General features: G+C 37.5%; 3 protein-coding genes across 6 annotated transcripts; 1 reads left to right on the top strand and 2 right to left on the bottom strand.

Moving 5' to 3' along the window:
- Window positions 1-4,214: 4,214 nt before the first annotated feature.
- ATNUG2 (GTP-binding family protein) lies at window positions 4,215-21,776 on the bottom strand. The gene is made up of 12 exons (XM_010244637.3): window positions 21,615-21,776; window positions 21,294-21,532; window positions 19,176-19,309; window positions 18,480-18,609; window positions 17,326-17,486; window positions 16,704-16,805; window positions 16,500-16,604; window positions 16,256-16,384; window positions 9,450-9,590; window positions 6,256-6,356; window positions 5,434-5,491; window positions 4,215-4,851 (listed from the first exon to the last, which is right to left on the bottom strand). Exons 2-12 carry the CDS (start codon window positions 21,520-21,522, stop codon window positions 4,459-4,461), a joined length of 1,683 nt encoding a protein of 560 aa, XP_010242939.1. The 5' UTR covers window positions 21,523-21,532; window positions 21,615-21,776; the 3' UTR covers window positions 4,215-4,458.
- A 196-nt stretch (window positions 21,777-21,972) lies between these two features.
- LOC104587157 (uncharacterized) lies at window positions 21,973-31,882 on the top strand. 4 transcript variants are annotated; one of them, XM_088886820.1, is made up of 5 exons: window positions 21,978-22,178; window positions 23,599-23,652; window positions 28,781-28,884; window positions 30,310-30,348; window positions 30,525-30,739. In XM_088886820.1, the coding sequence occupies exons 1-5, from the start codon at window positions 22,103-22,105 to the stop codon at window positions 30,612-30,614; spliced, it is 363 nt and encodes a 120-aa protein (XP_088742946.1). In that variant the 5' UTR covers window positions 21,978-22,102; the 3' UTR covers window positions 30,615-30,739. The 4 variants fall into 4 exon arrangements, with proteins under 4 accessions (XP_088742947.1, XP_088742946.1, XP_010242941.1 ...); XM_010244639.2 differs by having other exon boundaries at window positions 21,980-22,178; window positions 30,461-30,739; XM_010244638.3 differs by lacking the exon at window positions 30,525-30,739 and adding an exon at window positions 31,331-31,882 and having other exon boundaries at window positions 21,983-22,178.
- Window positions 31,883-32,777: 895 nt separating this feature from the next.
- On the bottom strand, window positions 32,778-39,647 carry LOC104587158 (protein ACCELERATED CELL DEATH 6). Its single transcript, XM_010244640.3, has 3 exons — window positions 38,604-39,647; window positions 34,140-34,672; window positions 32,778-33,542 (listed from the first exon to the last, which is right to left on the bottom strand). Exons 1-3 carry the CDS (start codon window positions 39,229-39,231, stop codon window positions 32,907-32,909), a joined length of 1,797 nt encoding a protein of 598 aa, XP_010242942.1. The 5' UTR covers window positions 39,232-39,647; the 3' UTR covers window positions 32,778-32,906.
- Window positions 39,648-61,137: the final 21,490 nt, after the last annotated feature.

Below are 61,137 nucleotides of genomic sequence, written 5' to 3'. Positions count from 1 at the left end.
ATTTTTTAACTATTTTCATCATATATATATATATATATATATATATATATATATACACATGTTTTTCATAAAAATAAAAAATTATAAAAATATATTTATAAACACAACGATTCTCATGGTCCAATCCATTTGCACCCCTAGAGTCCAAGTATGCTCCATACGAAGTGATTCTCACAACAAGTAGGGGTGGCAATTTTCTCGTCCCCAACAGGTACCTAGGCTCCCTGACCCAACGGGGTCGGGTATGGGGGTACTTTGGTGGGGTCGAGGTTGGGGATGGGGCTATCCCTGAATCCCTGATCTAGTTCGGGGACGGGGATGGAGAATGCAATCCCCGCCCCGACCCATCCCCAATTAATAAATATATAATTATATATAATATAATATTATATATTATATTATTATTCATTTATTTAATTATTTTAAAGATTAAAACTTAAAAAACAAAAACATTCAACACTTAGAGGTTAGAGTCTTTGACAAACACAGACAAAGAACTTTGAACCGTGAACCCTAGTCAGTCTTCTTCTTCCTTAGTCTTCGTCGTTGATTCGCCGACTGTTGTCGTTGTTGTCACTCGCCTATCGGACATTGGACGTCTATCATCGCCGACTACTGGTCTACCACTCAAGTCTCAACAAAGGACAGAGATACTCAGAAGAAAGAACTGAAACTCAGTCCCAGTCTCTCAAACTATCAGTCTATCGTTGCCATCGCCCGCCAAATCTCTCTCTCTCTCTCTCTTCGTCGGTCTCAACTTGCAATGATCCTCTCTCTCTCAATCTCGGTCTCTCAATCTCTCTTCTCGAGAAGGGGATGGGGGGTGATTTGGGGGTCGGGGTCGGGGATGGCCGGATGGGGAATGCAATCCCCGCCCCGTTGCCATTGCTAACAAGAAGTCTTAGCCGAGAACAAAATCATCTCCGATTCTTCATGTTTGTTGCGTTGTTATTCATGAAAGACGCTCCCAATTGTCCAATACATGGTGGGATATTCTGTGAAGTCAGTGTAACGTGCGCTCTGTGAGAATAAATCCCGATGCATTAATTATGAATCTGGCACCCAATAAGCCATTCTAGCCGGTACATCTGAAGGTCCCATGCACGGCTTCAATTATTGTGCAAAATGCTGTACAACCAATAAGCATGTGAAAAAGTGAAAAGTAGTACTATCTCGGGTCTCAGCCTTCGGTAGCCTCTAATTCAACTAATTCTGCAACCAACCCAACTCTCACATCTTGCATCCCCTCCCATTAGAGACCTCGTCTCTCGTCTCGCCTAGATTCTTAGATGAGAATCTCTCTCAGTTTGTTAAATGCGCCACCAACCAGCGATTCCAAGCTGCTAATGGTGGTCGTAACTCGACTGGAAGCATTTCTGGTGCCTCGACTGGAAGCGTTTCTGGTGCCGCTGTAGGCATCGGCACCCTACAGAGCACGTCCCACGTGCACCCCACAGCATTTGACGCCCGATGACTCCGTATCACCTGCCAATAAAACACATTCCAACCCTCTACCAATAAAATCTCACACTGCACATCTCATATATGGCGGGTCTCAGTTTCATGGTGAGATGTGCGGTGTTAGATCAAGTTGAAAGAGGGTTTGAAGAGGTTTTGTTGGCAGAAGATCTCGACTCGTGCCCCATAGAGCACGCCCTACATGCACATCTAAGCAAACATTAGAAACATGGTTGGGATGGGCTATGGGGCCTTATGGGACATGCTTTGTGGGGTGATGACATGAATTTCCATAACACATTCCAACTGTGTATTGAAAACATCTCCCCATAACAAATATGTAGTTATGTACAGGATATATTCCTAATGCCCGGTGACTCAATGAGATGTGCATGGGGCGTGCTCTATGGGGCATCAATCTGAACTCCCATAGGGCATTCCTTTGATACCCATTTCTGGTGCCACATTAGTCAGGCAGGGCTTTTTAGCTTATTGTAAGCAATTTGAAAAGAGCCATAGTCACCATTCACCAATCACCATGGTTTTGACGCTCATGTACCAAAAAATTAAGGGCCATTTATTAAAACATGACGGATTTATTTAAATGTATCCTATAGTTTTTTACTAAAGCATCCCTATAGTTTGTAATTACTCAATCCACCTTCTAATTGTTTGTTTTGCCATCTGAATATAACAACATGATCACCTAAATTGAGTGGAAAATGTTCAAAGACATAGGCCCATAGTTGTTTATTCAGAAAGCATCCCTAACATTTCTTCTTGTAGAAAATAAAATTGACCAAAGAGAGTCAAATAGAATGGTTGCTTGTGTCTTATTAGGAGCAAAAAAAATGGAATTTTTATTTTATTTTCTTTTAATTAAATTTATTTGAATGAGCATTAGGATCAAAACTATCATTTTCCATTTTCATCTCATGAAAAGTTGATTAAGTAAATATATTGCAAATTATAGGGGATGTTTTAATAAAACGAAAATTATAGGATAAGTTTTTGTAACTATGAAAGTATAGGGGTATCTTAATACAATTCAAGAGAGACGAACGTTAGTGGAAGATTTCTGCACTGAATCTTCTTTTCTCGTAAAGCTACTTACGTCATCTGCACGAAGATTCTTCGTCCAATCCTTTTTAATTAATTTCACGGAAAAGAAGGTTTATGGTTGGAAGCACGCTGTCCATTCAAATATAAAAAGAAATTTCACTTTATTGAAAAGATGGCAGAAGAAAGTGTGAACCGTTTCATGGTCAAAACTTCCATTGGTACGTAGTGCAAGTGGTGAATCCCACGGTAGCAATGACACTATAAAAAAAAAATTTCCAAAATTCTATTATTTGCGTAGAGAATCTTATTTCATTTGTCAAACTAGGGAAATTAGGAAATTTGAGAGGAGACGGAATCGTCTACAGTTCTTGGGCATAGTCAAATGGCAATTCAATTTTGTAGGCCGTGGGCCCTTGGCAAGGAGTTTGGATTTGGTGCTCAAGTAACCGTGTTCACACAAAAACCCTAATCACAGCCTGTGTTTGGTTTCAATTTTGACAAGGCAGATTGAGCCGGAATCTCTTACCAAAAAACATGCTAACATGTTGAGAGAATTGAGAATATCTTTCATGAATGGTAATACAAGTATGAGTAGGGGTGTCGATTGGACTGGATTTGATCCAATCCGAATCCAACATGAGTTCTTTATAAATGGATCAGGTCCAATCCAATCTATTGAATAATTTGGACCATTTTGAATCGGTCTAATTTAATGTTTGGAATGTTCAATTTGTTCAAATTCATTTTAACTTAGATTGGTTTCAGCCCAAACCCGATCAATGACACTTAATTTCTTATTTTATATCAATGGACCAGATATTGGCTTAATCCAACCAAATTCAATATAAATTTATTACAGACGGACTAGGTCCAGTCCAATCCAATAAATATTATAGACTGGATTGGTCCAATCCACATTTTGGACTGGATGGGGTCCACTCCAAAACCGGTCCATTGACACCCTCAAGTATGAGAGAGATTCCTCGTGGAGTTAAAGTAACTAGCAAGTAAATCCAAGCAAATGCATGAGATTGAATAAAAGTTTCATTAGGTTTAGGTTGACAAATTTGGGTTTTGTATGTTCTATATTTAATGTTGGTTTGGCTCTTAGCGTAACATATATATATATTTTTATAATTTAATTTAAAATAGATAAACACGTGTGAAAAATAAGAGTAATAGAAAATGCGTGAGTACGGGTATAAAACATTAAACACATAATTGTATGCATATATACAACACAATAATAAACTAGTTGCAAATTAATAGAATAAAAACTAAATTACACATTACAAATTTATGATTCATAATTGAATTAGAAAATCAGCAAATCAACGTAAAATGCAAGATATCTATTTCTTATACTTTTACAAGTATTAACTATTTCTTTTCTGCATTGTATTTTAACTACATTAAATATATATAATATAATTTTTTTGGTAAAAGTTTATATAATATATTTATATTTAGACACATCGTATTGGTATCGATCAGCCCAAAAATGATTTCCATAAGATTGTACCATATCAATTTGCATTATTTGACAGATGATTCCTTCGGCCGGTAGCAAAAAGCCACTTGATCTAAACCTACCATACAAAATGGTGAGGTTGCTAGTGTTTCTGACATTATGGATGCCAAGTCAGCTACCACCAAGATTCAAGTTTGATCAGTTTCATTGCACCACTTTCCGCTAGAAAAAAGCAAAAAAGATTGTCTTCATTGCACAGAATCAAGGGAGAAAACAATGTCCTCAAACACCATAAATGTTTTAATCTGGAAATAAACAAAATTGGACCCTGTCCCCCAGGGAAAATAAAATAATATTACAATGCTAATTTTCTGTATACTTTTTGAAAAGAAAAGGGAACAAGCTTCCTGTTTAACTTTGACAACGTTTCTCTAAATTCTTTTAAGTATTCAATTAATAAATGCTTATCACTCTGTGACCGGATTCTCCAATTTCTCATCAAATTCATCCGACTCTAAGGCTGAAAGTTCCTCTGATTTCTCATCAAATGCATTTTCATCTTCCTCGGTGGCTGGACGGTCCTCCACTGTCTCGTCCTTTAACTCGGTTTCGCTGAAGAGGTCTCTTCGGACAGGGACTGCTTTTAGCTGCTGGGATGAAATAACATTTGCAATGGCTCTAATAGCTGCTGACGCCTTATCGTTATTAACCAATTCATCTGCATTTACACCAGAAATCGCGGGTTCTTCTTCTGATGGACCCTCTTCTTGATTGGGTGGGGGAACAAAGAAGGGTATACGACCTCTCTGCCAGTCATGGAGCACCATTTTTGCTGCAGTCATCAAGTCAGGCTCACCACCCTAAACAAACCCCATTCAAAACACCAGTGGAAACAGTCAACATCAGCCATCTCAGCCAAAAGAAAAAGGATAAAGGACGAATTTACAAAAACCCTATTACCCAATGTTGGTTCCAGCCATCTGGGGTCTTGGGAAGAGGGGTAGACTGGGTACAGTCCTAACCTTTGCCTTTTCCCCTTAGACTCAAACCTGTGCTCTCAAGCATGGCAGCCCCAAGATTTTACCATTACTATACAACTTGATTTTATTTACATGTCAAATCCCTACCTAATTTGGATTGACAGAGATGCAAAATAAGGCCCAATAGAAAGGAATTTGGTACTTGAATCCTAAATGTTTGGTATCAGGCTAGTTGACTTACAAGTTGCGGTGGAGGTTAGAATTATCCAACCTGACCATTTGTAGGCATTGAATCTCCTATATAAATACAGAGTCCTACAAAGAGGTGCTCACCCATTTACATGCATATGTACTTGTACAATGGAGGTGAACCAGCAGGAATGAACCCTTTTTATCATGTTCCTAACAAAATTCATAATGATCAACACCCATAAAAATAAGCAACGCAAACTAGAAATATACCCTCAAAAGCTTGCCCGTCAATTTGCATAACTGAACAAGAAAGTCATTCTCATCAACCCTGACAAAAGAAAACCAGAGCATAATTTAGGTAGTAAAACAATTTTTTTAAATCTCATTGTCAAGAATAAATGCAAATATCAGAAACCAGAGCTTGCCAGAACTCTCAAATTCAATTAAGCCTTGTCACAACTATATGCGGTCTGTTGGCTACATGAATCCTGTTCTACCAATTTTAATTTAAACTAATCTCTTGAATCCTGTTCTGCCGATTTTAATCTAGACTAATCTCTTGAATCTTAAAATAGATAAAAGTCCTCTCTCTGTTTGTGGTTAAAATTTGATAGGACTAATCAGTCAAAACAATGGACTTGGACAAGATGAGAAAATAATTCACATTAATTGTTTTGATATTGAGTAATTTCAATGGAAGAAATTAAGAACACAAACATGAAGTTAGAAGATCAAACCATAAAATATATAAAATATACAAATACAGCTAGTGGTGCAACTTGGATTGGGTTGGGATCAATATTTGTTAAATTTTGAATGGGCCCAAACTCTACAATCTACCAACAACACATTGCAAGAAAAGCTACAACATAGAATTAATGCTCAATGCATGTACAGTCTGTTTAACGAGTATTTTAGAAATCAAACAAGTCTATATTTAGTTCACAAATCACTAATTCCTAATAATATTGCAAAACACCATTAGAGATGGCAAAGAGGATTTGAAATTGAGAAAGCAAAGGCCACAATAAAGAAGCAATTTTATCCATGGAAATAGTAAAAATCAACTGAAACCAGGAAGATGGCATATACCAGTCTTTTATTTTATATGCTCTTTCCAAGTGTTCCTTCTTCACACGTTTCAAAACTTCTCCTATATGTTCAGCAGCATCATGCAAGTTGGTTACACGTACCTGATCACCAGGCCCAAAGATGATCATGAAAATGGATTATGGAAAATAAATACAACTACTACACTTTATAATTTATATTCTTTCTGCCCATGGATGTAACTGGCCTTTTTCAGTGAATATGGTTTTTGGTTCTCAAAGTTTATAGTAGATTCAATCCATTAAGAAGAAAATTGAGTCATTTCTCTTTTGAAAGGGTCCTATAGAGATTGTAAATACAGTTTTACAAGTGTTGTAGATATCCAGATGACAAGAAGTCTTCAGATTGCCTAAACTCTCTGGACCATTTTTCATTGAGCAGATTTCTTACATTGATAGCCTTAGACTGTGGAGTGTTGTTCTATTCCTTTTTCAGATTATGCCCACTTAATCAGGTGCTACTTGATCTTGAACGTATTATATAACCCATTTATGGGTATTAATAATATTCTACTAGGGCGGTAGGGCCCATCTATTTCAAATGTGGGCAAAAGACTGGACTTGGACCACTTGGGAATTGAGGCATTTTTTCCAATCAACAACTAAATGAACAATAATTTGGCTAAACTTCCAAGAACCCGCAGGGGGGGGGGGATCACCTCATATTTCTAGAAACCATGATGAGCCTTGATTTTCATTTAGGATACACACACACACACACACACGAGCCTAACAACACTAGTTTTAGGTCCTTATTTGATTGTAAACCTTGACAAGTGAGATAAGTTTAAGGTAGTAATATCAATAAAGCATATAAATACTTGTGGAAGAAAACAACAGTAATCAGAAGCAGTATCCAAATCCACACTCAATCTTATAGGTTGCAGGAAAAAAGATCCATTATACTTAAAAAAGGAGAAAATAAGGACTGCAACCTCTATGCGTGTTTAAACAGATATGCCTCTTAATAAAATCACTCCCTACCAAAACGGGCTTGGCCATTTGGGTGTTTTTAGCAATAAAAAAAACTGAAAGGGAAAGTTTATAAAATGATTGCAAGGCCAGCAATGTTGTATTGGAGCAAAAGTGTTGGGCAGTCAAGAAACATGTTCAAGAAATGAGTGTGGCAGAAATGCAAATATTGGGATGGACGAGTGGGAAAACTAGAAAGGAGAGGATCAGAAATGAGCTTATTTTAAGGAACCTATGAGTAGCTCCAATAGGTAATAAAATGAGAAAAAAATAAACTAAGATGGTTTGGTCATGTGCAGAGAATACTGTTTACAAAACCAATAAGAAGAAAACTGTTACAAGTTGAAGGGGCTAGAACTAGAAGAGCTAGGGGAAGACCAAAAAGACACAAGTTGAAGTAGCAAGAATAGCAGAACAGAATCCATGTAGTTGATTCAATAATCTGTATAGTTGGGAGAAGACTTATATGATGATGATTATTATATATAGAAGCCATAACTTGGTGCAGTGGTAAAAGTAAAACCATGAGCTGACAACTGTGAGACTGCAGGTTTGAATCAATGGGAAGCCACTCTGTGCAAAAAAAGGGACCTGACACACCCAACCCAATTATGAAAATCAGGTTACCGAGGTTAGTATTGGATTCATTAGGTTAGGGCTGAGGTACCCTTGCCTTGGGTTGGGGGGTTTGGGTTGACCACAGCCTGACCCCACCCAGCCTGCCCTACTGCTGCATAGGATACGTGCCACAACCACCTAATCCAAGGTGGTCTGCCAAAGTGCCCATGCAGTATCCAGTATCATATTGGGTGGTATACAAATAATTCCCAGAACATATCTTGAGTCCAAAAAAGTCCTCAACTTGGAAGTTGAGCCTTTGCTTTTATAACTTTAGTCCATCAAAGTCAATAATCAACTAAATGATTTTGTAATCAGTCAGAAGTAATCAAGGATGCAACCTTCTAAGAAGCAGGAGATTGAATTTTGATGGTGCCAACTGGCCCTGTTGGTAAGGTCTCTGGCTGGTTGTAGGAGATACTTGGGAGCAAATTCAACTGTCACCAGGATTGGAGGGGTTATAGGTAGTGGGGATGGGCTATCCCCATTAAAATGAAAAAAAAAAAAAAAAAGAGAAAAAAAGGAAGTTGAGGTGGGGATTGATTATCCTTTCTTACTCTAGGGATCAAGAGGTCCTGGAGGTTTGGTCTCCCCCAAGTGGGGGATGAATGAAACTTAACTTTGATGGAATTTAGTTTTGGAAATTCAGGTCCCTCTGGAATTGGAGTGATGCAGCTATTATTGGGGTGCAAAAAGCTAAGGAAATGGGAATCACAAGGCTCATAAGAGAACGGGACTCAAAAATAGCCATTGGGTTAATGAAAAAAGGAGAAGGGATATTATGGCACTTCAGCAATGAATTCAGGTGGTTCAAGATGCTGTCAGGACAAATGCAAATTCAGTTAAGATGGATTAGGAGGTCTGTTAATGGTTTCGTGGATTGACTAGCTAAACAAGAAGTGAATAGACATCACTTGTTTTGGGCTCAATGTTAATGGGGTGGCTGGACTCTTCGTTGTAATGGATGTTATTTCCAACTAGGGGTGTCAATTGGACTGGATTTGGTCCAATCCAATCCAGTCCAATGTGAGTCCATTACAAATGGACCAGATCCAATCCAATCCAATATAAATTCATTATGGATGGACCCAGTCCAATCCAATCCAATAAATACTTTGGACCATTAAGTCTGGACTGGTCCAATTCAATATGTCTTGTTGATCCGTCCAATCCGTCCAAATTGATTTTGGTTTGGACGGGGCCCAATCCAAAACCGATCCATTGACACCCCTATTTCCAACAACTTGTTGTTGTACTCTCCTCATTTTAAGTTCTAATAAAATTCTTTGAGTTTCTGACCAAAAAAACAGTTTTTAATGGTGAGGCTTGACAAGAGGGAGACAACTGGTGCAAATTCTTAAGCACTAGTATATTCCCCATATGCATGGATGCTAAAATCAGATAAAAGCAGATAACATCTTGTTCAAGTAAGGTCGTCAAAAAGTAACCAACAGAATATGATAGATTCAACCCATGTTTCAAAAATGCTTTCAACTAGCAGTAACAAGTATTTCAGGTATGCAAATATATAAATAGATAGAGACTCATCATGAATTGGTACACAAAAAGAATAAATAAAGAACATACCACACCCTTAAGCACAATATCAGTTTCAGAGTCACTGTTTTGGTAAACAACTCCAGGGCAGTCAATCAAGAAGATCCGTTTTGTAAGTGTTATGTACTGCCAAACCTTGGTCTCCCCTGGAATAGGAGCAACCTTGCAGACCTGTGAAAGATAAGCAGCAAACAAATATTTCAATTGAATCGGATCATCAAACTGCGAGTATGTATACTTTGTGAAATGCAACAATGTATTAAAATGTAATGTACAACACCTTTTGGTAGGAAAGTACAATTTTTTTCCTATTTAAAGTTTTTAAACATAAGATGTGTCTTCAGGAAATAAGAACTCAGTATTTTTTTTACATTTGTATGTCTTCTTTTTGTTTTTATAGCACATAGTTTATTGCAAAAATTGCCAATTTTGTAAGAGACACTTGTACAGTAATGAAAAGTCCAGTTCTTGTCAAGAAGTAAATTCAGATGACTAAAACCATTTTTGATATTTAGATCACTCCAAACACCCAGACAACCTACACGAGCAATCTCTTCTAACCTCAGATAAAGACTCTTTCTTAAAAACTTTAGACCCTGTAAAAAGAGAGACTGATTGGCAGTTAGGATATATCCATGATTTGGATCCTTCAATGGCTTGATGGTTTGGAAGTTGTCAGGCAAAGCTTGAAAGCATACTAAAGGTATAGATGTGAATTTTTTTTAATACATTGGTAACACCATCAAGGATATTTTTCATCATTTTTTTTTTTGAGAACGGCTTCCAAACACAGAATTTAGCAGCCCCTTATTTCAGTAGATCTAATTGGGAACACAAGTCCACTTTCTAAAATATTTCCATCAATTGTTCATTCTCTCGGTATATATTGGTTCACTACATTTAATGGCCAGGTCAATGAAAACCTTTAGTTTTTTTTTTTTATCAGCAAAAGAGAACTTTATTTGAATTTAGGGTTAGATTAAAGTTTTATAGCTTTGTGTATGGGATTAATGCTCCCACACTAGTACATATTTCTGTCCCACTTTACATTACAGCCAGTGTTTTAATAGCGAAAGGCGCAAGGCGAGGTGCACGCCTTTTTGAGGCAAGGCACAATTTAAAAAAAAAAAAAAGAAGCTAAAAATTCAAAAAAAAAATGCCAAAAAAATCAAAAAAAATTATAAAACATAATATTAATAAAAATATAAACTTAAATTTTAAAATAAATGTTTTAAAAAACCTATTATCTAAAATTAAAATACATAAACATAATATGTAAAGCATATTCAAATGAGAATTTAAAAATGAAATCAAACATATAAAACATTTTCAAGCATATAAAACCCACAATCTCTTTTTTCTCAATTAAATCAAGTAGCTAATGTGACATATTACATTCCTAATTCTACGAGCCACCTTTGTGGCACACCCAAACAAGTCCATATTAGGGTCTCAAATTCCGAGTTTTCACACAAAAATTAATGATTTTATAGTTTTAATTGCTTTTAAGAAGATATTTTATTAGGATGAATGAATGGACAGCATTACCAAATTGGGGGTTCTCGAAGCTCCGGTTTCGCTCACGGCTCTTAAAAAAAGAAAAAGCGTCAAATTTTCAAAAGGCACACGCCTAGGCACACCAGGTGTACGCCTTTTGAATGGGCTGCACCTAGGACCTAGGCGAGGTGCCTACCCTAAAATGCGCCTTTCCTGTGCACCTAGGCGCGCCTATTAAATCACTGATTGCAGCCCAAAACAATTGTTGCCTCAAAGCCCCTTGTTTGGCAAGATAATCAACTAGCCCATTTGCACTCCTTCTAACCCATTTGAATCCAGCCTCTATCTCCTTTGCAACCTTTTCCACTTCCATTATCACTTGTCTGAAAGTCCACGGAGTACTTCTATTGTTTTTAGCCCAAGAGATGATCACCTTGGAATCCCCTTCAACCTCAATATGCCTCAGTCCTAGCTGCTTAGCTATCTTCAGCCCTTGTAGCAATGCCATTAACTCAGCTTTTAGAGAGTTGCCAATGCCAATCAGTCCAGAGAACAAAGCTAATATTCTCCTTTTAAAATTTCTGATTACTCCTTCGATACCTAACAGTCCCGGATTTCCATGAGAGCTTCCATCAAAATTTAATTTAATCATGCTGTCATCTGGAGGTTTCAATTCCATCCTTACGTTCTCTTTCACTCTTGAGGATTGTGCTACCTCTGTCCAAGATCTTAGAATGTCTGTGACTGAAAAGTCTTGAAAGATATGCAAAGATTTTACCCAATGAGATACTTTAACTTTAATGGTGTCAATCACCTCCTCCCTTGTTCTACTCTTCTCCAAGAATATTCTGTTATTCCTTTCTTCCCAAATCACCCAACAAATAGCTGCCTTCGTAGCTTTCCACATAACCTTCCCTCTTTTCTTTGGTTGATTCAAGAAGTCTCAGATGAAAAGTCCTGCCACATCTTGAGGGGAAACCCACCTGCAACCAAAAAGAGTAGAAAAAAATTCCCACCACTTTCCTTACAAAAGGAGCACATGTGAAGAGAAAGGCAAGCAAAAGGCCTTCTTCTCTGCAGCATATCACAAGTATTTACCTTGCCAAGGAAAATTTCCCAACAAAAAACTTGAATTTTTGGGGGAATAGGCTAACTCCAAATTTCTTTCACAGGGAAATCCCCAATTAGGATGCTAGGTGAAGCAAGAACACTAAAAAAAGGAAGAACGTGAGAAGAGGCCATATGAAGAGCCTTTCCAAATTCTAGAATCTTCCAAGGATGGGTCCAAGTGAACTTGTCCTATTAGATCTAGCAACTTAACTAAAGAGTCACATTCATTTTCCCTAAGGCCCCTTCTGAAACCCAGATTCCAATTGACCCCATTTGAACCAAGAGTTCCCAAATTACTTACAATTTCCCCTTTAAAATTTGGCGAAGTATAGAGGTTGGGAAAAAGATCTTTAAGTGGGCTTTCTCCCACCCAAAGGTCTTCCCAAAAATCAACTTTATTGCCTTGTCCCGCATCAAGTCGAATGGAATTAAGGAAGGTAGGGTAGATTTCATAAATTGCTTTCCAAGGAGAAGTTGAAGAAACATGAGGGGCAACTTTTGCATCCCAACCATTTCCATCAAAACCATGAATACTCTCAATGACTTTGTGCCACAGTCTGTCGCTCTCAAAAGGGAATCTCCACGGCCACTTTCTTAACAGAGTTGAGTTCCTGAGTGAAAGGTTTCCAATTCCCAAACCCCATTGATCCTTGGGCTTTCTAACTTGATCCCAATTAATCAAGTGAACCTTCCTCTCCTCTCCTGGGTCCTAGAGGAAATCTCTCATGTATTTCTCTAAGCTCATTGCTACTCTACAGGGTATTCTAATGGTTGAAAGGAAGTAAATAAGGAGGTTTGCCAAAGTGGCTCTAATCAAGGTTATCCTTCCACCTAGAGAGATATAATTCCTCTTCCACAGAGCTAGCTTCCTAGCAAATCTTTCAATGACTGGCTTTCAAAACCCTTGTGATCTAGGGTTTCCTCCTAAAGGTAAACCCAAGTAACTAAATGGCCAACTTCTAATCTCACACCCCAAAATCTTTGTGAATCTATGGAATTCCCCTTCCTCCATATTAACCCCTACAATGCCAGTTTTTGTCCAATTTATCCTTAGACTTGTCACCTCCACAAAGCTATCCAATAACAACTTTAGGTCAATGTTTTAAAACGTGGAGGCGTGACGCGAGGCATTCCACTACCTAGAGGCGTGAGGCGTAATTCAGAACGCAAGAGGCGTAAGCCTCCCGAACACAAGGAAGCGTAAGCCTTCTTAAGAGGAGGGGGATTAGGAGGAGGATGAAGAGGAAGGGGGATCTCTTTATTTTTTAATAAAAATCTTTTATATTAAGAAGAATAAAGATGCATAACAGTAGTTCAAAGGGGGGTCTTGTCGAAGTGAAGGCGAGAGAGCGAACCGAAGCGGAGCAAGATCCCCCAACATAAAAAAAAAAACAAAATGGGCTGCATCGAAAAGGGGGCGGGAGGGTGTTCTATGTAAAGCAAATGGGGAGACTGGTTTTCACCTAATGGTGTCGTGCCACTTCGCGAGGTCATTGTGGGATTGGGCTTTCTCCTTATTTGGATGCAGTTGGAATCCCCCATCAGACATGCAGGGCCTTTTCGCCCCCTCCTTCAGGTGGCGATTAAAAAGGGGAAGGACAATGTGGAGAGGACTAAGGGCTGTAGTATGTTGGACACTGTGGGAAGAAAGGAACTCCAGGATAATCTCAGAAACTCAGAGAGGGACAGCAGATTTGAGGGCTATCATACAGTTTAGGGCGATACAGTTGCTGAAATCTCTGGAAATATTCACAGATTACACTGTGGATGACATGTTGAGGAAGTGGGATGAAATTGCAAGTTGCACGCAGACCAAGTCAGTAATGAGTGTGGCTTGGACCCCCCACCTAGTGGATTCTTGAAATTAAACTTTGATGGATGCAGTAGGGGAAACCCGGGACAATCAGGGATCGGGGGTGTTTTTAGAGATGAAAATGGGGTCATCTCTGCTATGTTCTCAGGCCCAATTGGAGTGGGTGACTCCCTTAGAGCTGAGATATGTGCAGTTATGGAAGGAGCCCGGAAAGCTAAGGAATTGAACATCAAGAAACTTATAATTGAAGGGGATTCAGAGGTGGTGATAGGGTGGCTGACCAAAGAACAAAATGATCTTTGGAAGTATAACAATGAGAAGAGGAAATTCAAATGGCTGGTGCGGGAGATGGAAATTAAGACATGTTGGATTAAGAGATCAACTAATTCCCTAGCTGATGGTTTAGCAAAACAAGGGGCAGAAAGGGATTCCTTGTTTTGGGCTAAGTTGTAATGTTAGTGTCCTTGTATCTTTGTATTTTCTTCTTTCCTTTCTTGAAGTTCTTTGTGACTCTTGGAAGATAAGTGTGTTTGTCTTCCACTTGTAAATTTTCTACTGATGAATTAATGAAAGTGTTATTGATCAAAAAAATAAAAAAGGGGGCGGGGGGGTCTGAGGGGCGAAGCCCCCCAATTAAAGGGGCAGGGGGCAAACCATTTTCTTTCCCCTTATCTTTTCTTCCCTTCCCTTTTCTTTTCTTTTCTTTTCTCTTTTTTTCTTCTCTTTCCTTTCCTTTTCTTTCCCTTTCTTTTCTTTTCCTTTCCTTTCCTTTCCTTTCCTTTCCTTTTTTTCTTTTTTCTTTTTTTTCCTGTATTTTCATATCAGGTGTGCATGAGGCGCAAGAGGCGTACGCCTCTAACACACCTCATGAAAAAAGCACAAGAGGCGTACGCCTTAGAGGTATCAGCGCCTCTAGCATACTCCTCAGGGCATTTTGGGAGAGCCTCGCCTGGAGGCGCCTCCAAGCGTACGCTTCCCACGCCTTTTAAAACACTGCAGTTTAGGTTAACCACTCCTTCCTCGTTGCCTCCCTCACAAAAAGAAGATTGTGTCATCTGCAAAATTGGAGGTGGGTAACAACTACTTATTCCTACCTATCCTCCACCCTCTAATCAGTCCTTGGAAATCAGCTTTCACCACCATTCTGCTTAACACTTCAGCCACTAAAGTGAAGAGAAAAGGGGATAAGGGGTCTCCTTGCCTAATTCCTCTCTCAAGCGGAAAGAAATCCTTCACTACACCATTAATAAGAATTGAGTAATGGACAGAACTTAAACATCCTCTAATCCAAGATCTCCATTTGGTTCCAAAACCCAACCTTTCTAACGTTTGAAGGAGAACTTCCCAGTTAACCAGATCATAGGCTTTCTCTAGGTCCACTTTGCACACCAACCCTTTTCCTCTACCCTTTCTTTTTTCTGCAACACACTCATTGGCTACTAAAATTTGATCCACAATCAGCCTTCCTTCCACAAAGGCACCTGGGAAAGGTGAGATGATCGAGGCTAGCGCTTTCTTGATCCTTTCTGAGAGAACCTTTGAAATAATTTTGTATACACTCCCAACAAGGCTAATTGGCCTATAATCTTTAGGAGTTTTTGCCTCCCTCCTCTTCGGGATTAAAGTGATAAAAGTGGCATTCACCCCTCGAGACACCTCTCCTTTGAGAAAGAATTCATTGAACACTTCTAGAATATCAGTTTTCAGCCAATCCCAGCATTCTTGAAAGAAGGCCATTGAAAATCCATCCGGCCCAAGGGCTTTAGATCTTTCCATGGAGAAGATTGCATCATTGATTTCTTCCAAAGTAAAGTTCCTTTCAAAAAAAGAGAATGCTCTTCTAAAAGCCTATCCCCTTCCATTTCTGGTAGCTCTAACGACACTCCGCTTGAATTTGTGAAAATTTCCTTGAAGTGGTTTACAAAGATCCTTGTGATCTCCTGGCTCTGTCTTATTTCTTGAACTCCCCCCCCCCTCCTCCACACTAAGGATCAAATTTTTCTTTCTCCTTCCGTTTGCAATTGCATGGAAAAACTTAGTGTTGCCATCTCCTTCAACAATCCATTGACACCTTGATTTCTGCCTCCAACAGATTTCCTCCTTCCTTAATATCTCTTCCAATTCTTGCTTGAGTTTCCAGCAATCCTCTCTCTTCTTCTAATAAATTTGTGATAGCCTCTTTCTTTTAATCACATTATAAGTTTCCTTTTTATACAAATAATAAAGCAAATGATTAGTGACAAAGACTAGTCGCATGTAATTCAAGTGATTGGCTAACTTATACCATCAACCTGTCCATGGTCTAATAAAAAGTTAATGCAATCTAATGTACCAAAATACAGCCATGGGAAATGAGTAAATTAAGTTACTAGAATTCACTTATTGTCATATCCAAACAAACAAAGAGGAACATTACATTCTTTGTGCGCAGTGTGTTGATGACTGATGATTTTCCAACATTAGGATACCCAACAAATCCCACGGATATTGCTTGCTTGTCACTTTTCAAACGGGCAAATTGCCTCAATACAGATAAAAGAGAACCCTGTTAAACAACAAAACAAAAATACATTTAAAAACTCAAGAAAATGGCACATTACCATCAAACTTCACAAAGCAATAGTAGTAAGGCCCAAAAGAAAATTGTGGTTAGACATTACCTTGCCAAAGGACTTATTGATGCTTGCATGAAATGCTAGGGTAGGATATTCCTTAGATAAAACACGAAGCCATCCCTTTGTAGCCCATGCAGGAACCAAATCACACTGAGAAACAAGGTAAAAATTTAAACACACAGCTTGTAAAGGAAATCATAGAAGAACAAATTTGATCTAAGAATCACAAAATTTCCTTAGGCAACTGACCTTGTTTAGCAAAAGAACCATGTGTTTATGCTTGCAATGCTCTTTCAAATGCTTTTCTAGATGATAGCATCTTGTACCTTGTGGGTCCCTAGCATCCAAAACCTATAATGGAATAAATTGAAGGTTCTACTGGCAAAAGGAAACAAAAATAGAAAAGAGAAATAATGGAAAAGAGAGAAAAAAAACACTGGATGATATTCCAGCAGCACAGAAATGTTTGGTGGAATAAATAGTACCAGGAAATCTATTTGGCTGAAAGTTGACTCTATCTTTTTCTATCAGTAAAAAATAAAGTTTATTTTATCTAATGATGTTGACCATGCAATTATCAACATTTTCTTGAATTCTCCACTATATTACCAACCACCTATATGAACCAGTAAGTAGGGTCACAGATGATGGATCCCACCATCATGCAGCACTTGCCTAGCAAGTATTAGCATGTGTCTAAATTTTACCAGACAAATGATAGAAATTCCTATAAAAGAACATTATGTTACAAACATAAGCTAATGCAAGTGATGTTCATCACAAATGGGAGTTAAAAGCGTTAACATTCTTGAAATGTTGTCACTTGTTTACTGTAAGGTATGACATTTTGAAATAGTGAACAAAAACTCACTTGGACAACGACATCTGAAGAGTCTATCACTTTATAAAGTTCGCCCCAAATACGTTTACTTTGTCCCTTCTCAAACATTGTATGCCGAACCAGGTCCCTAAATCCATCTCCTTCACTTTCTTCGACAGATTCATTAGATGCAACTCTTTGCTCATAAGCATCTTCAAAATTGAAAAAAACAAAATTACAATCCTCATAACCATCTTGAAATAAACAAATAGTACAATAAACATAACTTATAAAATAAAAATGCTTGCTGGTTTGTCATATTGACAAAAAACACACAATAATCCACTTATACATGTGTCTCTGGTTCATGCATATTTACTGAAAAGACAAAACCATAATGAATTGGAGCATCTAATAATCAAATGGCTCGAGTTGGAAAACACTATCTTTTATTGAGCAAAGGTAAAGTATCATTGTATTGATATAAAGGCCCTTTGTACAATGAGAAGCTGTACACATCAAAACAGAAGGACCTCAAAAAAAGTCCATCCTCAAAATATTACAGTCAGAAATATCCCCTTTAAATTCAGTAAGTATAGACAACCAACTCCTAACTAAACCTACAGCCAAATTGATGACTTCAGCTGCAGTAGAGAATTTAAGATCAAAGACCCTACTATTCCTTTCTTTCTAACCACACTGCCTACATTATTGCTAAGGGAATGGAAGACCAGCAAAATTTTCCTTTCTTAGTCATCCCCCGGATCTGCCAAGCCTCCATGCAGGCTTTAACTGAGGCTGGCATACACCAACTTACCTTCAGACTTCTTAAGAAATGGCTTCAGATCACTGAGGCAAAAGTGCAGTGCAAAAACAGATGATTTACTGATTCTGTTTCCCCACCACAGAGGCTGCACCTCAGGTCACTGCAATTAAAACCTTTTCTTACCAGCATCTCTTTGGTGAGACATTTTTCCAAGGCTGCCCATCATACAAAAAAATTTAACTTAGAGGGAGCCACTGTCCCCCAAATGGCCTGGCTTGGGAAGGGTGTTTCAAAACCTCCCCTTGGCAAACACTATCCCAAAAATAAAAAAATAAAAATAAAGATGAGAACAGAAAATTAGAAATTTAAAAAGAAAAACTGAAGTTGAAAATGAATCTATCAATTATCTTTGCACATAGCAATTGGATTTTCCCCTTACCCTGGGATCCATCTGCTTTCTTAAGCAGAGACTCATAGTCAGAAGCCAAAAGCTTTGGACGTTTCCTCTTCTTCTTAGGTCCAAATGTGTCCTCAAAAGGTTCGGTATCCAAAAGATGAGCCCTAGCTTGCTTAATAGTCATAAAAAGATCAAAGTTAGCAGAAGAAATTCATCAATAAATTTGAGCTTAAGGCTCTGTTTGTTTACAGTGCAAATCTGAACCAGTACCCTCTGTTTGTTTGTAACTATTATTTGCACTCTTACCCGATACAAAATATGTACTTTCTGTCTCATTTACACTTAGTGGCAGTGCAAATTTTGCATCCCAAATATTGATACAAGTTTGCACACTTTCCTACTTCACTCCAAAACAAAAACTCTCTTCTTACACCCACTCTGCTTCATATAACGTGATGATTATTTCACTTCCCGTTTGAGTTCTCACAATTCACAAACAAGACAAAGTCAAAACTGAAAAAGAAGTAAACCAGAATTTACACTCAACCTATTTGCACTGTCATGAATTAAAGCTGGTTCAAATGAAATTTGCACTGCAAACGAGCCTGTGATAATAAGAAATCATCCACAGAAACTCGCCATTAAGTCAAACAAACAAGGGGAATTTATAGTTACCTCTAGATATCAGACATTAAAAACAAGAGAGGTAAAAAAGAAGAGAGTAGGAAAAACTTGTACCTTCTGGTGATCATTTAAAAGTGACATAGGCAGTTTCCTCTCCTTCAAGATGACATTATAGTTGCTTGACAATCGATTTTGGAGTTCTTCACGAAAAAACTCAAGCTCTTTCTGGTTCACAACTCTGGTATTACCTGTAAAGTTCAAAAAGCAATTAAGCTAAGTTGACTAACAATTATTAACTTTTTTGGGTGGGTTAGGGTGGGAAGAGGTAAGATAGCAAATTATTCAAGGCAAACAAACTAATATACTCAGCAACGTCCACAAGAAAGTTGACAACAAGGTTTAAAATATCAATATGATATGATATCAGGCGCATCGCATCATATCTTTGGGACACCAATACGCTCAAATCAAGGGGTTTTGGGTTGTTTCAGGGGGTAGCCAAGCCTAAGATCAATCCCCTGTCAAGTTTTTGGGAAAAACTAAAAAAAAGGGGGAGCATGCCCCTTGAAACACCCGATATGCATGTTCGTGCATATTAATACTTTGAACCATGGTTGTCAAGGTTCTTTCATTAAGAATAACAAGTATAAGAAACTCACTTTTAAAACTTTTATTCATTTATTCATTATTTTATTCTTCAGGGTTCCTTTATAAGAGCCAAGTGAATCCTAATCAAGGGGTATATTGCTAATGACTGCCTGAACTGAACATGTGCACACACCACTAAACCAGGGAGGAAACCATGTCATATGCAAGAATGATAAGGAGGAAGAAGCCTAAGCCCATATAAATTTCAATTCAAATATTAAGGAAAATAGGCTCTGGACTAAAATGGAGGAAATGGGTAAGTGTATGTATCAACATCCCAAGGAAATCCTATGTAATGCCTCACATGATAAACTCCATTGTTTAAAGTACATTAATGCATTTCATAGCAGTGGGAGGCATATTGATAAATAATTCTCTTCTGGCTCTTTTCCCCCTCTTTTTATTTATTTATTTTCTTCGGAACAGCTACAGTGCCAAATGCATTTTGTAGCCAGTTGTGGACTACTATACTAATTGGCATGTTAGAAATCAAACTAGTTATCATGTGGAGGTGAAATTGCTTGGATTTGTTATTATTTTGTCTTTGTGACATGCGGGTATTAGTCACAATTCCATTTATAAATTTCAATCTAGGGCTGTCAATGGGTCAGTTCCAGTTATTGCTTGTCCCGAACCAATTAGGACCTGAGCCAATTATTTTATTAAATATATATAATGCTTTCCTAATTTTATTATATTTCATGTCTCAAATGGTAAATTTGATAGATAATATATATATGATAATATGTTAAAAAATGTTTAATTTATTAACGTATAAACAATTTAGTATTTTACTCTCATTTTTATTAAGATTACATTATCAAATTTTATGTTTTAAGTTATCATTTAAATAAATAAATATAGTTTTCAGAATAATCGGGTAAGACCCGATTGACCCGATTATTAATTGGGACAGTTCTGGGTCTGTTCTTTTGTCCTGTTAATAATTGGTTCAGGATCAGTTCTACCTAGAACCGACCCAGACCTGACCCATTGACAGCCCTAGTTCAATCTACATTGAGTTCACCCCTGCTTTTATAATTCAAATAAATAATTCTTTTATGCTCCCTTCGTTTCAAAGTAAAGGGACAGAAACTTTTTCAGACTAAAATATTTCAGTTACATCAAAACAAAATACAAGGAGGGGAAGATAGTTTCCACCATAAAAAGGGGAGGAAAAAATAATTCAGGTATTACAGTCTGAACATTTTCCATCCATTTTACAGAGAAAGCAGCCCAATCAAAGAAATAGGATGCTCATGGCCAAAAGAAAAAATAATTAAAATAGATATACCAAATGGAGAAGAGATGAATGCCCATTTACATTAATTTGATCTGTCAACGGTGGGACGAGGTGTTTTTTTTTCCTAGTATTGTTGTTCTGTGACTGAAAAGTTCAAGAGATACAAACAACATCAATTTAGTCGAACTAAACTAACTGTCATTCACTGTAGCTTATATTCGATCCGTTGGGCTCTTTCAATTAGTTTAATATATGATAAAGAATTCCCTCTTTATTAGAGCTTTTAAACAGAGAAAGAAAAAGAGGTGAAGTTAAAAATATAACAAATAAACTTCACTCACCAAACCAACGACGATCAGGCTGGATCCGCGTAGATGGTAATTCCTTCGACTGCAATTCGTGCTTCAAAATCTTTCCTCTTCGGTCGCGCTTCGGCCTAGAATTATACATCTTAAGGCGCCGCACAGTGGCTGAGCTTCGGGAATTGTTACTCTCATTCTCTCGGTTGACGTCCAGGGAATGCTTCGGCTTCCCAGACACATTAACCTTCTTTTCCTTCTTCTTCACCATCTTCGCTACCCTGTAACAAGTACAGCTAGCAATCATAACCTAACACAAAAGGCATAGCTTCTCTTCTGTAAAGCATTACAAGCTCAACTTACCGGTCTACGCCAAAACTTAAGCCCTAAAATGCTCAAACTGTCTCAAGTGTCGTCTGAAGCTAGGGTTTTTCTCGGCAGTCCAGACTCCAGAGTCCCCAGACTCCGCAGCAGGAAACTAGGGTTTCCAAAAAGAGGAAGCGAAATATGCTGGGAGGGACACTTGAAGTGGGTAACGCCAAGGCGGTAACAGAATAAGTTGGTCAATTTTAAAGTTAATCATGGGTAAATATGTCATATCATATGCCTAACATTTCTGTTCTCTGGTTAAACACGTGTAAGTAAGGGAAGAATTGTTCTCCATAATGACCTAAATACCCTCGTTTAAGACACATTCTCTCCATGAACCCAAAAAGTAAATAGACACATTCTTTCGCAATTCCGTGTCTCTTTCTCAAGTCTCCGCATTCGGTATTTCTATATTCTATTTCGCTTTTCGGAACCATCTTGACTCCATTTGGTTTAGATTTTCGCGCTCTGTGTTGAAGAAAATGTTGCCTCAACAATGGACGTCTCCATGCGGGAATCAATGCACGGCCAAATACGCAGCTCTCATGCAGATCCCATGTAACACATCTTCATTTCAGTCTCTGTTTCATCTCCATCTCACTATGTATATTTTTCTCTCTTTTTTTTCTTTCTTTTGGCGAAAATATTGCTTTTTTGTGTCCTCTAATGGGTTTTATATCTCAAATCTTTGTTACTTTGTCGATGTAGGTTTCTTCCGTCTTCTCTTTTTTTCATATATTTTGAAAATCTTGACGTTTATGTAGTCATTGATGGTTTCTTTTTACAATTCGTAATGGAAAAAAGAAAACCTTAGCTTGTTAATTCACATATTGTTTTAGGTTCTTGGTTTGTTTTCAGTAGAAAACATTTGTTTTTCAAACATTGTGAGGATTGATCTCAATGTAGTGTGTCTTTCCCTTTATGACTTGTCGAATGTACCCTTGGACGGTATCAAAAAATTGCATTCTTCAAAATCGGTGATCTGTCGTTATTAATGGGGACCATAAGGGTTCGTTGCTTAATTGCTACTTTTGCAATTAGTCCTGAGAATTTTATTGTGCCGTTTTATACTCGTAAATATATACCCATGTACATATATGCTTATGGCAGGATTCACAATTACTTGCTTGCTAGATGATCCTATACAGCCTTAGTCTTCCACCATATATAGTGCAAATAGTAGACGGTTTGATCCTTTGACCAGTTGTTGGATGAGGTATGGTGAAAAAAAATGTATTCAATCATGCCCATATGAGTTGGCTATTTAATTGGAATTACTTTCAGGCTAAGAGTTATACGACTATGTTGAAGATGATGATATATGATGCATCAACTCTTTTAAGCTATGATACCAAGGCAATGGTTGATGTTTGCAAAGAGGGCATGTGAATGTGAGATTGACCACAGTTACCTTGTTCTTGGTTCGATCCACTGTCTATTATCTGCCATTTTCTCTAGCCTATTTGGGTGTATAATTGCATGCTCTTCTGCATATGTGAATGTGACCAACATGCCAATTCAGATGGTTAAATCACTTCAACAAGTGGGTCGCCTAATGGATGGATAAATGAGGACAATCACATGTATCCATCTAGGTTATATATTAGCCTTTTTTAGCAACTCCAAGGAATTGCTTCAGATTGAAAGATTAAGGGTCCTCCACACTACAAGATGTGGCAAATCTATTGAACATTCAAATTGGTGATTCAGTGGGTTCTTATCTAAGTTTTGCTAAGGTTGAGGGATCTCAAGTTCCTCATAAATGTTTTCATTATTGTACACAAAAGATCTTAATGAATTTTTGTAATCTCCAATTAGTGTGTGATTGATCATCTACATGTTACTGTCAAAATTATCCTCTTTCTATAGGCCCAGGAAATTCTTATTTTGAGATTTTTATTCTTTATTACTCTTTACAATTGAACTGTATTTTTTGAATCTGAGATATTATTTAATAACCTCTGCTATATTCTTATAGGGAGAGTCTTCTGCAAAAAAGGTTGTGATAGCGATGGAGACACATGGGAAGAATGTAAATATTATCTTGCCAATGCCCTGTATAAATAATTATGTAATCACTCATTTGTGCTAATATAGAGATCTGTTTAGGCTCCATTTGGGACAGGTGCAAATACAAAAATGTTTAGTACAAATGCAAATATGTCTAGTTCATAAAAATGCAAAGTTGGTTTAGTTTTATAATGATAATTTTGTATTCTTGCTAAATAATTTTTAGTTGTGATAGGTACAAACATGAATCCCGAGACTAGAATCCACCTTTTTTACATTGACCAACTTTGCTATATTGAACGCAAACATGTCTTGGAATCTGTATTTGCTGTCATTTTCAATACACAAATGCATCCTTACCAAACACCAGCAAAACTAAACCAGAGTGCAGATATGCACTGAACCGCCCTTTGCACTCTTCCCAAACAGAGCCTTACTTTTTCTGAAACTTGTATATATTTTTGTTTCTCATAGATAAGATACTGTTGGTTTGATGTCAAAATAGGGACAACTTAATTACATTTGACCTTTACAGTGGAACATATCATTTCTTTGAAGCTTCATTCAATCGTAAACACGAAATCGTGTGATGGAAATCTAATGATAGTATTTCTTTATGTTCACCATCTTGCTTGCATCACCTCCAATTGCTATTTCATTGGTAGTACATATGGAACGGTTAACGATATGAAATCAGTGATGGAAACTTTTTATTAAACTAAAGTGGACCCCTGCTCATCAGACAGTGCAATGGCAGGGAAGAAAACAGAGTACATACAAAGACAGAACACTGCTGAGAAAACACTCCGAAGAAAAAAACAATACAGCTACAGACAATGATATGAAGACGTTCAACAATGGGTATAACAGTTTTTGGCAATTTGGGAACAGTGGTAAATCCAATTAATGCATGCATCAAGTACTGGGGACTCTTCAAAATAAATGGGGAACTAAGTGAGGTAACTGATTGGGTTCTATACAACTTTGTTACATCAGGCGGTTGGAAAACTACTAAGTGGCAACTTAGCCCCTTAGTCTTGAAATATTTGATTGGTACATAATTGGGTTTTTGGTCTAATAGGTCTTCAATCACTCCCTAATCCGAATGATTTAGGAGTAATGGGAGAAACAAATAAAAAATTACTGGAAAATGGGAAGACAAATATGAATGACAAACATATAATCTTGTTTTATGTTGATATACTGAACAGGATTCTTTTTGTTGTATGATGTAGACTAGGGACATCAATGCACTGGTTTTGGATTGGACCCCATCCAAACCAAAATCAATTTGGACAGATTGGACGGACCAACAAGACATATTGAATTGGACCAGTCCAGATTTAATGGTCCAAAGTATTTATGGGATTGGATTGGACCTGGTTCATCCATAATGAATTTATATTGGATTTAGAGGTGTAAATCAGGCCGTGTGGCCTGCAGTTCGGCACGATTTTGAGCTGGCCTGGCCCAATGGTCCACGGGTTGTGTCGCGGCCCAGCACAATAGTATGGGCCAATGGGTCATGCCAGGCTTGGGGTTTCAGGTCAGCGGGCTGGGCTGGCACGGCCCGCACTGTCGTGCCATGCTGCCCGTGGCCCATATATATTATACATATATTTATATATATAATATATTATATAATATTTATAAAATAAACATTTTTTTCAATTTTATTATAATATTTTATTTAATTATTATATATATAAGCAATTGTATACATCAAAATTCATATAAAATTAAAATTTTAAATTTTTCTTTCAATTTTTTTAAATAAATAACTTTGGCCTGGCCCACGGCCCGGCCCGGCACAGGCCAACACGGGCTCGGGTCGTGGGCCAACCCCCAAAATATCCCAGGGGAGGGAGGCACAGCCCACGGGTCACCCACCCGGCACAGCCCGTTTTACACCTCTAATTGGATTGGATTGAGCCAGTATCTGGTCCATTGATATAAGATAAGAATATAGGTGTCAATGGACCAGGTTTGGGTTAGAATTAATCCAAATTAAAACAAATTTGAATAGATTGGGCGGTCCAGATATTGAATTTGACCAGTCCAAAATGGTCCAGAATATTCATTGGATTGGATTGGACCTGGTCCATTTGTAATGGACTCACATTGGACTGGATCGGATAACCAAATCCAGTTCAATTGACACCCCTAATGTAGACTTTCTGTTAATAAAGCATAGTAAGCAATTTTATTTTTTTATAAGTTTGAAGGCATTCATTATCGAGAGCATTACAGACACACACACACACAACTATTTACAGAATCTTTCACTCTCAGTACCTTTAACAAGTACCATTTTCATGTTGTTATGATCTGAACGATTATTGATCAAAAAAAAATTCTGATATAAATATTTTTTTATGAAGAATGTAGTCTGGGCCTTTTGGTACATTATTGTGTACTATGCGTCTAGCACTAGTGCCACTTTTATAGAAGAGTACAGAGACAAACCAGGTTCATTAGTGACATCCATAAACAAGAATGTGGTATCATCGGTTTGTGACCAAAAAAAGTAATGAAGTCTTATGATTTAGTTTCTCATGTGTGTGCAAGAGTATAGATTTATTAAAAGGCTATTGGTCCGGTTCAACCTGATTTGAACTAAACCAAACCAGCCTGGTCCAACCTAGGTCATAGGTTAGTAAACCAAGCCAAACCTTGAATTAAACAAGTAGTAAACATTTGGCTAATTCGAAGAGCAAAAGAATTAAATATTAGCCGCTTGATTCTGGAAGGTGATTCGAAGGTGGTGGTTAATTGGTTGAAGACAGAGGACAGTGGTTTGTGGAACTTTAACAATGAGAAAAAACAGTTCTTATGGCTGGGTAGGGACATTGAGATTCAGTACAGCTGGGTGAAGAGGAGTGCCAACTCATTTGTGGATGGGTTGGCCAAGCAAGGAGTGAATAGGGAGGCTGTTTTTTGGGCTAGTTTTTAATTTTCTTTGCATTTCCTGTGTTTTCTGTTTTTGGGGAGCTAAGTTATTTTATCTCCCTTTGTATTCTTTTCCCTCTCTTCTCTTAATTTAATGAAGATGATGTTATTGATCAAAAAAAAAAAAATAGCTGCCACCCATTCTGGCTTCCAAATGGAACTCTAGATCTTTGTGCTCACCCTTGGACCAGGATCTGAACTCTCTCCCTCCCTCCATCCCTCCCTCCCCCCTCTCTCTGACCACTGCATCTGTGGAGTCCATCTTCTTACAGTGTGAGTTTGAGAATAGATTGTATACTGGTTTGTAACTGAATTAAAAGTTCCTTTGGTACATGCCTTCTTCCATGCTCTCTAGTCCCTACTTCCCACTTGTAACAAAGTCTTGGAAAACTATATACAAGGATTTGACAGGTGGCAATCTGCAGCAGGTTGCTGATGGAAACAAGAAAGGAAATGAATCAGCTTCAACAGATGGAAGGAAAGAGGGTATGAAAAGATTGTGGGTGTTATGGCAGAGGAGGTTCAATGGGTGATAAATAAAGGGGTTTCAGAAAAAAAGGAAGAAAGAGAAGAGGAGGAGAAGAAAGGTTTTGAGGTCAAAATTGCTGAGAAAGTGGCTGATGGGGATAAGGTAGGAGAGGAGGTGGGGCAACAGGTTTTGATGGAAGAGGTTGAGGATGATCACATGGGGTATCAAGGAGATTGGTTCAAAAGGGGGTGAGATTTTGAAAGATGACAAAGGAGGGCAGAAGGAAAAGATGGAGGTGTTAGGGGGATGGGTGCAAAAAAATGGGATGAAGTTTGGTGTATCTGTGTATAATCTGAAAAAATATAGAACCTTCCCCCTTAATGATGGTAGAGGAGAGGAATCTGAACCGGAAACAGGGGAAGATAGTGATGATGAGATTTAAATAGATGAGACTCACACTGTAGGGAAAGTGATTGATATTGAGAAAGTAGTTAATACGGAAGTGGAGGTAAGCAAAACTCCAGGACTATTCTTCTTTGGTGGGGAAGAGTTCGCAAGGAAAGCTTTTAGAGAGATGAAGGAAAAGAGTAGGGAGAAAGCAAAAATCAATAAATCAGTAAATGAGTCTAGCTGTAATTCTCCAGATAAAGCAACAGCAGATGGAGCTTAAAGGAATAACATGAGGAAGGAGAGAAGGAAGAAAGGGTTAAGGAGGTAGAGAGGAGAGAGGAAGGTTCAGGCAATATAAAGAAAGCTGAGAAAGTTCCTAATGCAGTTAGACAATTCAAAAGCCAAAACAATCAAGCATTAGATTCAGGTTTTGAAGTTTTTTGCCAGGTTAATAGGGGGCCTATTGGGGTAGGTCCTACTAAGATGGGGTTGTTTATGGTGAGGGGGCCTATTGCCGGTTATGGGGTTTTTGTCTGGGATTGTTTATGGTGAGGGGGCTCTAGGTGTTTGTTGGAATCTTGTGGGGTTAAGGCAGATTATTAGTAACTTTTTTTTATCAATTGTGGGATTCTATTGTAAGGGTAATTGTTTGAAGGGCCAAATTGTGGCATTAAGGGGACGCTTTAATAGGGTTATTGTTTTCTCCCAGGTGATTGTTTATCCCCTTTCTATGTATTTTCTATTTTTCCATTTAATAAAATTGTCTTTTACCTTCAAAAAAAAATCTTGGAACTGTGGATGTTGTGCAGTTTACAGTTGTCTGTATTAGTATTGTGCAGAACTGTCACTTTAGAACATTTCTGGTGTTAACTTACATATATATGATTTGGTTTTGCTAAATGTGTCAGAATAAGAATACGAATATGACTTCATTATCCATGCAGAAACAACATCCTGTGTTCACTTGAATTTTTTTATTAATTTAAACATCAATAATAATGTCAGTAATTAAAGAAATCCAAAACAAATACAATCGGGTTGGGAGCTTGAATGATATTCCATTTTTTTGCTTTTATTTTATCACTTCCTTGTTCCTTCCAGCTTTTTTTATTGAAAAAAAAATGTGTTAATTCCATAGAGATTTTTCTTGAACTTGTTTACTGTTTTTAGTAGTATTTTAATTTTATTGTATTATGTTTTATTTCTTTTTTATTTTTAAGTGGCATTCTCTAAGGCCTTCAGATGCTCTTGTGGTGAAAAGTAGGTCCAGCATTTGAATTCAGCGGCAACAAACTTACATTCTGTCATTTTGAGTTTAAAATTGAATTTCATGCGTGTTCAGGTTTGGAGGAGTGCAATGAGATATGCTATAAGGATCCTGTTTTGAAAGATCAACAGTGGAGTGCTTACATTGATCGCTCTCCAGGAGCTGAGCAATACTCAATGGTCCTTCCTTTAATCACACCCTTTTTCTTTGTATCCATGCCAAGCTGATTCATGCAAGTTAAAAGATATTGTATGTTCAGGCATCAATTCTCTTCTCCTATCTGTCATTTGGCGGTGGTACTCAACCATCAATTAAATCAAAGGAATGTTTAGTCATGTAGGAGGTCAAACTTTTGGGCTTTTTTAGGAATTTTACTCAGGATACACTCATACACCTCAACCCACTCCACCAGCAATGAACATATATCAGCTACCACTCTTTGTAGCTCAAACCTTTCCTTAAAAAATCTCTGTTCCTCTCTTTCCTAATGCACCAACAGACCACAATTTTTATAAGATTTTAGCTTTCTTTCCTTCTGTATGTATATACATACATGTATGCATGCATGCATGTATGCATCTGTGTGTGTGCCATTATATACATATTATTTATAACCAAAGTGGTAAAAAATAAGTGGTTGGGTCTTTTTCTTTTCAGTTACCGGCTAGAGGTTTATCATATGTCATTAATACTTTAGTGTTCTGACCAATGTTTTAAAACGCGGAGGCGTGACGCGAGACGTTCCACTACCTAGAGGCGTGAGGCGTAATTCAGAATGCAAGAGGCGTAACCCTCCCGAACACAAAGAGGCGTAAGCCTTCTTAAGAGGAGGGGGGTTAGGAGGAGGATGAAGAGGAAGGGGGGATCTCATTTTTTCTTTATTTTTAATAAAAATCTTTTATATTGAGAAGAATAAAGATGCATAACAGTAGTTCAAAGGGGGGGTCTTGTCGAAGTGAAGGCGAGCTCGCTCGCCAAAGTGGAGCAAGACCCCCCATGGGCTGCATCGAAAAGGGGGCGGGGGGCTGGGGGCGAAGCCCCCCAACCAAAGGGGCAGGGGGCAAACCATTTTCTTTCCCCTTATGCCTTATCTTTTCTTCCCTTCCTTTCCTTTTCTTTTCTTTCCTTTTCTCTTTTTTCCTTCTCTTTCCTTTCCTTTTCTTTCCCTTTCTTTTCCTTTCCCTTTCTTTTCCTTTCCCTTCCTTTTCTTTCCCTTTCTTTTCTTTTCCTTTCCTTTTCTTTCCCTTTCTTTTCTTTTCCTTTCCTTTCCTTTCCTTTTTTTCTTTTTTCTTTTTTCTTTTTTCTTTTTTTTTCCTGTATTTTCATATCAGGTGTGCATGAGGCGCAAGAGGCGTACGCCTCTAGCACACCTCATGAAAAAAGCGCAAGAGGCACCTGAAGCGTATGCCTCAGAGGTATCAGCACCTCTGGCATACGCCTCAGGGCGTTTTGGGAGCGCCTCGCCTGGAGGCGCGTCTCCAGGCGTACGCCTCCCACGCCTTTTAAAACACTGATTCTGACTGGATGCTTTATTTGTGCCATCTCCTGGTGGTAGAATTATGCATGCTTGCTTTTCTAATATATATTATACTTTCTGCATACAGGAATGCTTCCAAGCTTGTAAATCTGGGTGTGGTTACAAGGTCAGTATATGTTATAAACCAACTCTGTTGTTGCAATCAGTCATTTTAATTATGAGGTTCCAGAAATTTTTTAATTGTAGCAAAGCACTTCTCATGTGATTCTTTCACTCAGAGAATTTTCTGTCACACTACTGAAGTTGTTTGTGAAAATGACCACATTTCTTGGTTGAACAAAGGCACAAACTCCGCATAAAATCAATGGAAAATCTCAGTACCTACAGAGACCATGTCTTGAAGTTCCTGCTATTACATTTCTTCCTGCATGACTTCTAGAAAACTTCTTAGATGTCTTGACAACTTCTACAGATTATTCACCTTTTCTATTCAAAAGACAATAGGTTAAGTGTTTTTGTATTGCAGAACTTTATTCAATGCATTAAGTTTCTTTGTCCTTGTTGTGGGGTCATCCTAATTCCTAAGAAAAATGAGTTTGACCTGTAGATGTGCTTGCAGGTTGGATGCATTAATTACAATTATGTTATAAAAGCTCAATTCTTACAAAACATGATAATATAAAATCTCATTTCCGTTCAATGGATCACTTAGTACAGATATGATAATCAGATGGTCCCAGTCATTGGAAATAATGCTCTAGTACTGGAAAAGGTAAAAGGTCAATTATGAAAAAGGAGAACCCATCTGACAGAATATACAATGAATGGCAATTTTCATCTGGTTACTACATTTTAGGTTTATGATATCCTCAATGGCTACAAGCACCAATAGGGGGAATTCCAATCTTCATGAACATTTAGCTTGAGACTTGTGAAGAGGGAATTGTCACCCAATCTATACTAATATATCAAGATTGATGGAGTAAATATATCATGTTCTCATGGTTTATATCTTCAAAGTTTCTTTGATTACCTCAAATGTTCTAAGACAAATCAAACATTGTTTTTGTTCTCTGCCTACTGATAAAAAATGCTTTATTCTCTGCCTTAAATATATATTAATAATTGTTATGACTTGTTTCATGCAGTTTGATATTCCATCAGAAAAGGTTGGTCAAGTTAAGCCTAACAGGCCACCCAAGCCTTGTGTTGTTAAAAAACCTCCCCTACCTTCCACTGAACCCATCATTACCACTGAAGACATTCCCTGCACATCTGCATAGTGAGATATGATACACTCCACAATACATATGCACAAGGAACAATACAGACTTTTCCTGCTAACTCAATCTACTTAGGTAGTTTCAGGATCTTACTGCATCACCTTGCTGAGGTTGGAGTAGAATAGTTTACCATCCCTTTTGCTGAAAGGAAAAAAAGAAAAAGGTTTTTTGTTTCCTTTCCCTCCACCTCCACCACCAATCCAAGTTATTTGAGTTTCTGCTGACTCAAAAATAGGTTTGGCGGGATTTTTGGTGGCAGCCATTAGATAACTGAACTGTAACTGTAGTCTCTTCATTGGTTAATGATGCATAAACCCATTGACAATGTAGGAGATAACAACTGTGTCATGTACCAATAAACCCACTGTATCTGTTATAATTTCGACATTAATATGTACAATCAAGATTGTATTAGCTCACCCAAGCATTGTATCTTTGCATGATTGCCCACTGTTTTTCTCTTTCTTTTCTTTTTCTTCTTGGGGGGGAGGGGCCTTTGATGAATTCGGATCAGCTACAACACACGGTGCCAACAACAGCAACCCAACCTGCCATTGCTGCTGCCCATCGGGAGCATCTCCTCGTCATCATGAGATGTTCCCAATGTGTGGCTGTAGTGGGCAGTTAGGACAGTGTTGGAGTGTGTTGGTAGCAGATCCCTACCCACCTTTGATGTGTGGTTTCCAGTGTATAGCCCAATATCTGTTGTGCAAGTGATGTTGCTGATCGATACTAGCTTGCCTTTAGCCCTTCAGATGATTAGTACTTCTAAAAGCACGGGGAAGAGTTTGGATCTGATCCCAACACAGGGTCCCAACAACCATTGTAGCCGCCATGCATCAGAAATATCCCCCTTGTCTTTCATTGCGAGATGTTCCTAATGCACGGCTGTAATGGCTGTTGGGACCGGACTCGAAAAAGGAATAGCTGTACATTGCTGATCGGTGCTCATGGACAAGGTCAATCTAAAGAGTCCTTTACTGTGGATGGCCTGGCAAAATCATTTTCCACAGCTGAAACAGGATTAGTTATGTTGGGAAAAAAAAAAAGTCCAAACTGATTTATGTGCCAAAAAAAAAGCGGTCTAAGCCTAACTGATTTATTTTTTGGCACATAAATTATTTTTCCCATGTTCACAACTTCAGAGTTCAGTGACCTGACACCCTGTCAAACCCCAATCTGGTCTTTAAGACATGAGGCCCCTGATCATATTCAAATTTTAACATCGCATATATGAGAATACGATCCCCATAAAAGGTTTCAGAAAACAGTAACAACCAATGATCAAATTTATGGTTTCAGAAGACAGTAACCAACAATCAAATTTATGCCAAAGCTTTTCAACAAGAACAAAAATCTACTTGTCCAAATTCTGTTACAATGGGATCAATATGGTGCCAAATATCAGAGAACATGATGCATTTGACAAGCACTAAACTAATTATTCTCCCAACTCATAAAGTTTGTGCCCAATGGCAAATATCAGTAGACGAAAGACACAGGAGGAGATGTACCGTAGACCACGATACTTGGACCAAAGTTGAACATGGAGTGGCAAAAACAGAACTAAGATGCAGAGGAGAGAGATAGAGCCCGTGGCCACAACAATGCATCCGAGCCAAATAGGTTTATGCACCACCAAGTATACCCCTGCTGCAAATGCTATAGCCATCATCGTGAGCGCCATGCCCAACAGAGGCAAACTCAATTTGAGGGCAAACACCAACAAGTCATAGTCACCCAATTGTGCCCAGATGAGGGTGACTACTAGGATCATGGAAACATACATTGCTAGGGTGTTGGAAATCACAAAAACATGGAATGTAGGCTTTTCGTGTAGAACCGCCATGCCTTGGTTTGGTTCATCATTTCTGTAACCTCCAGGCATTGTGACCCCTGCAGCAAAGGTGATAGTGGCAACAAGAGTTGCCACAAGCACAAGAGTGTTGATCCTGTCTTTGTAATAGTCCATTTTGTTTTTGCCATCTTGTGTTTCCTCCTGCCTCTGTCCTTCAACGATGGATCGGCGCCGACCTCGTGGTGCACCAGCAGTTCTCAAGGCTGTTAGTGTAAGCAGCTGCACAACGGAATTAAAATCATAAAATGTAGGCGTTTCTTCTTAACTAGCCATCAGAGATCCAAAGTAAACCCAGGATTGCTTGGTCGTAGGGCTGTTCATAACATCGACAAACCGAACAACCCAATCCAACTCGACCTGAGTTGGTTAGTTTTTAACTATTTTTTATTGGCTTCGGATCATGCATTATGCTAACCTGAGAAGTCAGGTCGGTTTTGGTTTGGGTGTATAAATCAACCAAAATTATATATATATATATATATGAAAAAGTGGAAAAGTTTTCATTTTTCTTTGTTGTTTTACATTTTGTATCCAATCAACCATGTTTTCTAGTTTAACAAATTAGTTTTGGACTGTCTTTTGAACCAAATGGATAAACCAATTCAAACTGATTTTACCCATTGGTCGGGTTTTCATTAATGGTAAGTCAATTGCAGGTGGCCAATTCTCCAACTTGACCAAGTTGGTTCCTTCGGAGTTTGGACAAACAACATGCAACAAAATCGATCGAATCATAAACATCCCTACTTGATCGTTTACTGAGCAAACTGTCTTAACAGATATCAGACATTAGTTGAGTCACTGAAGGTGATTTACCTTTCGAAATGATGTTGGTATGAGGATATCCTTCTCTGCAATGTCTAGAGCTGTGGAGCCTTCATTGTTCATGACAATCATGTCTACTCTTGCATCATGCGCGAGGATGTTGACGATTTTTGGGTGTGAGTGCATGGTAGCCAAATGCAGAGGTGTATTCCCTTCGTTGTCAGTCTCATTTATGAGCATCTCTAGCGCTGGTGTTCTGAGAATGTAAGTAACTAGTTGATCTTTTCCGCTCTTAGCGGCAACATGAAGAGCATTCTGGCCGTTTCGATTTAACAACTCTCTCGACTCCAAACAATGCCCAAGAAGAACTCTAATTATGTTGGTGTGGCCTTTACTAGCTGCCATATGTATTGGAAAGCGGCCATCGTTGTCCTTCTGATAGGCAGCGGAAGTGTCTTCTCTCAGTAAGCAAAGAGCCCCATCTGCAAAACCAAATGTTGCTGCGTAGTGAAGAGGAGTTCTTCCGTCATCATCTTTTGTGTTGATGAGCTCCTTTCTCCCGGACGCTAGTACATTGACAACAGCTGCATTTGGGAAACACGAGAAACTCTGATTTTTATTTCTTTCTTACTTCATGAAGTTCCCTTTTTAATAGGGTGTAAACGGATTGAATCCGAATCAAATCAAGCATTATTTAAATTCGAATCCAATTAGAAAATTAATTTGATATTCAAATTTGATTTGATATCTGATATATATTAAAAATTAATATTTGATTCTACTTGAATTCGACTAATTAATTATTTTAGATAATTAATAAATATTTTATTTATATAAAGTATATAAATTATTTATATAATTTAATTATTATATATAAATTATATAAGACATTTAAATATTTTATATATTATATATAAGAATTAAATAATCGATCGAATTTGAAAATTTATTGAATCAAATCAGGTCGTATCCGAATTCGAAACCGATTAACTATTTGGTATGAATAGGATATCTGAATTCGATCGCTTAGATATTCGAATTATTCGAATTATTCGAATTTAATTCAATTACGTCGAATCTTGAATTCGAAATCGGATTTTTGAATGCCGTTGACACCCCTACTTTTAATGCCCTATCTGATAAAGAAAGCAATGAAAATTTCTACAACTCACCATGACTTTTTTTCATTTCTCTTAAAATCATCAACTTTTCAAAACCTTTAATATTTTACATGACCAAACTACCCATAAAATAGCTAGTCAACTTTATTAAATATTTTTATAACAAAATTACCCTTAATTGCTCATATATAATAATTGTGCATATATATTTTAAATATATGTGGGTTGGGTCAGGCCTAGGCTGGCTTGAAATATTAGGCCCAAACCCGACTCTAAAATTTGCAGGCCTAGTGTGGGCTCGGGCCCAGGTCAGGTGCAATTTTATCATAAATATATATATATATATATATATATATATATATATATATATATATATATATTTAATAATCTTGATCAGCCATTCAAGGGTAGTTTGGTCATGCAAAATACTTGAGGGAAATTGTCTAAAACTCACCATGACTTTTCAGCATTTCTCTTAGACTCAGCTATAACTTTTCAAAACGTCCAAGGAACTCCATTTTAGTAAGTTAAGATTAAATAGACTAATGGATGTTGGTTGATTACTATTTTACCCTTTGTTCTATTGAAAATGAAAAATAAAGAAAAAATTTGATAAAAAATAACAAAAATATATCTCATATATTTCAATCTAAATATTTTCCGCCCATTTTACACATTTAAGTAAAAAGGGAGCTTCAAATAATACAAAAACACTTTTGATTCAAATCAAACTCATCTGACACTCCATATCTATGGCCAAGAAGAGGACACGTGTCTTTGTAGGACCCAACATCCACTTCTATCATATGTCAGTTAGAACAAATGTGTTTTGAACAAAAATTAGTCTGACATAAAAATATGTTTAATAAGGCTGGCATGCCATTCTGGGGCAGTTTGGTCATAAAAATTGCATTTATGCTAACGTGGATAACTTATGTCAATGAACACTAACAGTGCTCTAACAGATGGTGAGTTTTGGAAAACAAAAAGTCATTAACATGGGGTTCCTTGAATGTTTTGAAAAGTTATGGTGAGTTCAAGAGAAATGCTGAAAAGTCATTATGAGTTCTAGACAATTTCCCAATACTTAAATACTTGGATAATTTCTATTAATGGTCACTAACAGTGATCTAACAGAAAACAGAAGGTGAGTTTTGGATAATAAAACTCACTAACGTGGGGCTCTCTAGAGGTTTTGAAAAATCATATGATAATTTTAAGAGAAATGTGAAAAAGTCATGGTAAGTTTTAGATAATATCTAAAAAATAAACAAAAAAATTAATGATTGTGATTTAAGCAAACCGAGCAATTAACTGATGAAGCGGGTACAAAAACCTGAAGAGGGGCATTTGTTCAGGTAAATGCAAAAATTTAGATGAGAAATTAATTCCCAATAAATTTGGTGTCTATTTGAAACTGTTGTTGTTGCTCCATAAAACAGCGCCACATCAGCGCCATGTAGGAAAAAATGGTGCTCCAAGAAACAGCCTTCTATTTAGAACCGTTTTTTCATAAACGGTGCTCCAAGCCACGCCTTGAAAATCAGGAAGGCATGGCTTGGAGCAATGCCAAATTTGACATCTCCTAGAGCTGCAACTCGTTGCTGCCAACAAAGCAGTGATGTGGCAGTGAATAATGGGTAGAAGTATAGAAAACGTTTCCTGGAGTTGCAACTCGTTGCTGCCAACAAAGCACCGATGTGGCAGTGAATAATGGGTAGAAGTATAGAAAACATTTCCTGGAGCATTGGTACCAAACAGAAAAAGTTGCTATTGCTCCAGGAAACGTCCTACCTGGCAAGCAACTATTCCAAAACAAAAAAAGGCACCGTTTTCTCACTGCAACTGCAGCATCGATGCCAAACATATACTTGATTTTCTTGTGAAAACCAGAAACATTCACAGTTTTGATGATTTATTTTATGTAAGAGATAATGAATTTTATTTTTTCATATATAAGACCCACGTTTTACGCAACAAACTAAGACCCTGTTTGTTAAGTTTATTGTAATAGATTTCTTTCTTAAGACCCATGTTTTATCCAATAAATTAAGACTACGTTTGTATTCATTTATCTAGATAAATATGTTTACCCAAACAAATAGATAAATTTTGCTTGAATAAACAAGCTTTCAGCGTTCTTCTACGCTACCAATTTCTTAGGCAAAGAGAGGTGAGAGAGAGAGAGAGTCAGAGAGCGTGCATGTATCGACTTTGCAGGAATGAGACCGGATCTGCACTTCACACAGAGCGTCTCACACCTGCTTTACAGATATATCTTGCCATGCATTTGGAACATCTCCCACACTTATACGTTATTATATATTCACAGTCCATTGTATGGTGATGAGATGTACATGTAATGTCGGTGTGAGGCGCCATGTATTATGTTGAATTATTGTGGTACCCAATATAATGATGGTAAATGATCGTAGATACTAGGGTTTCTAGCATATAAGGGCAACTTTTTGGGGTTTAATATCAATAAAAGTAATATATTTATAAAAAATTCAAAAATAGGTTAACCTTTGAAAAATAATATTAATAAAGGGCAAAAACATTGTTCATTTTCTTCTTCTCGCCATTTGTTCACCAGAGTTGTTGTCCGCCGCCACCCGCCACCGTCATCCACTTTCGCCCGTCGCCGCTTCCGCCTCCAGCAATGTTACCGGAGGTGGCCGGAGGTAGAAGTGACGGCGGCGGCGCTGGTGGTCATTCCTCTGCCCACCACCGCTACCACCTCTGTCTCCACCCATCTCTGGCAACATTGCTGGAGGTGGCGGCGTTGGACAGAAAAACCACCAATGCCGCCACCGCCACCTCTGCCTCCGACCACCTCCGACAACATTGTCGGAAGCAGAGGCAGAGGTGGGCAGAAGTGGCAGCGGATGGCGATGGCGGGTAGTGGCGGGCGGCGGTAGACAGCGGCTCTGGTGAACAAATGACAAGAAGAAGATGATGAACAGTGTTTTTATCCTTTATTGATATTATTTTTTAAAATTTAACCTATTTTTGAAATTTTTAAATATATTACTTTTATTAATATTAAACTCCAAAAATTGCCTTTATATGCTATTACGCCTAAGAAAATAATATATACATATATATATTTAAGACTTTGACCTACTCAGCTAAGTAACATATCGATATCATGGGTGATCAGGACATTTGACCTACTTTTATTTGGCAGCAAGGTGCCAAACAGTTGGTTGGTAAGATCTCCTATTTGAGGGACGGACCTGCATTAGAGTTAGAGGTCCCATGACTCAGTGACCGAGGTCCCATGACTCAGTGACCTGGGCTGGATTTGTACTTGGACCAGGAAATCTCCACCAGGACTAGCCCATTAACAGTTGGGCATATGGGCTTGCGCGAGAGAGAGACAGAGACGAACCTGTGTGCCGCCGAGCAATGGCGGCGTGCAGAGGTGTCTGACCATTTGGACCTCCATAAATGTCTTGAGAAGTATCTTGCAATGGAAACTGCAACATCTGCTGCACAAAATCGAGCAATCCACGGTCAGCAGCCAAATAAAGTGGGGACTCGCCGCTTCTGTTGACGGTGAATGCCGACCGGGGGTCATGCTTCATCAACACCTCCGCCACCGCACGGTGCCGTCCTCGAACAGCTTCGTGCAGGGGTGTGTTCCCCTCTATATTTGGTACTCTCAATAGAACATTCGCATCACCTTCATCTTCAGCATTGTTCATGGTGTCTGTGGAAAATGAACAAATGAAATGTGTCGCCCAGTCAATGAGAAACGTGACCATAGATATATTTCCAGTTCTCGCAGCGATATGCAGTGCAGTGTCTCCCCTGAAGTTCTTCTTTTCGATTGCATCTGGACAATATCGGTAGATCAGTTCCACCAGGGCGTTACTGTCAAAGCTCGCGGCAATATGAAGGACTGTGTTACGTTTTGGCCGGCTCAATTGCAGGAGGATGCCCGGTTTTTCTTCTGCTAGTTGCCGGAGGATATGGACTTTGCCTGTCGTTACTGCCTCGTACAATTTAGGATCCATACTGTAAATTTTTCCTCTCTCTCTCAACCTCAACCCCTGCTAGGGATTTGTGGACAGAATTCCTTGTACCAGTAGCAACTGTTGTGTTGGGAATTTGATCCGAAATCTACCACCAGAAGGTTCGCTCTCAATATTCCTCTCTCTGAATTTAGCACTCGGCCACTGTCCGAGACTCTGAGTTATGAGTTGCTTGTTGACCATATAGACGGCTCCCGATCCTATGGGTATCTATCGACTGCAATATTGTATTCCGTTGAAACTTTGACATCTGTTTTTTGACAGGTAAATCAAAATATATTAAACTACAGAAAGAGTTGCAAACGAGTTTACAGGAGGAAGAAACGAGGGATAAAAAGAAAAGAAAACACGATCCTGCACTGTGTTTTTACACCAATTAGCGAGATCATGTGCAGGACCATTATACATCCTCTTAATATGCAAACATTTAACACTCAAAAAGTAACAAAAAAGATTTAGAAGTTTCTGTGAGAAGTCCCATGTGGTGCCAAGAAAGATTCCCTCGTTGGTGAGAGCATTAATAATGAGTTGGGAATCAGAGCATATCACTATATGATTTTTATTCATTTGGTCGGCCAACAAGATTTCTTTATTGATTGGGTGTACATGTTGTAAAATAGTAAAGAGAGAGCAAATAGAACTTATCGGTAATCGCTTTCATTTGTTGATGTTGCAGTGATTTGAAGTTGTTATAGAAACTCGAAACTGGAAATTGCAGGAAGATGGAGGGTTGAGTCGTGCCATTTGGTCACTCTCCTTAAAACCGTATTTGCCCCATACAGTGCAGCCGGGTAATCGCAAATCGATCGCCAAAATAAAATAGCCCACAAGCCACTGGTAGGTGTGCACTCGCTTACCAGACCTCTGCGAACCACTGAAGATTGATGCTCAGATTTCTCAGAGAAAAGAAAGTCGAAATGGTGTGTATTCTTTCTTTTAGGTTCAGGTATTCCAATCTTTGCTAGGCAGCCCCAAACCCTTAGATAGTTCAAACTAGGTTTTCTGTTATGCTAAAGTTCAAAGGGAATCTGTCATTTATTCTTACGTGGTACTCTATTATATAAGTGATACGCCATTAGAATTGCTTCCCCCCACAAATTCATAGGTGCACCTGAACTAATTAGCATTGCATTCATCATTTCTTTTAATCTTTCTACAACTCCATTAAATTCAGGTTGATAGGGAGCTATGGTTTCATATATGATTCAATTTTCTTCAAAGAATTTTCTAATGGTTTGTCCATCATATTCAGTTCCTCTATTTATTCTAAGTCTTTTTATTTTCTTTTCTAATTGATTTTCTACTCCATTTTTGTGGTTTATAAAAACTTGATCAGCCTCATCTTTTGATCTAAGTAGAACTACTTTTGCATATATAGAGAAGTCATATGTAAATGTTATATAGTATCTTTTTCCTCATCTAGTTTCATGACATTTAAGGTCTCCTAGATCACTATGTATAAGTTGTAACAAGTCAGTTTCTCTTTGTACATTTTTATGAAGTTTCTTGATAAATTTTGCTTCTACACATATTTGGCATTTTTCATTTGTAAAATTAATAGGAACATTCAAAACTCTTAATTTATATAAGCGTTTTAAATAAGGAGCACTACGATGTCCTAGTCTAGTATGCCAAATATCAAAATATTCAACAATATAAGCAGAAGAAGAAGCAGTTTTATTCATAATAATATCAGAGATGTTCAGTACAAATAATCTACCAGCATTGTACCATTTCCAATAAATACATTATTTTTAGTCAACATGGCCTTGTCTGCTTCAAATGTGAGTTTTAGTCCTACTTTGTTGAGGAGTGCTCCCAATACCAAGTTCTGTTGGATCTCCAGCACATGCAGTACATCATTCAACATTAGGATTTTTCCTGAAGTCAATTTCAGGAGCACTTTTCCTTTGCCGATGACCTTCGAAATTTGTGAATTTCCCATGAAGACTTGCTCTCCTTCAGATAGAATTGTATACTCATAGAAGGAATTGTGGTCTCCACAGATGTGCTTGGTAGCACCAATGTCCAGTACCCACTCCTTCAGCTTATCAACTAAGTTTACTTCAGTTACCACTGCTGCAATAACATCCTCAGTCAAATTGACTTTCGGTTTCCCAAAATCCTTCTTCTTCCGGTATCGACAATCCTTGTAATGTTTGGGTTTGCCACATACATAGCAGTTCTCTTTTTTTTGTTGTTTCTTGAATTTCTGGTCATTTTTCACATTCAAGTTCTTTTTGAATTTTGTAGTCTTTTCTTCCACCAGATTGGTTTTGGAAAACTTGTCCTCATCTTTCTTTCTATTCTTTTCTTCAATCTTAATTCGAACCACTACTTGGTCCAAAGTAGTGTCCTTCCTCTTGTGTTTCATACTAGTCTTGAAATCATTCCAAGTATGTGGTAGTTTCTCTATGAGAGAACCGGCAATGAATTCATCTGGCAGTACCATGCCTTCTTTTGCCAGTTCCCCCACAAGAACCTGGAACTCATCTATTTGAGCAGACACATCTAAGTCTTCTTTCATAGTGAAGTGCAGGAAGTTGGCAATTACATATTTCTTGTTTCTAGCATTTTCTAGAGCATACTTAGTGCCCAAAGCATTCTAGATTTCATAGGCATAATTGTAGGAAGAATAAACATTGTATAGTTCATTGGACAAGCAGTTTAGGATATGGTTAATGCAGAGGTGGTCGGCTGCAGTCCAATGTTCTGCAACAACAGAACGGGTTGGTTCATCCACGCTTATTGGGTTTGGTTCAGTCAAAGCGAATGCTACCTCTAACTGTTCTAAGGCAAACAATAGGCGTTGTCTCCAACGCTTGTAATTGGTTCCATTGAATGGTTCAATTTTAGAGAAATCAGGAACTGTTGATAGTATCCGATTCCTCATAAAGGGGTTAGTAGAGATAGGTTCCATAAATACAGTTTTAAGAATGTTGTAATATAGTAAAGAGAGAGCAAACGAAACTTATCGGTAATCGCTTTCCTTTGCCGATGTTGTTGTGATTTGATGTTGTTGCAGGAACTCGAAACTGGAAATTGCAGGAAGATGGAGGGATGAGTCGTGCCACTTGGTCACTCTCCTTAAAACCGTATTTACCCCCTATGGTGCAGTCGGGTGATCGCAAACCGGTCGCCAAGATAAAACAGCCCACTGGTCACTGGTAGGCATGCACTCGCTTACTAGACCTCTGCGAACCACTAAAGATTGATGCCAAGATAAAACACCCATGCCCACACCCAAGACCCGACCCGGCCCGGCTCGACTCAGCTAGGCGTACGCGTGAGAAAAGCACCCCCACCCCCCCTCACATGCATGGAATATCTCTAGTCCTCTCCTCCTATGGGTCCCTACCCATAGAGGGAGCAAAATTACAAATATAATCTACTCCTACATCTTTCCCAAGCAATGTGGGACAAGGAGTCATTCAAGGGAGGAAAGGACAAAAATAAAAGAGGGATGAGAGAAATTCTTGTAAATTTGAATCTCCCTCCAACACTGCGGACAGTTCAGCTTCTTCAATTAGGCTCAAAATAATTCTTCCTCCTGCAATTTGCAAGCATTCTAACTAATTTGTTAGACAAATAATTCCAAAGGAAAACAAAGAGGAAGAGATTTTCCCAACATCGGTAAAACTAATACAATCAGTTTGAGCCTTAAGAGAAATAGTCAGTTGCAAGGAAGAATTTTGGGGTGGATTCATTAAAGTCTGATTATTAAGATGAGAGAAAATAGAATTTGTCTTGTCGATAATCCACGTATTGGAGACAACTGAGTCTTTGAAAACCTTTTCATTTCGGGCAAACCAAACATAGTATAAAGCAACTGCATACCAACTCAGAGTGCGAATGAGGTCCCCTTTATGAGTAAAACGATGGGCAATAAGAATTATGCAATCAGACCAGTTTCGAATATTGGAAGTATTGAAATGAATATTCTAGGGGAGGCAAATAAGATAGATTGGACGAAAGTACACTCTAGGAAAAGGTGGTTTGTGGTTTCTTGGTAAGTTTGGCAGAATACATAGGATTGATCCTGTTGAGAGGAAAAAAATTTAGCTTTTACTGGAAGATAATCTAGAATAATACACCAAAGAATAAGTTGATAACAGGGTGGACAGAGTAGCTGCCAAATGATCTTGACACAGGAAGTTAAGGATTGGTTCAAAGAGGGTAGGTTTTCCTGACTTAGATTCTTGTAAGCTTTGGAAGTGGAATATTTCCCAGTGATATGGCCAGTCCAGATCCAGTGATTGGAAATATTATTTGGTAAAATTGGGGTAGGCTGGATATCCATAGCTTGAGAAAGATCAAAAAGAGAGTGAATGAGCGACGAATTCCAAGATCCATTTTGGATTAGATCAATAAAAGTCGGAGATTGAAAAGCTAAATTTAGTGGTTGCTGAATCATCCGAAAAGTATGATTGATTTGGATCCAAGGGACTTGAGCAACCAAATGAGGAGAATTTGTGGATACTAGATAACCCACTTCATGAAATAAGAGTTGAAGTTTAGGAGTTGTTGATTTCTAGAACAAAGAACTTGATTTAGGGATTTTCTGTGGAAAAAGTTCATTGGTATGAAGGTATTTGGATTTCCAAATTTGGACCCATCACTTGTGTTGTTCATTTAGATATCTCCAGGCCAATTTCTTTAGAAATATAAGACTTACCAACTTTATATCATGAAAACCTAGTCCTCCATGAGATTTTGGGAGAGAAAGTTTTTCCCAGGAACCCTAGTGATAAGGGTGAGAATTAAAAATTGTTTTCCCCCACCAGAAATTTTTAATGAGAGAGTCAATGGCTAAGATCGTCTTCTGGGGAAGTTGAACTACATACATGACATGATTGGGAATGGAATGGAGTACTGATTGAATAAGGACTCATTTGCCTGCCTGACTGATCGAAGAGGCCTTCCAAGAATTAAGCTTAGTTTCATATTATCTAGGAGGAAGGAAAGTTGATTATGTTTATTGCATCCCCAAAGCAAAGGAAGTCCTAGGTATTTGGAATTTTGATGAAGGGTTCTCATCTGTAATTGTCTCTTAATCATCCGTTCGTGACGAGGATGAACATTTTTACTAAAATAGATTTCAGATTTATCTAAGTTGATAAGTTGGCCCGAACTCATTTTAAAGAGGTCTAGAATATTTTTGAGATTGTCTAATTCCTCTCGGTGCCCTCTGATGAAGAGAAGAATATCATCAGCAAAAAGGATATGAGAAATTGAAGGAGTTCCTGGAGTTAACTGAATTCCTTTAAGCTGATTTTCAGATTCAGCTTTAATGAGTAATCTAGAAAGACATTTCATAGCTAGAATGAAAAGATAGGGGGATAGGGGATCCCCTTGTCTTAAACCTCAGGAAGGTACAAAATTGCCTTCAGAAGAGCCGTTGATAAGGACAGAATAGGAGACAAAAGAGATACATTCATGGATGATGTGGCAAAAATCTTGTGAAAAGCCTAAGGCTTTGAGAACTTCTAGGAGGAAAGGCCATTCTAATCTATTGTAAGCTTTTGTTATATCTAGCTTAATAGCTACATAGCCTGGACCCCTTTTGTGATGTTTTAGGAAATGGAACATTTCATGGGCAATGGTTGTATTATCTGTTATCTGTCTACCTGGGATAAAGGTTGATTGATTCGGAAATATACACTTGTCAAGGATTTGACGTAGCCTATTAGCTAGAATTTTAGAAATGATTTTGTACAAGACATTGCAAAGACTGATAGAACAAAAGTCTTGAACCTTAGTATTGTTTTCTTTCTTTGGGATAAGACAAAGGAAAGTATGATTCAATCTTTTCAAGAGTTTCTTATTTTGGAAAAACTCTTTGGCAAAATTGATAATTTCTAAGCCCATTTCCATCCAAAATTCTTTATAAATTAAGGCAGGCATGCCATCAGGTCCAGGAGATTTTAAGCTGCCTATACTGCAAGTAGCAATTTTAATTTCATCTTCATAAGGAATTGCTGTCAGGATGTGATTTTCTTCCTCAGTAATGACAGGATTTATTAGGTTGGAGATTAAGGAAAAATCAAGAGAAGGTTGGTGGGAATAGAGTTCTTTAAAATAGGAAATGAAAACATTAGCCATTCCATGATGATTTGTTATCCAAGATCCTTGGCTATTTTTGATCCCTTGGATTTCATTTCTCCTCTGGCGGAAAATAGTACTCCTATGGAAAAAATGGGTGTTCCTGTCTCCCAAATTAAGCCAGAGTAGCCGAGATCTTTGTCTCCACAAACTTTCAATTTGATTTTGAATGTCATCAAATTGTTTATAAAGAGACCTCAAAAGATTTTGATCTCAGGGAGTAGATTGTTCTGCTTGGATTATTTGGGATTCTAATTGGTTCAGTTTACTTATTGGATCAGTAAAATGAGATTTCCTCCAGCTAATCAGATTTTGCTTAATTTGATCCATTTTATCAAAGATATGGAAAGCTACATACCCCGAAGAGTGAAGGGATAAAAGATCCATCATATGGATGGCCGAATCCTGCAGGTAGGTTAGGCAAAATTTCAAAAATTTCTCTCTCTCCCATTGGGGAATCACATTCCCTATTTTAGAAAACAGCATTTTCAAGGATCAATCTTAAGCCTAAACCGGACCAAATCTGAAACCAAAAGGTAGGAGAGGGATATACCTGATACAGAGTAACAGTAACTCCCAACGAATGTGTTCACGCCCAAGGAAAACGCCAAAGACTTCTCCCATTGAAGATGACACAGCGTAGGGTGGAGCAGAATCAGTAGGTGGTTCTTCAGCAAGAACCGAACTCTTCAGCAAAAATTCGATGGAGGGTGAGTGAGCACGACTTCATATCAGTTTTTCACCAAAAACTGATATCAAGAACGTTTCTTGATCGCTCCTACGGGTGGAGATCGAACTGGCAATGGCGGCAGCAATAAAAGGAGGTGGGAGGCTCAGACCTAGTAGGAGGACGGGTATTTCTCGCTGGATTTGGCAGGTTTACAAAGTCTCAAAAAGAGAAACCAGTCTAGTTTCTGTGCATGGGGAGTTCCACACGGAGCCAAGGGCCGTGGAGGTGCATGGGTCACTTGTTAAAATATTGATCATAAGTTTGTCCAGTGATGAAGGGGAGGGGTTGAGAACAACGCCGATACATATGACCTACTCTGCCGCATAGGTAGTAGGTATTGGGAAGATCTTCATAACGAAAGACTACCCAATGGGTTGCACTAAAGAAAGATCCAGTCTTCAAAGGCTGATCAACTGTAACTAGAACTTTGGCACGAATATAATTTTGGATTACTGAGATTTGACGAGTAGGACCTATTCGCTCAAAAATTGGGTGACCAGCACCAACAGCTAAAATTTCATAAGGAATATCATGAAGTTGAACCCAGATTTCTATTTGGTTTAGTTTCCATTCAAACTGGGGACGTCTCGGGACCCAAGGTTTTAGGATAATCCATTGGCCATCCAATTGCCAGGGTCCATTATCTCAGATACAAATAAAATCATTTTCGAACATGAAACGTAAACAAAAATGGCCCCGTTTCAACAGGACCAGAAGAAGACGGTCAGCATCCAAACGCCAAAGATTATAAATTCCTTTTTCCAATTCAAAGAACTGGTCTGTAAGACGGGGAAATAAGCGACCTATGAAAGAGAACTGCCAGTCATCATGCAAGTTTTGGGGAATATGGGATCGGATATCGACCAAGTCAATCCCAGAAATAGGATTAGCCTGGAGCATGTTCTGGAAAGCTTCGTTAAGGGCATCTAGGTCCTCCATTTTCACAGTAATGCAAATATGTACAATGCAAATATATACAAAATAATATAAAACATAAGGTTTTGCACTCTACATATTTGCATTTGTACTCCTTCCAAATTGAACCTTTACATCTTATTATCAATATAAATATGCATTGGTCTGTCATTTGCCAATGCATAAACATAATGTTGCCAAACATAGGCAAAAGTGAAGCAAAGTGCAAATTTACCTTGAACCGGGATTTACACTCCATTTGCATCATTTCCAAATGCAGTCCTAGGGACAAACCCGTCCAATGAGAGCCGAACATGCCACCCTCCCCTCTCTTCTTTTGAAACTCAAAGATTATCAAAAATAATTAACCCACTTAGTCCATCTCTTCTTCTCCTCCCTCCCAAGTCCCACCATCTCTTCATAGCACCAAGAAACAGCCCGAATCGCACTGCCATTGGAAATGACTCTATAACCATCGTCGTTGTTGGAGCAACCCTCGCATCCTCTCTCTATCTCTTCTATTCTCCTTCCTCAACCATTGGAGACGGCAAAGCTCCATCGTCCAAGCATATTTGATGAACTAATAATACAAACCACATCAGCTCATGAATTTAGTAAAAGCAAGGTCCATCATCCAGCTTGGGCGGTGGACAGAAATATTATCAGCAGTTTATACACATTTGCAAAATTGTATTATAGTGCAAGACAAGAAACTTTCAGAGATAAAATATTCCATTTTGATTAGAAGGGCCATGGCTTATAATGTTTTTCTAGTTGCTATTTGAAATTTTGAATTGATATTGAAAAGGGTGAATGTCGGCAATTAGAAGAAGCTAAGAGATTACTGTCGACAGTGGAGGTGTTAACAATGGGAGATTAAATTTGACTTGGGAAATGAGGCGAGGGATGATATATGACAACTTCTTAACATGAAGCCAAGTGAAGGACAGAGTAGTTCGACACACATCAAAATATGTGATTGCCATTTGTTGCACTCTGGATCTGCTAGGTTACTCATATGTTAAAGAGAAAAATCCAAACATTTGTGTTGTGCAAATGGTAGTGTTTCAGTTTGAGACGACTAGGGTTAATAATACTAAACTCGAGTCCGGAATTCCTAAATTGCTATAATTATAATTATGTTGCATTTTATTCGCACTTTCATTCACTTTGTGACAAGTATCCCAAAAGGGTTGTAGTGGCAAGCCTTGTCGTCTTCAACAACTGAGGGAGGAGAAGAAAGAGAGAGGGGGTGTGAGGGTTGCAGCGATGAGCCTTGTCATCTACGACAGTTGAGGGTGGAAAAGAGAAGAGATGTGAGGGTTCACATCCTTTGCATCGTAGTTGCAGAAAAAACTCTGCAACCACCAATGCAAATTTAACATGTCATTGGTTAGTAACAGAGGTGTGGAAGCCTGAAACTAATGACCGTTCTTTTATTTTATTATTTTTACTATATTTTGAAAAAGCCCGCTAGTCTTTTTTTGGTTCTTCCTCTTTGCCCCCTTTCTTTCTCTTGCCCTTCCTCCTGCTTAGGAGTTCACATCGTCTACTCAGCACTCCTTTCTCTCGCCCTCCCTGTTCTACACCGACCACCGGTGACAGTTGTACCACCGGACACTGACCGTCAGTGATGATTACTCTCTCTCTCTCCCCCCAATTTTCTTGTTTCCTCTTCTTCCCTCTTCTTCCGAATCGGCAACCCAACACTCCGTTCGGGCTGCCACTGTAATCACCAATTCTGCTGCAACCACCGAGCATCGAACAAAGCACGAACAACATATTAAAATGTTAACCTCTAATGATTTTGAACCCTGAAACACTAGCTACTATCTATTGTTTCCGTTGTTAGTTATTTGCTGCAATAATTAAGGGATCGAGATTTTTGCTTTTTTTCTAATAGTTTTTGCTTCTCCATATTGAACCATTATACCTAAACTGTTTTTTTTTTTTTTTGCTTCACTATATGCATACCTAATTTTAGTTGTTCAATGTTCATCCCAATCGTCTTCTCAGTAATGTGTTACATTAAACCCTTATTCCTTCTCATCCCACTCTGCTATAGATACCAATAATATTTCTCTGTGATTTTTAAAAGAACTCTAGTAAAAGAAGTTGGTTGAATGTTGGGGTTTCAGAGGGTTGCTTCATGCTAGGGTTTGGGTTGAATGATGGTTGAATGCACCCATCATTGAATTTTGGTCTAGTTTAATACTAGTTTGATTATATTTCCTGTTTAACAAGATTGTTTATGTTTATGATATTGATATGAATTCAACGTAGTATTACTATTAGTTGTCAAATGAAATACCTAATCTACCAAATTCCTTAATGATATTGTTGACTTGTTGCAAAGATACTTAAACTTGGCCAACCACCTAAATCTTTCTTATTCTTTCTTTAGTTTCATACTTATAACAGGTTATATACTCCTCTAATCTCAACTGTAAATTCATTTTTGTTGAATTCTTTATAGAAGTAGTTGAATTCAACCAAAACAATAATCTTTAATTTGTTTTTTTCTTAAGTTTTCCTCATCTTTTATTTTGTACCTGATTTTGGAGTATAGAGTAAAAAACAATGTAATAATATCTATGGAGAGGAATCTCAATATATATATTGAAGCATCATGATCAGTCTGTGCATCCATGCAGCCATGGGATTATAGTCAATACACATGGGAATGAAAGATTATTAAATATCTCCTTTGGGTTGTGTTTGGTCAATACACAATCTTGATCCATTTATGGACTTACGCAAACTTCTAGAAGTTGAAACATTCGTTTTGACTCTAATGTCAAATCGTTTGACTTCGAGCAGAATCCGAATGAATCCTGTGTCTACAGGAAATACAGTGGAGATAAGGTTACCTTCTTGGTTTTGTATATAGATGACATTCTACTCATTGGGAATGATGTAGAAATGTTAACTACGGTGAAAGTATGGCTTTCACAGCAATTCTCTATGAAAGATTTTGGAGAAACCTCCTATATATTGGGTCTTTGACTCTATAGAGATAGATCGAAGCGGATAATAGAATTATCCCAATCTGCTTACATTGACAAAGTAGTCAAAAGATACAGCATGGAAAACTCCAAGAAAGGAAATGTTCCTTTCAGACACGGAGTCACTCTCTCCAAGAAGATGTCTCCCAAGACTTCTGAGGAGATTGATGGCATGAAAGACGTTCCCTATGCCTCTGCCATAAGGAGCATCATATATGCCATGTTGTGCACTTGTCCTAACATTGCTCAGGTAGTGAGTGTAGTAAGCAGATTTCAGGCCAACCCAGGGCAGGAGCACTGGACTGCTGTGAAAAACATACTTAAGTACCTTCGAAGGACAAAAGAGTTTTGTCTAGTATTCGATGGTAGCTCACTATAGATCCAAGGTATACAGATGTTGATTGCCAGTCAGATCCAGATGATAGAAAGTCTACATCTGGATATATTTTCACGATAGGATCGTGTGCTGTTCGCTAGAAAAGCAGCAAACAAGGGTCCACTGCAAACTCCACGACCGAGGCCGAATACATTGCCACAAGTGAAGCTGCCAAAGAAGCCGTGTGGATGAAGAAGTTCGTTCACGAGTTGAGAGTAGTTCCATCCAGCACATCACCCATCCCGTTGTTGTGTGACAACAATGGAGCCATTGCTCAGGCTAAGGAGCCACGAGCCCACTCGAAGTCGAAGCACATTGAAAGGAAGTACCACATACTGCGGGAGATTGTTGGTAGAGGGGACATCTTGATTCAGAAGGTAGCGTCAGCGGAAAATGTAGCAGACCCATTGACGAAGCCACTATCATAGAAAGTGTTTAAGAAACACGTGGAAAGCATGGGACTCCGGCTTCTACCTGATTGGACCTAAGTGCAAGTGGGAGCTGTTAGACAGTTTTGTATGCCCTTAGCTTCAATCAGAATGATGTACATTATGAGTTTATTGTAAATGAATAAAAGTACATATTTGATTCATGTTCCCTTGGTATGTTTCTGTGTAATACCCTTAAACTGAACACTTAATGAGACTCGTGTTAGTTTAGAATATTCATAGCCAGTAGGTCAGTCTGGGGAGACCTATCCTGATAAGGTTGACACTGTTGTGCCACCAAATCGGTTGGGGTGGCCTGTCTCAGCTGCCAGGGTGAGACCCTAGGCGCATACAGTGTAGGATTAATTGAATCTTTGAACTGGACCAGATTTTCAGTATTGTCCTGGACCTTGGAGATTGATAGGCAAAACTAGAAAGTTACACCCGACCCCTAGACTCGATTATGATACTGCACTAAGTGTCGGATTGGGCTATCTTTGATGTACCAATTAGTGAGATCCTTAGCGGGGGTCAAAACCTGGGTATGTTGGGACAGTCTGAGAATTCATCTGAGTGGGTGATCATAGTGACAAGATCAGCCCCTTTGTCGGACAAAGGTAATGATCGGGGATGCACTCTCACTGATGGAAACCAAGACTGTCGGCAGCCGATTTCAATCGTTGAGATTTATTTTGCAAAATATATTTTATATGAGATATAAATGTATATATATTATGGTTTCTAAAAGGTTTGCAAAAAGGTTTTAATTCCCGGGATCCATAGAAGTAGAGAATGCAACATTGTTCCTTGCAGCCGAGGGAGAGGTCCTCTCTTGTCGGGCAGTGTATGATCATTATGGGCTGAGAGATTAAGTGTAAAACCATTGAGGATAATACCTAATGGGCTAATCTTGCATCTGCCCACAGTCCCTGGGTGTTACGAGGTGGCTTGGCCCAGGGACCACTTAGGGTAAGTGTTGGGCCCATAGAGCCCATTTGATGGGTTTCAGGGGGTGCACTGTCCATAACAGTGTATTCGGCCAGGCCTTGTAATAAAGGCTGGGCCGAACCCATGTGGCTAATGTGTAGATCAATGCTTGGGTCCCACGCCAAACAAGGAAGCCCAACTGGGAAGCAGTTAGGAAGGTTAAGTGAGCACCTAAGCTTAATGGGCCTAAAGCCCATTTCGAACTGGGCTATTTAATTAGTTAAATATGGGGCGAATTCTGAGATGGATTAGCAGATAGGATAGGGTCTTGACCCTATCCACTCAGAGAGTCCAGATCTGAATGTGATTCAGATCTAGAAACCTCCTAATGAGATTAGGAGAAAGCTAATCTAATCTGCAGATAAGATAGGGGTTAATCCTTATCACCTAAAGAGATGCTTTGATCCAAATAAGATTTGGATAAGGAGCTGATCCTTTGGGGTTACAATTAAGGATGGAGCGGCAGCCTTTAGCAGAGATTAATTCACATCCTCTTTAGTGTTGAAAAACACAAAAGAAAGATTTCTGCAATCCCTACAAAGATCTTTCTTGCCACTTCCTTCCTGCAGCCGCCAGACATCCAGTTCGATCTCCAGTTGTGGGAGAAGTCAAGATTCGATCTTGACATCAATTCTTTGAGAAAGAATTGATAGGAAGCTGTGCTCACGTGCTATCCTGTTGTTTCTTGTGAATGACAGAATTCTTGGAGAAGAATACTGTTGATTCTGCTCCATCCTGCACTGCGCCATCTTCAGTGGGAGCAGTCTTTGGATCCTTCCTTGGGCGTGAACACCTTCATTGGGAGATATTACTTCTCCGTATCAGGTATAATCTTCTCCTATTACTTTTGGTTCAGATCTGGTTCAGTTCATGGTTCAAGATTGATCCTTGAAAATACGATTTTCTAAATAAGGAATGCGATTCCCAGTTGAAAGGGAGAGAAAAATTTTTGAAATTCGCCCCTTTATTCCGCAAGATTTGGGCATCCATACGATGGATCTCTCATCCCTTCAGTATGGACTTCACCAAAGTCATTATCCAATTGTAGCCAAAAAACAAAGAAGTACACTACATTTTAACTTGTTGTTCGGGCTTTGTCCGACACCCGATGGTTGTAGTAGCATCGGTGATTGCAGCGACGGCCCAAACGGAGAGAGTGTTGGGTTGTTGATTTGGAGGAAGAGGTAAGAAGAGGAAACAAGGAAACTAGGAGAGAGAGAGAGAGAGAGAGAGAGAGGAGTAACTGTTGCTGGCAGTCGATGTCCGGTGGTGTAACCATCACTAGTGGTCGGTGTGGAACAGGGAGGGCGAGAGAAAGGAGTGTTGAGTAGACGATGTAAACTCCTGATCACCAAGAGGGAGGGCGAGAGAAAGAAAGGAGTATTGGACTACTGACAAGTTTTTCAAAACATAGTAAAAATAATAAAATAAATAAAAAAAATGGCTGTTAGTTTCAACCTTCCATATCTCCATTACGAACCAATGACGTGTTAAATTTGCATTGGTAGTTGCAGAGTTTTTTTTGCAACTACAATGCAGAGGATGTGACCTCGGTGAAGGGGGGAATAGAAGGAGAAGAGAATAGAAGGCTAATTGTATTTGATTAAATTTTGGAGTCCAAACTGCCCTAGGTCTGAATTCCGTTAGTTTCAAATGAGTTTGGGAGAGGATGGCGTGTTTGGTCCTCATTGGATAAGACAGAAAAATTTGTCCCTAGTAGGGTATAGACGATGCAAACTCAATCATCTGGCCACAATAAATCAATAAATTCTTTTTATAACAAAAAATAATAATAAGAAACTTACCAATTATGACTACAAGTTATGAGCCTCTTCATTGTTATAGACCAAATACAAGATAAATCCTACATGACCTACCTTGTTTCTTCCATGTGGAGAGATAATATGGAACATTTGAACCACCCTTGTAGGGGAGCCCTTAGATTAGCTAGGTGTTCGATCCTCCAATCCATATAAATCCTACATGACCTACCTTGTTTCTTCCATGTGGAAAGATAATATGGAACATTTGAACCATCCTTGTAGGGGAGCCCTTAGATTAGCCAGGTGTTCGATCTTCCGATCCACATCAACACTATATACATTGCATAATTACATTAATGGTTTTACCCCTAACAAATATTAGTAGTCCACAGAGTTGATATTAATTTTAATATGAATGTTATCCAAAGAATGGCTTAAATTGGTATGTCTTTAAGGCCATGTTCATTTTTGGTAAGTTATTTATCCGGGTAAGTGCATTTACCCATGTTCTTTTATTTTTCTAGGTAAATAAGGTAATAACTATTTTAGCCATAAAAATTCATTATTAAAAGGATATTTTTTTTCCCATTCAAGTGTTGGAAACTTCCCCCTAGGGGAGAAAGTTATTTACCCACTTAGGAGATGGGTATCACTTACCTAGAAAAATAAACTTTCAGGCCTTGTTCGCTTTTCGGTAAATTACTTACCCGGGTAAATGCAATTACCTAGGTAAGTTTTTCCTGGGAAACACTTACCCATGTTCTTTTATTTCCCAACTAAATAAGACAATGACCATTTTAGCCATAGAAAATCCATTATTAAAAAGGGCATTTTTATCCCATAGTGATACCCAAGAAAATAAACTTTCCCTGACCCACGCTAATCTGAAAAAGAACATGGGATTCTTGGTCAATGGGATTTTGGTTCCCATTGACCAACTTTCCCCCTTTCAAAATCCATAAAAAGAACGCCCCTAAGTGTCGGGAGCCAAGATTTGCCCCATTGATAGAGATCAGCCAGGCAATCAGGCACCATGCATTGTTTCACCCAGTACATACAGAAATTTCTTGGCATTGCCACCCCATCAATTGAATCCCTTGAAACTGTGTTAAAATAATAATTTGGTAACATAAATTCTAAAACTTAGTAGACAAATAGTTAATCTCAATTCTTTTAAAGTTGGGTTATGGGTGAGGCTTGAGGATTGGGATTGAGAAACATGAATCCAGTTTAACTTTAGGTTGTGTTAAGGTTGAGCCTTTGTACAATCCAATTCAATCTGAATGTAACATGTTTTTCATATATATTTTTCATCAACATCCATGCCTTATCCCAACTATATGAAGTTAACTACATAAATCCTATTTGATTTATGTAACATGCATTCAAATTTGATTTGATTAAAATATGAATAAATCTATATGAATTAACATACAATTAGAAATTTAAATATGAATCAAAAAGTAATCTTTTAAATAAAAAGATAAATCTATATAAAACCTAAATCAAAATTAAATTATAGAAAGCAAATATTCCAACATAAATGAATCGAATTGGATTAAATTCGTTCCATGTCTAATGTCATATAAATATTGTACTCCTAAAGCACCATGACTTTGTCTTTGTATTATCCTTAGTCTTATATACCAATGTCATATAAGTATTGAACATTCGAACCAACGGACAAACCCAGCCCAAAGTCATCAAGTTGCATTAGGATTTGGGTTAGGAATTAACAACACAGGTTGGATTTAACATCAATCTGAGCCGTCCTAGCTTGACATGCATCCGTGGTTCGGCCTATGATTATACCAACTCTTATAGATGAGGAATACACAAATTGGATCAGATCTATAAAATTTCAGTGGACCAATTAAGCAAAATGTTTGGGTAATGGGGTCATGAATTGGAATTAGAATGGTTCATTCCGTATTCAACCACTATTTTCATTATTGGTGGAATGGCGTTTTCTCATTTAAGTGAATGATCATTCCTTCACCCTCCCTTGGGAATGAGAATCTATTATAGCTGATTCTGATTTCAAATTCTAATTTACATCTAAATCAAACATGTGTGAGGAATATACCATTTTGATTCAAATTTCAATAGATTTTTATTCCAATTCCAACTATGAACCAAATAGAGGAATTGGAATCAGAATCAAAATTTCCTAGAAAATGAGACTGGAATGATCTATTCCCATGGTCTATTTAGTTCAAACAGGAATTAAAATTTGAATTGGAACAAGCTGGAATGGGATTTCATTTGCAAGGGAGGGGGAGCGAATGGTCATTCCCTCAATGGGGGGAATGCCATTCCATTAGAAATGGGAGTGCGATTTCGATTCCACCCAACCAAATAGTTAGAATTAAAATGTCCGACTCCGAATCTAGACCCCTATTCCCGTGAACCAAATGAACAGTTCAAAACATGGTTTTAAAATACAGTGACGCAAGGTGTAGTCAACCATGGTTTTGAAAACCAGACCAGAAAAATCAAGAATCGGCCAAATAACCAATTCCATTTCACCCTAAAACCACTTTTTGGCCAAAAACCGTTGATTTAATCAGAGCAGACCATCCATTCGAACCTAATGATTGGACTGTCCAACCCGGGAACTGATCCCATAATGATTCCCTACCCAGTCCAATTTTAAAATCCTTGAGTCAAATTGCCTTGCCTTAACCATCTTATAGCGCTATATCCTCAAGTTCTGGCAGGTATATGTCTCACGACCTTGTGTTTCAAATTGATGAGGCATCCACCCCATATAAATAGCACTAAATTAGGAAAAATGAAAATTTTAAAACAATATATTTAGGCACTCCTCAAATTTTTAAGAATCCCTCATCATTTTTTGAATATAAATAAAATATAACAATTAAAATTCAAAATTATTTGAAATATCAATTTAAAAAACAAAAATCTCTTTGCTTTTCTTTATAATTGCATATCCACTATATTTAGAATTGTAATATGGGTTGTGCGCAACACGACACAGTTGCTAGGTTGCGGAGGGGACCGGGCCACCAAGGCATGGCCCAACAACACGAAACATGGACCGCCTCTACATGATTCAGATATTGACCTGGCATGCATGTTAGTTCTTGGGGGCCCAACGGCCATATTTGCCTTTTGGGGGTATTTTCACTAAAACACTCCCAACTATAAACCACCACTATGGGCATTTATGTATTTTGGATAATGGGGCAAAAAATTACTTAAATGCCTCAATAGTATATAACAACTAGTTTAAGGGGTATTTAAGTCAAATAACATATAACCCTTAAAAGTGATCAAAATATCCCTCTCTAAATCCATAAATAACTAGTTTTTTAGGGTATTTTGGTCAAATTAAACCCCTAGTTCTTATAAATATCCCTACCCACCCTCATTCTCACCAAAACAACTCTCATAATCTATTACTCTCTACAATCTACATATCACGTCACTTGAAAGTGATAGTGGAAAATAAAATTCAATCAATAATAAGCAAAGGAAGGCAACAATCAACCGCCACCTCTTAATCAAGTTCATCATTTAGTGAACTTCAATTTTATTTGCAATAATCAAGTATGTCCTACTACCTCAACTTAGAGGAATTTGACAAAGTTGATGTTTTATCCTGGTGGAGAGAAAATGGAAAAAAAAAAATCCACCATCGCACATCTATATACTAACCCCTTTCGTGTCAACAATTGCGTTAGAGTATTGCTTTTCTTTTATAGGCAATCAGGTTATGGACAACAAGAGGAAAAACTTGTTTGATCAATCTTTAGAGATATGCATATACTTGAAGGATTGGCTATATGCAAAAGATAGGCTATAAAACAAAATGAGGACATGACACCTCAATTAGGGGTGAGCAAAAAAAAAAAAAACTGAACTGACCGAAACCGAACTGAAAAATTGGTGGTATTTTTAAAAAACCGAAGGTACTGGATCAGTTTTGGTTAACTAATATAGAAAACAGATGGTTAACCGAACCGACCAGTATACATATATTTCTATATATTTTATATATATTTATGTATATTATATATTATATATTTTTTATATATTATAAATTAATAAATATGCATTATATATAAATATATATTTATAATATATGATATATTATTTATTATTTATAATATATGATATATTATTTATTATTTAAAATATAATATTTTATATATTTTTTCATAATATATATTATAAAAATAAAAAACCGAAAAACCAATGAATCAAACTAACAGTTAACCGAACTGGTCAATCGGTTAACTGATAGGTTTCAATTAAATTTTGGTTACCGGTTTTCCAAAAACCGGTACTACCGGTTTGGTTACAAAAAATGCCCCATGGTTCGCTTAACCAAACTATGAGCACCCCTAACCTCAATTGATAGTTCACCAAATGCAGATAATGGAGGTGGAACTTGAAAATTTGTTGAATCCAATATTTATGTATTTTTGTTATTTTTATTTTCAATTTTATTTGAAAAATATTTATAATATTTTCTATTCATCCAATCCCAATGTATTTTTTTTTCAACTTTATCATTTCATTAATTCAATCCCATTGTATTATTTTTCAATGTATTCTTTTATCTTTTTTTTGTATTGATTAAAATTGAAATGAAATAACATTTTCACAATATTTTTCCAACTTATTGCCTATTATTCATGTTAATTTTCTGATGTTCTATGTTATTTTTTCATTTTTTCTCTAATTGTTCTTAGTTTAGGAAAAGAAAAAAACAAAAAGGCTTGACCCAGGCTTAGCCTGCCACGCCCCAATTCCTCAGGCCTAACACAACAGGGAACCGGTTCATGGGCCGTGTTGGTCCTGAAAAAACCAAAAAGGCTTGGCCTGCCATGCCCCAATTTCTTAGGCCTGACACAACAGGGAACCGGGTCATGGGTCATGTTAGGCCTGACCTGGGAGGGGGACAGTGCCACCTAAGCACAACCTACCAAGGCCCAAAGCCCAACCTGACACAACATGAATTGCATCGAGGCCACTTATAGTCCATGTCATGGCGGGACGACATATCCCACATTACAACTCTAACTATATTACTTGATGTACCGTGTGTGAAAAATGGCATATCCACCCCACATGTTCACCCATGACATGTAGGCTCCATTTGTTTTTCGAGGGGGGGGGGGAGGGAGAGAAGTTGGCCAGTGGAAAAGTTGTTCCCATTGATCAATAACCCCATGTGCACTTTTCGGTAATTATAGCCTTGTGTGTCTCACGGTAAATTGCTTTTTCAATGGGTATAGGGTAAGTGATATTCATCTTCAATGTAGGTAAGTAATTTTTCCACTTTGGTGGGGGGGATAAAAATGCTCAATTGTTTAACTTACTTGGGAAACACTTTTGATCAAAATAGCAAAAGTAAATGCATTTACCCAAAAACAAATAGAGCCATAATAGTAGGATCCACCAATTTATAAACTAAAAATAATAGTTACGGTTTCTTTTTAAACTAAATAAAACATCAATGTAATAAAAATTAAACAAAATTATCAAATGAAAAAAACATATTAATACAAGGTTCAAAGTATCGAAAATGCTAAATGTATCGAAAATGCTAAATGTATCGAAAATGCAATATTAAGAGACATATTGAGATACACCTTGAATGCGCATGTGTATTATAGAGAAATTAAGATACACACAAAAACACTATAAATGATTTAATAAATCATAAAAAAACATCAATAACATTAAACGTAAGGCCTTAATAAGGTACACTTACTTTTAATTAATATATTTTAATGGATTTTATGAATAAATATGTCGTAGTCAATTATAAGTTTTTATTAAAAAACCATATCTTAACTATAATTTATAAATCATAATTCTTAAGTTTTAAGGGATGGGAAAAGCCCAACTATATTATCCAACCATAAACATGCATTGGCAGAACTTCTAAATGAAAATATAATTAATAATTCATTCTTATTTAAATAATTACAATCTATTTTTCATTTCAAAAGTTACAAAAAAACAAAAAATTCATAAACACTATAGAGTATATTAAAAATAATCATTAAAGATGAAATTTCAATTTCTTTATAAATATTGATAGATCATCCATGGATCTAAAACATATTAAGTCTTTATAGGTAGATAAAAAAATATATTTTTAATTTTTTTGTTATTTTATATTTTCCAAAATCTCTTTATAACACTTTCATAGATATACTCATGACATAAAAAAGTGAATTTCAAAATTTCAATACAATAAATGTAGATCAACATAGATTTACATATTTTCAAGCATAAGGAAAAAAAGAAAGAAAGAAATCACAATATACTATGAAAAATTAAAAAAAAAACTTGCCTATTTTTGCAATATTTTTTTAAACTTAAAAAATCTTCAAAAACCTTGAATATTCATAATTGTTTCTTTCTTTCTTTTTCTTTTCTTTTTGCAAATCCAATACTTCAAGAATGAGGTTTGGAATTTTAGAATCATTTGAGAGGTGGAAGAAGGCTTATTTCGGGGGAATATAGTGGAAAAAATATGATACACCCCAATACATGCCCAATACATGTATAATATAGTTGAAAAATAGGATACCATCTACTTTTTCCACCATATATTGCATTGAGTTTTCAAAGACGTGACGTGATACATTCCATATCGGGCATATCATGTTGAATTTTTAAACCTTGTATCAATATAATGAAAATGTTATTTAAAGTAGGCTATACTGAAAAAGAACTAGAATACGTGTAAATTAATTAAAGACATTATATTATTTATGTAGAAAATATTACAAATGTAAAACAAAATCTAACATATCTTATTAAAAATAATATAACGTAATAAAAGTAGGGATGCAAATGGATCAGATAGGATTCAAATCAAGGTATATCCGAGCCACCACAATCAAATCCAAGGATCCGGTTGGATCTCACAACGACAATCCAAATCCAATTTTATAAAAGATGTCAAATATTCGAATTTGATCCGGTCCAATTCAAGTTCTAAAAAATTTAATAAGTTATTAAAAGAAAAAAGCAGAACAATTTACATAAGGGAAAACAAAAATTATAAGTATTTTGTTCATCCATTTTTATCATATATATTAATGCATATGTGTGTTTTTATAAAAAAAAATTACAAAAAATGCAACATAAACATATTTATAAATAAATAATATATGTGTGTGGGGCAGGAGGAATCAAATATATGGCCATTCGAATTTGATGCAATTTTCAACCAGATCTTATTATCTGATCTAAAAATCCGATAGGTATTTATCTAAATACGACAAAAATGAATCGTATTTGGTTCGACTTGTATCATTATCGGTCCATTTGTAGCTATAAATGAAAAGGTAAATATGTAAACTAACTATTAAAGAAATAATTTGTATTTTATTACCAAAAAAATAAACTATACTTAGAAATGTATAAAGAAATTATAAATAAACTCAAATTGTTGTATTTACATAAATAAACCATGAAACGAACTAACTTTTTAAAGTATTAATGCTAAAACAAATATATTGAAAGTATATATAAAATATTAAAAATGATTTTAATAAGTATATATAAACATCTAATTTTTTATTTTTTATGT

This window comes from Nelumbo nucifera, chromosome 1, assembly GCF_055504915.1.
Source record: "Nelumbo nucifera cultivar China Antique chromosome 1, China Antique-T2T, whole genome shotgun sequence".
Classification (NCBI taxonomy): Eukaryota; Viridiplantae; Streptophyta; class Magnoliopsida; order Proteales; family Nelumbonaceae; genus Nelumbo; species Nelumbo nucifera.
The sequence above is the reverse complement of the archived record's forward strand: the minus strand, read 5'-3'. Positions and strand labels throughout refer to the sequence as shown.

Bases quoted from the DNA above. Each gene is read 5' to 3' on its own strand.
- ATNUG2 (XM_010244637.3), bottom strand. From the start codon at position 21,522: ATGGTGAAGAAGAAGGAAAAGAAGGTTAATGTGTCTGGGAAGCCGAAG. The intron at 16,806-17,325 runs GTGAGTTTTTGT...ATTCCATTATAG, and splicing joins CTTCAGATGTCGTTGTCCAA to GTTTTGGATGCTAGGGACCC. The intron at 16,605-16,703 runs GTCAGTTGCCTA...CTTGTTTCTCAG, and splicing joins TGGTTCTTTTGCTAAACAAG to TGTGATTTGGTTCCTGCATG.
- LOC104587157 (XM_010244638.3), top strand. From the start codon at position 22,103: ATGTTGCCTCAACAATGGACGTCTCCATGCGGGAATCAATGCACGGCC. The intron at 23,653-28,780 runs GTAAATATTATC...ATGCGTGTTCAG, and splicing joins TGGAGACACATGGGAAGAAT to GTTTGGAGGAGTGCAATGAG. The intron at 30,349-31,330 runs GTCAGTATATGT...TGTTTCATGCAG, and splicing joins AATCTGGGTGTGGTTACAAG to TTTGATATTCCATCAGAAAA.
- LOC104587158 (XM_010244640.3), bottom strand. From the start codon at position 39,231: ATGGATCCTAAATTGTACGAGGCAGTAACGACAGGCAAAGTCCATATC. The intron at 34,673-38,603 runs GTTCGTCTCTGT...TCCCAAATGCAG, and splicing joins CATTGCTCGGCGGCACACAG to CTGTTGTCAATGTACTAGCG. The intron at 33,543-34,139 runs GTAAATCACCTT...TCCGTTGTGCAG, and splicing joins TACCAACATCATTTCGAAAG to CTGCTTACACTAACAGCCTT.